The sequence below is a fragment of the Lissotriton vulgaris genome, chromosome 2_1 (assembly GCF_964263255.1).
Source record: "Lissotriton vulgaris chromosome 2_1, aLisVul1.2, whole genome shotgun sequence".
Taxonomy (NCBI): Eukaryota; Metazoa; Chordata; class Amphibia; order Caudata; family Salamandridae; genus Lissotriton; species Lissotriton vulgaris.
In genome coordinates, this window is record NC_141687.1 from 1380990358 (window position 1) to 1381062446 (window position 72089).

Genomic DNA, 72089 nt, shown 5'->3' on the forward strand with positions numbered 1-72089 from the left:
TATCTCAATATTTTTGTAGGTTGACGTTTCTCTAGTCGATATTTTGTCGGTGAACTGTGTGAATCGGATCCGCAGACATGGGTCCTGTGCTCACTGTGCCACTGGTATCAAGGTATATCTGGCTGATGACCCCTTATCAGGGTGAAACCAATACTAGATTGCTTGTATTCTGGTTCAGGGAGGATCTAACTTTGTCGTTTGGGCTACACTGTTGCCATGAGGAGCAGGGTCAATTTGCATATGGCTGGGTCCAAACTGAAGTGTCGTGTTGTGCAAAACCAATGGATCGGAGTGCACCCCAAGCGATTACAGAGGTTGAGATTAATTCAAACATTCCGTACATTACCTTGTTGTTGTTGCATGTGTTTAAACTAAGCAGTGAGTGGGCCTGGCCTAATGTGTTTATAGATATCCATAAATCTGACAAGCCTTGCTGGAATATCAGTTCTTCCCCCGCCAGACTGATCTTGCCTAATAGATTTAGGAGCTCTAGATAAGGAGGTGGCGTTCTATTTCATCTGTTGATTAGGAAACAGATCTCTTTTCCTTTGGTTTTATGTCCCACCTTGAATCAACTCATTTTGAGGAAACTTTTGAAGATGTGGTTTTTACCAGGGAGTAAGGGCGGTAGACCTGCTTTTCTAGTAGCAGTACCCGTTGGGGAAATCAAACACTTAATAAATTCTGAAATAAAGAAATAAACTGTAAATAGGTAACAGCTACCTAAAAATACCAAAAAATAGGTTAAGAAATGCTGACTTTCAATATAGCATTCTTTCATAAAGCATGCATATCCAATTGATCGTTGAATCTGATTTTTACACTACAGAAATATCCTCGTCACTAAGAAACCTGTCTTTGTTTTTCAAATAAAAAACAAAACAAAAAGTATATGCTTGCTAATCAGTGTGCAGGTCTCATGGCTTTTCTAAATTGGAGAGGATTTTGAATACGCACAGACAAAATTGTTACTTCAATTGCTCCTGCCAAAAATTACTATATTTACGCTACATTGATAAAGCTCTTTACAAGACTTTACTCATAACGTCTGTGCAAAGAGTGCACTCGCATGTTTCATGCTTTATAAAATCCAAATAGCCCTGACTGGCCAGTCTGACACTAGGGCTTTTCCTTTTATTTTATTTTTTTAATTTTATTTTATGGGCTTTTCCAATGGGCTGCAAGTATAGGGGTTGCTTTCAGAGCTGGGTGGGCTGCTAGGACTCAAATATTGTATTGTATTGTAATTGCATTTATATAGCGCTTACTACCCCTGACGAGGCGTCGAAGCGCTTTTTCGGCGGGTAGCACGCTACTCCGGGACCCACAGAGGATTAGTTTTGAATTAGTATAGTGAAACATGCAAGTACATTTTAAGTGGTGGATAGGTTAGTCAGTTATTTGGATTTGGAATGATAGCAAAAGGATAGAGTAGGACAAAGGTTAGTATTTATTTATCGCTCGCTTGTTGACGCATGCTATTCAGGGAGCATATAAAGGATTAGTGGTGAATTAATATGGTGAAATATGAGGTAATTTCAGTGGTGGATATTAGTGTGTTACTTGGCGTGAGAAGGATAGCGGATGGATAAAAGGGGAAGAAAGATTTGTATTCATATAGCACTTGTTACCCCTGAAGGGTGTTGAAGCGCTTTTTTGGCGAGTAGCACGCCACTCCGGAACCCATAAAGGATTAGTGTTGAAAATTAGTATAGTATAAATATGAAGTAATTTGAGTAGTAGATATGTTATTCAGTTATTTGGGCAGTATATTAGTATAGTTGAATACGGAACATGGAATTTGAGAAGTGAACATGTTAGTCTGTTAATTTTGATAGAAAAAGGATAGTGGAGGGATAAAAGAGTAAAGGATTTTTTTTTTAATAGAAAAAGGGCAGCATTTCAGGCCCTAGTCCCGACCAGTCTCGAACAGGCCCAAACAGGCAACTACCCTTGTCCTCTCCACCCTTAGCCATGATGCCCGGGCTGAGACGCCCTAAGCCTGGCCCTTTTTGTAGCCCTAGTAATCAGGTGACCCCTTCAGCCAATGGGAACCCTAGCCCTAACACTATCCAATCACAACACTAGCCCTAACATCTTGAACCAATAGGAGACCAGGACCTTGCAGCCAATCTTAACCCTAGTCCAAGCACCCAATCAGTTCAAAAACCCTGATCTCCACATCCAATAAAGGCCTTAGTCCTACCACTAGTCCCTACTTCCAATAGAAAGCCTAACCCTACTCTTAGTCCCACAACTGGTCCAACAACCAATCACACCAGAAGCACTAAATCGCTACTTCCAATTAAAGGTCTAACCATAGCCCTAGTCCCACCCTACTCCCAACAACCAATAACATAGGAAGCCCTAGTCCCTACTTCCTATAGGAATCCAAACCTTAGCCCTAGTCCCAACCCTGCAATGAATGAATCACAGACCGAGAAACCAATCAGAACCCTCAAATACCCAGCCAATAGGACATTAACCCTAACCCAATAGAAACACCAGATACAACCACCAGTCAGTGTACACATGTGCCAACCATCAGCACACCATATAATGTCCCAGCAACATCAGACAAAGTTTGCTGGCCAGGGAGTTGGAAGCTGCTTGCTCCTGTTCAGAATCTCCTAGGAGACAGACAGGCTCAATCCACAACTTTGGACTTCAGCAGGTAAAGGCTTCACTAACTCGAAATCTAACAATACTGTTTGAATAAAGCTTTACTCCCCCTGCTGGCCAAAAAACGAAGTGCACAGGCCCCAGTAAATACAGTTTCAACAGCTCACAGAAGCACCCTCTGATGTAGAAAATCCCTGTTGCTGGGGGTGGGGGCAGGGGGGCTGGCCTCACTGGCTTGTGAACACAAAATGGTGGCTGGGGGTGCACTGTTTCAGCACACAGGCCTAAGCACAGAGCAAAGGAGAAATTTGGAGGGAAAACAGATTTGTCACCAAGGAATGAGAGGGGCAAACTACAGAGGTTGGACTGCAAATCCCACAATTCAACACACTAAATGAAGGCAATCATGGGCAGGGAAAACCACACATTTAAAACACAACACAGGTGATAAAATATGCAATTACAGGCAGGCTAAAACTACAATTTTTAACTGTAACAACCACAGGCATAAACTGCAAACACAGAAAGTGAAAATCGTTTTTTAAATAACTTTTTGTCTTGGGAAGAGACAGCACTAGTCTGTCTCCTTACCACTTCCTGGACTCTGCTCAAAGCAATCTGGGGCACATGTGGGCTGCAACTCACAAGATGGAGGAGACTGATTTGGGGTGCACCCAGCAAGGCCTTCAGGGACCTGGGCAGGTGTGAGAGGAGGGCTCAGGATTGCCTTGTAGCTGAATAGCCAATGGTCTGCTGGCCTGGGGGTAGGGTCTGGGCAGCTGCTTACTCCTGTTCAGAATCTCCTAGGAGACAGACAGGCTCAATCCACAACTTTGGACTTCAGCAGGTAAAGGCTTCACTAACTCGAAATCTAACAATACTGTTTGAATAAAGCTTTACTCCCCCTGCTGGCCAAAAAACGAAGTGCACAGGCCCCAGTAACTACAGTTTCAACAGCTCACAGAAGCACCCTCTGATGTAGAAAATCCCTGTTGCTGGAGTGGGGGGGAGGGACAGGGGGGCTGGCCTCACTAGCTTGTGAACACAAAATGGTGGCTGGGGGTGCACTGTTTCAGCACACAGGCCTAAGCACAGAGCAAAGGAGAAATTTGGAGGGAAAACAGATTTGTCACCAAGGAATGAGAGGGACAAACTACAGAAGTTGGACTGCAAATCCCATAATTCAACACACTAAATGAAGGCAATCATGGGCAGGAAAAACCACACATTTAAAACACAACACAGGTGATAAAATATGCAATTACAGGCAGGCTAAAACTACAATTTTTAACTGTAACAACCACAGGCATAGACAGCAAACACAGAAAGTGAAAATCGTTTTTTAAATAACTTTTTGTCTTGGGAAGAGACAGCACTAGTCTGTCTCCTTACCACTTCCTGGACTCTGCTCAAAGCAATCTGGGGCACATGTGGGCTGCAACTCATAAGATGGAGGAGACTGATTTGGGGTGCACCCAGCAAGGCCTTCAGGGGCCTGGGCAGGTGTGAGAGGAGGGCTCAGGCTTGCCTGGTAGCTGAATAGCCAATGGTCTGCTGGCCTGGGGGTGGGGTCTGGGCAGCTGCTTACTCCTGTTCAGAATCTCCTAGGAGACAGACAGGCTCAATCCACAACTTTGGACTTCAGCAGGTAAAGGCTTCACTAACTCGAAATCTAACAATACTGTTTGAATAAAGCTTTACTCCCCCTGCTGGCCAAAAAACGAAGTGCACAGGCCCCTGTAAATACAGTTTCAACAGCTCACAGAAGCACCCTCTGATGTAGAAAATCCATGTTGCTGGAGTGGGGGGGGGCAGGGGGGCTGGCCTCACTGGCTTGTGAACACAAAATGGTGGCTGGGGGTGCACTGTTTCAGCACACAGGCCTAAGCACAGAGCAAAGGTGAAATTTGGAGGGAAAACAGATTTGTCACCAAGGAATGAGAGGGACAAACTACAGAAGTTGGACTGCAAATCCCACAATTCAACACACTAAATGAAGGCAATCATGGGCAGGGAAAACCACACATTTAAAACACAACACAGGTGATAAAATATGCAATTACAGGCAGGCTAAAACTACAATTTTTAACTGTAACAACCACAGGCATAGACAGCAAACACAGAAAGTGAAAATCGTTTTTTAAATAACTTTTTTTCTTGGGAAGAGACAGCACTAGTCTGTCTCCTTACCACTTCCTGGACTCTGCTCAAAGCAATCTGGGGCACATGTGGGCTGCAACTCACAAGATGGAGGAGACTGATTTGGGGTGCACCCAGCAAGGTCTTCAGGGGCCTGGGCAGGTGTGAGAGGAGGGCTCAGGCTTGCCTGGTAGCTGAATAGCCAATGGTCTGCTGGCCTGGGGGTGGGGTCTGGGCAGCTGCTTACTCCTGTTCAGAATCTCCTAGGAGACAGACAGGCTCAATCCACAACTTTGTACTTCCGCAGGTAAAGGCTTCACTAACTCGAAATCTAACAATACTGTTTGAATAAAGCTTTACTCCCCCTGCTGGCCAAAAAACGAAGTACACAGGCCCCAGTAAATACAGTTTCAACAGCTCACAGAAGCACCCGCTGATGTAGAAAATCCCTGTTGCTGGGGGGGGGGGCAGGGGGACTGGCCTCACTGGCTTGTGAACACAAAATGGTGGCTGGGGGTGCACTCTTTCAGCACACAGGCCTAAGCACAGAGCAAAGGAGAAATTTGGAGGGAAAACAGATTTGTCACCAAGGAATGAGAGGGACAAACTACAGAAGTTGGACTGCAAATCCCACAATTCAACGCACTAAACGAAGGCAATCATGGGCAGGGAAATCCACACATTTAAAACACAAAACAGGTGATAAAATATGCAATTACAGGCAGGCTAAAACTACAATTTTTAACTGTAACAACCACAGGCATAGACAGCAAACACAGAAAGTGAAAATCGTTTTTTAAATAACTTTTTGTCTTGGGAAGAGACAGCACTAGTCTGTCTCCTTACCACTTCCTGGACTCTGCTCAAAGCAATCTGGGGCACATGTGGGCTGCAACTCACAAGATTGAGGAGACTGATTTGGGGTGCACCCAGCAAGGCCTTCAGGGGCCTGGGCGGTGTGAGAGGAGGGCTCAGTCTTGCCTGGTAGCTGAATAGCTAATGGTCTGCTGGCCTGGGGGTCTGGGCAGCTGCTTACTCCTGTTCAGAATCTCCTAGGAGACAGACAGGCTCAATCCACAACTTTGGACTTCAGCAGGTAAAGGCTTCACTAACTCGAAATCTAACAATACTGTTTGAATAAAGCTTTACTCCCCCTGCTGGCCAAAAAACGAAGTGCACAGGCCCCAGTAAATACAGTTTCAAAAGCTCACAGAAGCACCCTCTGATGTAGAAAATCCCTGTTGCTGGGGGGGGGGGGGGCAGGGGGGCTGGCCTCACTGGCTTGTGAACACAAAATGGTGGCTGGGGGTGCACTGTTTCAGCACACAGGCCTAAGCACAGAGCAAAGGAGAAATTTGGAGGGAAAACAGATTTGTCACCAAGGAATGAGAGGGACAAACTACAGAAGTTGGACTGCAAATCCCACAATTCAACACACTAAATGAAGGCAATCATGGGCAGGGAAAACCACACATTTAAAACACAACACAGGTGATAAAATATGCAATTACAGGCAGGCTAAAACTACAATTTTTAACCGTAACAACCACAGGCATAGACAGCAAATACAGAAAGTGAAAATCGTTTTTTAAATAACTTTTTGTCTTGGGAAGAGACAGCACTAGTCTGTCTCCTTACCACTTCCTGGACTCTGCTCAAAGCAATCTGGGGCACATGTGGGCTGCAACTCACAAGATGGAGGAGACTGATTTGGGGTACACCCAGCAAGGCCTTCAGGGGCCTGGGCAGGTGTGAGAGGAGGGCTCAGGCTTGCCTGGTAGCTGAATAGCCAATGGTCTGCTGGCCTGGGGGTGGGGTCTGGGCAGCTGCTTGCTCCTGTTCAGAATCTCCTAGGAGACAGACAGGCTCAATCCACAACTTTGGACTTCAGCAGGTAAAGGCTTCACTAACTCGAAATCTAACAATACTATTTGAATAAAGCTTTACTCCCCCTGTTGGCCAAAAAACGAAGTGCACAGGCCCCAGTAAATACAGTTTCAACAGCTCACAGAAGCACCCTCTGATGTAGAAAATCCATGTTGCTGGAGAGGGGGGGGCAGGGGGGCTGGCCTCACTGGCTTGTGAACACAAAATGGTGGCTGGGGGTGCACTGTTTCAGCACACAGGCCTAAGCACAGAGCAAAGGAGAAATTTGGAGGGAAAACAGATTTGTCACCAAGGAATGAGAGGGACAAACTACAGAAGTTGGACTGCAAATCCCACAATTCAACACACTAAATGAAGGCAATCATGGGCAGGGAAAACCACACATTTAAAACACAACACAGGTGATAAAATATGCAATTACAGGCAGGCTAAAACTACAATTTTTAACTGTAACAACCACAGGCATAGACAGCAAACACAGAAAGTGAAAATCGTTTTTTAAATAACTTTTTTTCTTGGGAAGAGACAGCACTAGTCTGTCTCCTTACCACTTCCTGGACTCTGCTCAAAGCAATCTGGGGCACATGTGGGCTGCAACTCACAAGATGGAGGAGACTGATTTGGGGTGCACCCAGCAAGGTCTTCAGGGGCCTGGGCAGGTGTGAGAGGAGGGCTCAGGCTTGCCTGGTAGCTGAATAGCCAATGGTCTGCTGGCCTGGGGGTGGGGTCTGGGCAGCTGCTTACTCCTGTTCAGAATCTCCTAGGAGACAGACAGGCTCAATCCACAACTTTGTACTTCAGCAGGTAAAGGCTTCACTAACTCGAAATCTAACAATACTGTTTGAATAAAGCTTTACTCCCCCTGCTGGACAAAAAACGAAGTACACAGGCCCCAGTAAATACAGTTTCAACAGCTCACAGAAGCACCCGCTGATGTAGAAAATCCCTGTTGCTGGGGGGGGGGGGGGGCAGGGGGACTGGCCTCACTGGCTTGTGAACACAAAATGGTGGCTGGGGGTGCACTCTTTCAGCACACAGGCCTAAGCACAGAGCAAAGGAGAAATTTGGAGGGAAAACAGATTTGTCACCAAGGAATGAGAGGGACATACTACAGAAGTTGGACTGCAAATCCCACAATTCAACGCACTAAACGAAGGCAATCATGGGCAGGGAAATCCACACATTTAAAACACAAAACAGGTGATAAAATATGCAATTACAGGCAGGCTAAAACTACAATTTTTAACTGTAACAACCACAGGCATAGACAGCAAACACAGAAAGTGAAAATCGTTTTTTAAATAACTTTTTGTCTTGGGAAGAGACAGCACTAGTCTGTCTCCTTACCACTTCCTGGACTCTGCTCAAAGCAATCTGGGGCACATGTGGGCTGCAACTCACAAGATTGAGGAGACTGATTTGGGGTGCACCCAGCAAGGCCTTCAGGGGCCTGGGCGGTGTGAGAGGAGGGCTCAGTCTTGCCTGGTAGCTGAATCGCTAATGGTCTGCTGGCCTGGGGGTCTGGGCAGCTGCTTACTCCTGTTCAGAATCTCCTAGGAGACAGACAGGCTCAATCCACAACTTTGGACTTCAGCAGGTAAAGGCTTCACTAACTCGAAATCTAACAATACTGTTTGAATAAAGCTTTACTCCCCCTGCTGGCCAAAAAACGAAGTGCACAGGCCCCAGTAAATACAGTTTCAAAAGCTCACAGAAGCACCCTCTGATGTAGAAAATCCCTGTTGCTGGGGGGGGGCAGGGGGGCTGGCCTCACTGGCTTGTGAACACAAAATGGTGGCTGGGGGTGCACTGTTTCAGCACACAGGCCTAAGCACAGAGCAAAGGAGAAATTTGGAGGGAAAACAGATTTTTCACCAAGGAATGAGAGGGACAAACTACAGAAGTTGGACTGCAAATCCCACAATTCAACACACTAAATGAAGGCAATCATGGGCAGGGAAAACCACACATTTAAAACACAACACAGGTGATAAAATATGCAATTACAGGCAGGCTAAAACTACAATTTTTAACCGTAACAACCACAGGCATAGACAGCAAATACAGAAAGTGAAAATCGTTTTTTAAATAACTTTTTGTCTTGGGAAGAGACAGCACTAGTCTGTCTCCTTACCACTTCCTGGACTCTTCTCAAAGCAATCTGGGGCACATGTGGGCTGCAACTCACAAGATGGAGGAGACTGATTTGGGGTACACCCAGCAAGGCCTTCAGGGGCCTGGGCAGGTGTGAGAGGAGGGCTCAGGCTTGCCTGGTAGCTGAATAGCCAATGGTCTGCTGGCCTGGGGGTGGGGTCTGGGCAGCTGCTTGCTCCTGTTCAGAATCTCCTAGGAGACAGACAGGCTCAATCCACAACTTTGGACTTCAGCAGGTAAAGGCTTCACTAACTCGAAATCTAACAATACTATTTGAATAAAGCTTTACTCCCCCTGTTGGCCAAAAAACGAAGTGCACAGGCCCCAGTAAATACAGTTTCAACAGCTCACAGAAGCACCCTCTGATGTAGAAAATCCCTGTTGCTGGGGGGGGGGCAGGGGGGCTGGCCTCACTGGCTTGTGAACACAAAATGGTGGCTGGGGGTGCACTGTTTCAGCGAGCACAGGCCTAAGCACAGAGCAAAGGAGAAATTTGGAGGGAAAACAGATTTGTCACCAAGGAATGAGAGGGACAAACTACAGAAGTTGGACTGCAAATCCCACAATTCAACACACTAAATGAAGGCAATCATGGGCAGGGAAAACCACACATTTAAAACACAACACAGGTGATAAAATATGCAATTACAGGCAGGCTAAAACTACAATTTTTAACTGTAACAACCACAGGCATAAACTGCAAACACAGAAAGTGAAAATCGTTTTTTAAATAACTTTTTGTCTTGGGAAGAGACAGCACTAGTCTGTCTCCTTACCACTTCCTGGACTCTGCTCAAAGCAATCTGGGGCACATGTGGGCTGCAACTCACAAGATGGAGGAGACTGATTTGGGGTGCACCCAGCAAGGCCTTCAGGGGCCTGGGCAGGTGTGAGAGGAGGGCTCAGGCTTGCCTGGTAGCTGAATAGCCAATGGTCTGCTGGCCTAGGGGTGGGGTCTGGGCAGCTGCTTACTCCTGTTCAGAATCTCCTAGGAGACAGACAGGCTCAATCCACAACTTTGGACTTCAGCAGGTAAAGGCTTCACTAACTCGAAATCTAACAATACTGTTTGAATAAAGCTTTACTCCCCCTGCTGGCCAAAAAACGAAGCGCACAGGCCCCAGTAAATACAGTTTCAACAGCTCACAGAAGCACCCTCTGATGTAGAAAATCCCTGTTGCTGGAGTGGGGGGGAGGGACAGGGGGGCTGGCCTCACTGGCTTGTGAACACAAAATGGTGGCTGGGGGTGCACTGTTTCAGCACACAGGCCTAAGCACAGAGCAAAGGAGAAATTTGGAGGGAAAACAGATTTGTCACCAAGGAATGAGAGGGACAAACTACAGAAGTTGGACTGCAAATCCCACAATTCAACACACTAAATGAAGGCAATCATGGGCAGGAAAAACCACACATTTAAAACACAACACAGGTGATAAAATATGCAATTACAGGCAGGCTAAAACTACAATTTTTAACTGTAACAACCACAGGCATAGACAGCAAACACAGAAAGTGAAAATCGTTTTTTAAATAACTATTTGTCTTGGGAAGAGACAGCACTAGTCTGTCTCCTTACCACTTCCTGGACTCTGCTCAAAGCAATCTGGGGCACATGTGGGCTGCAACTCATAAGATGGAGGAGACTGATTTGGGGTGCACCCAGCAAGGCCTTCAGGGGCCTGGGCAGGTGTGAGAGGAGGGCTCAGGCTTGCCTGGTAGCTGAATAGCCAATGGTCTGCTGGCCTGGGGGTGGGGTCTGGGCAGCTGCTTACTCCTGTTCAGAATCTCCTAGGAGACAGACAGGCTCAATCCACAACTTTGGACTTCAGCAGGTAAAGGCTTCACTAACTCGAAATCTAACAATACTGTTTGAATAAAGCTTTACTCCCCCTGCTGGCCAAAAAACGAAGTGCACAGGCCCCTGTAAATACAGTTTTAACAGCTCACAGAAGCACCCTCTGATGTAGAAAATCCCTGTTGCTGGAGTGGGGGGGGCAGGGGGGCTGGCCTCACTGGCTTGTGAACACAAAATGGTGGCTGGGGGTGCACTGTTTCAGCACACAGGCCTAAGCACAGAGCAAAGGAGAAATTTGGAGGGAAAACAGATTTGTCACCAAGGAATGAGAGGGACAAACTACAGAAGTTGGACTGCAAATCCCACAATTCAACACACTAAATGAAGGCAATCATGGGCAGGGAAAACCACACATTTAAAACACAACACAGGTGATAAAATATGCAATTACAGGCAGGCTAAAACTACAATTTTTAACTGTAACAACCACAGGCATAGACAGCAAACACAGAAAGTGAAAATCGTTTTTTAAATAACTTTTTGTCTTGGGAAGAGACAGCACTAGTCTGTCTCCTTACCACTTCCTGGACTCTGCTCAAAGCAATCTGGGGCACATGTGGGCTGCAACTCACAAGATGGAGGAGACTGATTTGGGGTGCACCCAGCAAGGCCTTCAGGGGCCTGGGCAGGTGTGAGAGGAGGGCTCAGGCTTGCCTGGTAGCTGAATAGCCAATGGTCTGCTGGCCTGGGGGTGGGGTCTGGGCAGCTGCTTGCTCCTGTTCAGAATCTCCTAGGAGACAGACAGGCTCAATCCACAACTTTGGACTTCAGCAGGTAAAGGCTTCACTAACTCGAAATCTAACAATACTATTTGAATAAAGCTGTACTCCCCCTGTTGGCCAAAAAACGAAGTGCACAGGCCCCAGTAAATACAGTTTCAACAGCTCACAGAAGCACCCTCTGATGTAGAAAATCCCTGTTGCTGGGGGGGGGGGCAGGGGGGCTGGCCTCACTGGCTTGTGAACACAAAATGGTGGCTGGGGGTGCACTGTTTCAGCGACCACAGGCCTAAGCACAGAGCAAAGGAGAAATTTGGAGGGAAAACAGATTTGTCACCAAGGAATGAGAGGGACAAACTACAGAAGTTGGACTGCAAATCCCACAATTCAACACACTAAATGAAGGCAATCATGGGCAGGGAAAACCACACATTTAAAACACAACACAGGTGATAAAATATGCAATTACAGGCAGGCTAAAACTACAGTTTTTAACTGTAACAACCACAGGCATAAACTGCAAACACAGAAAGTGAAAATCGTTTTTTAAATAACTTTTTGTCTTGGGAAGAGACAGCACTAGTCTGTCTCCTTACCACTTCCTGGACTCTGCTCAAAGCAATCTGGGGCACATGTGGGCTGCAACTCACAAGATGGAGGAGACTGATTTGGGGTGCACCCAGCAAGGCATTCAGGGGCCTGGGCAGGTGTGAGAGGAGGGCTCAGGCTTGCCTGGTAGCTGAATAGCCAATGGTCTGCTGGCCTGGGGGTGGGGTCTGGGCAGCTGCTTACTCCTGTTCAGAATCTCCTAGGAGACAGACAGGCTCAATCCACAACTTTGGACTTCAGCAGGTAAAGGCTTCACTAACTCGAAATCTAACAATACTGTTTGAATAAAGCTTTACTCCCCCTGCTGGCCAAACAACGAAGTGCACAGGCCCCTGTAAATACAGTTTCAACAGCTCACAGATGCACCCTCTGATGTAGAAAATCCCTGTTGCTGGAGTTTGGGGGGGGCAGGGGGGCTGGCCTCACTGGCTTGTGAACACAAAATGGTGGCTGGGGGTGCACTGTTTCAGCACACAGGCCTAAGCACAGAGCAAAGGAGAAATTTGGAGGGAAAACAGATTTGTCACCAAGGAATGAGAGGGACAAACTACAGAAGTTGGACTGCAAATCCCACAATTCAACACACTAAATGAAGGCAATCATGGGCAGGGAAAACCACACATTTAAAACACAACACAGGTGATAAAATATGCAATTACAGGCAGGCTAAAACTACAATTTTTAACTGTAACAACCACAGGCATAGACAGCAAATACAGAAAGTGAAAATCGTTTTTTAAATAACTTTTTGTCTTGGGAAGAGACAGCACTAATCTGTCTCCTTACCACTTCCTGGACTCTGCTCAAAGCAATCTGGGGCACATGTGGGCTGCAACTCACGAGATGGAGGAGACTGATTTGGGGTGCACCCAGCAAGGCCTTCAGGGGCCTGGGCAGGTGTGAGAAGAGGGCTCAGGCTTGCCTGGTAGCTGAATAGCCAATGGTCTGCTGGCCTGGGGGTGGGGTCTGGGCAGCTGCTTACTCCTGTTCAGAATCTCCTAGGAGACAGACAGGCTCAATCCACAACTTTGGACTTCAGCAGGTAAAGGCTTCACTAACTCGAAATCTAACAATACTGTTTGAATAAAGCTTTACTCCCCCTGTTGGCCAAAAAACGAAGTGCACAGGCCCCAGTAAATACAGTTTCAACAGCTCACAGAAGCACCCTCTGATGTAGAAAATCCCTGTTGCTGGGGGGGGGGCAGGGAGGCTGGCCTCACTGGCTTGTGAACACAAAATGGTGGCTGGGGGTGCACTGTTTCAGCACACAGGCCTAAGCACAGAGCAAAGGAGAAATTTGGAGGGAAAACAGATTTGTCACCAAGGAATGAGAGGGACAAACTACAGAAGTTGGACTGCAAATCCCACAATTCAACACACTAAATGAAGGCAATCATGGGCAGGGAAAACCACACATTTAAAACACAACACAGGTGATAAAATATGCAATTACAGGCAGGCTAAAACTACAATTTTTAACTGTAACAACCACAGGCATAGACTGCAAACACAGAAAGTGAAAATCGTTTTTTAAATAACTTTTTGTCTTGGGAAGAGACAGCACTAGTCTGTCTCCTTACCACTTCCTGGACTCTGCTCAAAGCAATCTGGGGCACATGTGGGCTGCAACTCACAAGATGGAGGAGACTGATTTGGGGTGCACCCAGCAAGGCCTTCAGGGGCCTGGGCAGGTGTGAGAGGAGGGCTCAGGCTTGCCTGGTAGCTGAATAGCCAATGGTCTGCTGACCTGGGGGTGGTTTGGGCTTGTTTAAAAAAAATTGTCATGCCTAATTTTGATTACTGATCTGTCCTGAAGCAAGTAACACAATAAGATAGCATGTCGAATTCGGCAGTAGATTATGTACATTTGTAAGACAAATGAAGGGCATCTCCAGCATGTAGTAAGGGCCCCATGTGACTCCCAAAGCTCACAGAAATTCTTAGGATAGGGCTGAATGTGAGCCACTGATGAGAGGGGGCCTCTCCTCTGCAGGGACTGCAGAGGCAAATGTTATGCCCCGGTTTAGTGCTAACATAGATAACTGCAGTACTGGGTTCGCTGAGGATTAAGTGACAGCTTTGCTAAAAATGTTCGCAATGCACAGCAAGGCAAGTTGCTGCACTGCATTGTATGAATAGGAGAGAGATGAAGAGACTATATGGCACTCTTCCGCTCCCTCCAGCTCTTATAGCCTTGTGACTGCTTAGTGCCTCTGCAAGAACCCTTGTGCCATGCTGCAAGGGTGCATGTGTAATAGGAGGATTGCTTCTTTGTTCAGGAATTGATACCTTATTGCACACAAAAAACCTAGGAAGGCGTTTTTCTCTTTCCATGTGTGATACAGACTACACCATGAAAAGAAAGAGGAAATAACAAGGAGAACAAATAGTCTGTGCTAGACGTACCAATTTCACTTAATTCCAGCTTTACAAACTGTATCTGGTATAGTAGGCATATAACGTGCAATTCGTCCCACCATATTTTGCCCCCCACAAAAGGCACCATACAAAGTGGCTGGTCTTCACTGCGTAGCCTTTATTAATTCTCTTAGATAACGCCTTCTTTATTTGTTGATGCATTGTCAACATTAGACCAACTTTATTAAACAATCCAACACACATTGATAAACATAGATTCGTGCAGTATTCATTTGACCACTGTTTACAATTGTATTTACAATTCAGTATCTCCAGATCCACCTTGGATGTGGGTTGTACCAGCAGGACACAACCCATCTCCATTGCTTCCATTCCATTCCAGGTGACCACCAGTCGTCTACCCCCTAGACGCGGCCACCTGGTACTGCTTTGCGCCTTTCCTTGCGCCCCAGCTTTCCCCAAATTGCTTCTTCCAAGTACTGGCATCTCGGGTAGGGCCGGAGAGTCCAGGACCACCAGCAGGACGGCCCCCTCTCCCACCAGCCCGGAGCCCCATTGACTGCCCTCCTTGTTCCAGGATGAGCCAGTGCCCGCCAAAAAGGAGTCCCCGACATTTTTCTTGACCGGGACCCCGCCACAGGGCGAGGAGCCAACTGGCGCTCACGCCCTCCCCCCAGCAGCTGCTCCTTTCCCATTTCCGGCTCTACGGGCCCCAATTTAGTGTGGTTGAATTAACCAACCCAGCATTCCTCATCACCGGAGAGTACTGCAAAAACCATTTTTGTACTCGCCCCAATCTGTTATTGTTGGTTAATTTATGGGGCATGCCATATTGCTGCAACGCAATGCATATGTTTTATATCCCTTGATGGGGCACCCGCTCCCAAAAACTGCCCCCTGCTGCTTATAGGAGACGCTTTATTTATTTATTTATTTTTCGCCCATTAAACCCAGCAGTGACATCACCCTACTAGAAAATTATGCAACCAGGTAACATGTGTGAAATTGATCCAGATCATATCAGCCCCCTGTACAGGCTTTCCACCTTCAGCACTGCCTAAAGTCAGTAGAAACTGCAATTGAGTGCAAGATTTACTTACTGGCATCTGCTCCATCCATGGTAATTCCCAATCCCCAATACCAGAATAACTGAGCCTGGTTCCCTCTCTGTGCCCCAAAGTGAATGCCCCCTCCAGTATTGCCCGCACAGAACCGTCACTGTGTCAATGCCCAGGGGGAAGCTCCCGCATGTGCCCCATATCCATCAAATTTACCTACATGTGGCTATGCCCCAAGTGGTTACTTGTAGCATTCCTTACGCCCCTGATGATAAGCGCTACCCTTTGTTCTTTTGCTCCCTTAGGATGGTGACTGAACTATGGCCCATGACAAAACACATAACTGTTACAGCACACCGCACCAAACCCGAAGACATCCACCATTGTGTGCCGGGACTGAATGCTGGCTATCCTGAAGTTTCTGCCAGTTGCCATCCGGAGATCATGTTACCGCCCTGTCAGAGCCATGCGCCTCCCACCAGCATGTGGAAAAAAGGAAAAGAAAACAGTCAGCGTTTGAAGATCCACCTTCTTGAAGGAGCATTTATAAATATATAGCCAACAGTACATTAATATAAACCCATGAGTCATTCCCTGGCAAGCCAGATGATAATGGCTTCCTGCATAGCAGCGAAAAAGTTACTCGTTCCAAAATGCTTTTTGGCCCCATGTCTAACCTGCCGGGCTGTCCGCCATTTAATGTCACTGCCCCCACTAATATTATAGTAATGTGCAGACCTGCCAGCTAATTAATGGAAGTGCACAACTTGTCTTTTGAGAGTAGCCTGTTGACTAGCCCACCATTTAAAGTAATTGCCCCCTTTGGCATTGAGAAAGAAACAGATTGAAAAACCCTTATGCTCGTATGAATACATAACCAAACAGTTATTGCTAAGCCAAATAGAATCCAACTGAACCTTTCAGCTCCCACCTGGCAAGCCCATGACATGTTACCAATTAACTCCAGAGTAACACGGATTACTAAGTTACTCCACTAGCAAAGACTGACACGTCTATTGTCTGTGCCCAGCCCCGTCCTTCGCCTCGAATAATAGAATCTAACCTCTCCAGTCTGGGTGTCAATTTTGTCGCAAGATACACCAGCCATCATTAAACCTGGTCTGTCGGGTCCACTTCATCCACTTAAATTGCCAACCTGAGAACCCTTAAGTTGGGTAATGACAACCGCTGCTACTCAGCACCAAAACACCCACGAGTGAACCCAACATATGACTGCTTATAATGCGGAACATAATCTTGTTGATTATTAACGGAACCCCCCAACTCCGTTTCCAAAGGCAGTGATAAAACTGTCATGCTATCCCAAAAAGACGACAACACCAATTAATTGCAAACAACTTAGGAGTGCAACAGGTTCTAAATGGCCCCCGTAATCTGATGCCGCTTACAATTATTGCCCTACCAACTATGCAGATGTGTACGTACTTTGCATCCCCGCCCCTTAGTCTGCTACTCCCCCCGTACGGAATTTTCCTTTGTTCATACAATTGTAACCAGCAACCCCATTTGCCGTAACATTGAAAAATGTGAACCCAAAATGACAGGATCTGAACTCATAACTTGATGTAAGAATCCGGGCTCTTGACCATGAGCCCCCCATGACTCCTTTGAACACTGTTGATTAATTGTGCCATCGTCTGCCACCCCAATGCGCCTGTCACCAAACAGTGAACCTGTCAACTTGTTTCATTGAGACAACTGAGAAGTGCCGCAGATCTCATCGGGCATCTGCAATCCGAAGCCAAAACATGCCGCATATCTATGACCCGCGGCACCCGAGGCAAGAAGACAAAGAGGGCTTCTGCCTCGTGGTCCGTGCTCTTATCCTTTTCCTTGGGGGAGGGGATCGCCTGCGCCCCCTAGGTGACGCACTGATGGCTCGCCCTACCTTCTCGCTTTTCCTTTTAACCCCTCCCACTACCCTTGACCACTTGCCTAATGGCCCAGCCTCTTTCTTGACGCCTCTTGCCCGTAATGCCACTAAAGGCCCCCCTCCCCTAGGCGTGGGGGGGGCCTCTCATTACTTGAAATACATGGGTGGATACACAGGAAAGTGCATGCTCTACCCATGGAATGCCTACCACTAAGGAATGTAACTCAGCACAATGAAAGCCTCTCTGTTGCATTACATTGCTTTACAGAGCCACACAAGCCACTTTAATAAGGCCTTGCATAGCTTTGTAAATCCCTAATAAGCCTATGCATTGCCCTCCACAGCCTTGAGCAATGCAAGAATTATACAAAGGATAAGTAAATCGGCCCCTAAATGTTTTTCAATGAGTTCTAATGGTGAATTAATTATTAACAGGTCCAAACATAAATTTGATAGTTGTAAAGAAGGATTGTGTTGGCTTTCTCTTCCATGTGAAATTGCTTGTTCTGCTCCTGCCATACTTGCCTTAGTCTGATAAGGTCCACATACCAGTCAAGCAACTGCCCCCACTCCAATGTATTGATGTAGGTACACTGTTATGGGAGATTGTTCATTCTGTTCTACAAGTCAAGAAAAAAGAATTGGCTTCACATAAAATGAAATCTACCACCTTGCCTTGGAGTTTCCTTAGAATAGTTTGTGCCACCTGAGGCTGAGTGAACCCATCCAATGCTCATGATTGTGTATCCCTGCTGTCTGCCTAAGCCTGCCTCTGCCTAGCGATATAAACCAAGAGGCACATTTATTTTTTTTCACACAATATTGCATTAAAGGGAGAGAGCAAAGACATAGCACTGCTGCTCTCTTCTGAGGCGCTTGCTCACCTTCTAGCTGCCTAATGTTGTCTGAGTGAGTCTGGCATAGGTTTTTACTAGAAGGGACCCCTTCCAGTTAAAATATGCTTAAACTCCAGTATCTTGGAGCAAAATCTCATACCCTTTATTCAGGATCTGCTTCATTAAAACAATTATACCATCCTCTTGGAAGGGGAGAATCTTGGTGCCCATGTTTAAAAAGGGCGATAGAAATCTTCCCAATATTTATCGACAAATAGCCCTCCTAGATGCTATTGGGAAGGTTTTTTCTAAATGCTTATTGTCCTTAATTAATGAGTGGGTGGCTCTAAATCAAATGTTGCCACTAGAACAAACAGGTTTTCGCAAGGGGCATGGAACCCTGGATAATCTCTCCGCCCTTCAGATTATTACTGATAAATACATAAGGGTACGTGGCGGAAGAGTGTATGTGGCCTTCATAGACTTCTCCACAGCATTTGATAAGGTTGATCGCCCTCTGCTGTGGAGAAAGCTATCTGTTCTGGGTATGCCCCCTCAACTGTTAGATATGATCCAGGCGCTACATACAGACACATGGTGTCAAGTTCTCCAAGGAGGAGATAGAGGATTGTCTAAGATCATTCCCTCAATTAATGGCCTTAAGCAGGGTTGCCTCCTTGCTCCACTGCTTTTCTCTCTGTATATTGCAGATCTACCCGCCTCACTCTCCTCTTGCGATGGTATAGCTCCAGTCTTGGGTGGAAAACACATCTCATGTCTGCTATATGCGGATGATATTTTAATAATGGATCTCATGCCTAAAGGTCTTGCCAAGCGCCTCCATGCTTTACATTTGTATGCAGAAACCCACTATCTAAAAATCAATGCAGCAAAGAGTAAAATAATGTGTATTTCAGGTCGGAAAAAACATACGTTTGAGAACTTTGTCTGGTCTGTGGGAGGCGACAAACTTGAGGTAGTAAAGAGTTATGTGTTCTTAGTAAAAGTAATTTCAGACTCTTTAAGTGATAAACCCCATATCGACAACAATGCCCGGAAGGCCCTATCCCAAGGGAAAAGCTTAAGTGCACTGTATTCGGCAATGGGAAGAAGGCATTTTTCTTATTTATTGGAGGTCTTCAGGGCAAAAATTCCTTCTACCCTCCTATATGGATTGGAATTGGTCGACCTAAGGCCTTGGGATTTTTTAAATGTGGTTGAAGGGAAATTACTAAGAAGCGTAACCTCCATTAATTCCGCTTGCTCAGTGGCCGCTTGCAGACTTGAGTTCGGCTTGCGCAGCAGTTGGGTGCAGGGCCTGGCAGCGGTAATACGTTGGGTTGCAAGCTTAGCCAGAGGAGAAGCGGGGACTATGAGAATTCTCTTAAAGGCGGAACTATTGGGAAGTTTAAGAGAATATTCCTTAATCGTTAAAAACTTTAGAAAGGCTGTATCGCTTCTGCAGTTCAAGGAGGATATCCTCTTTTCCTTATCCGCACCCCAGCTAAAGTCTGTCTTAAAAGAGGCCTCCTGGGACCTTAGCTACAGATTGGACTATGCCTTGATCCTTGCTAAGAAAGGTGTTAATCCCCTTACTGACTCGTTTGCAAGAAAATTTGTGCAACCCTATGTCACTTGGAATTTACCCCACAGCGTTCGGAGATTCTGGTTGCTCTTGAGGCAGGACCTGCTACCTCTAAATAACCTCTTGTTTAAATGGTATGGAGTCCCTGCAATTTGTGATCTTTGTCATTTGTCTACCCAAGATTGAATGCATGTACTTTTTATATGTCCAGTACTGCGTCCTTTTCGCCGTAAATGGTTAAGGCAAATATGTTTGCAAATGAGTATTTTAAATGCTAATTCCTTTATGTTTGCCCTATATAACCCTCCAAATGAGAGATTGTGTTTTAACATTTTTTACTTTTTTAAATACTTTTTAGCTATTTATTGAAGGCTTGCTTATCAAGTATGTATCTATGAATTGTCTTGCATTGCGGTAACTGTTGTAAATTGTCTTTTTTTTTGGTAATGAATGGAGTTTTGTATTGTGTGTTTCTCTTATGTGGACCTCCACGGAGTTCCAAAACATAATAAAGATTGAATTGAATTGACTTTTAAACTTGTTCCCACTTTATATGTGTGCTGAGTTCGAAAAGTTTGGGGAAAAGAGAACTTTTCTCCTTTTCACCTGCGTGAGGTGGTATACATTGTTTGGCAAAAAGCACTATTTCCCAGCGTTAGTAGATAGGGGTTTCCGTAAAAGCCATGGGTGGTTGCATGGGAATGCCCATGTACGACCCATGGGATGGCTCCTTGACAAATTGTCTTGCATAGTAGTACAATCGCTACTTTGCGTTACTTTAAGGCTTTTTCTAGCAACAACAAAAAAGGTTTGCACCGGAAAGTAATTCTGAAACCAACACTTTGCGCTAGTTTGCTTTGCTCTCGTGCAAAGGTTTGATTAATTCAGCGCCTAATGTATGAATGTGGGCATGATTTATATGGTGGCAGAGAAAGAACTCCGTCTCAAAGTGGATGAAGGTTCCTCCCCGCCAACACAGTGGTACGTCCACACAATTGATATGCAGATGGACCATTGGTTTGGCTAGAGCAGTGACTACTCTGTCACTGCTTTAGTCAAACTTTGAAGAATTGGCTATATGTCGAATTAAAGGTGGGCGGACATATAGCCGTATTTTACTGTCCATCACCACCATTCAAACCCTGGTGGAGATGGACAGTAACAAACTAAAAACGTCTCTCTCGCCATGTGAGATGTCTCTCATGGTGAGGGAGCATCATCCTTTTTTATTTTCAAAAAGAAAATTCTGTATTTTCTGTTGGAAAATAAAAAAGAAACCAGTTTCTTGCAAGGCTCCATCATGTTGATGGGGCCCTGCACCAAACTTCAAAAAACGTTGACAGGAACCAGCATAATGGTGGTTCTTGCCTGTGCTTTAGAAATGTCCACCAGCTTGGCTGTAATTCCTAAATTTGATGGTTGGCAAATTTACTCTGTCACCCTGGCGGAGGAACAGGCCACGTGCTAATATATAAGCAGGCACTTAGTGACAAATTTGACATGGTTCCGTTCACTTTATTCTTTCCACTTCAATTGCATATAAGATGAGAAAAGCGTTTCCACCTGGGGACAATTGCCAACTTATTTTACTATTATACACATTTGCTATAGTAATAAGGCATTCCCGTCCAAGGTCCATTCAGGAGAAAGGGATCAATGTCACATATATTCTGGGTAACCATTATGTGAATTAGTTCTTTCTATTTTGAGTGTATGCAAATTTATCTTATGTGGATTTCCAACTATCTAGCACGGTTCTGGCTCTCTTAGGCCTACACTAGTGCAATAATCACATCGTTAATGTGGCATTATTTTCTAATTACATTGTTCTATTATCTATTTCTTAAACAGATTTAACCTACCACCTTTATATCTTTGCTTTATATGCTATGTTAATAAAATAAAGAAATACATAATACATATATCCATCTTACTTCAGGCAGAATCCTACCCATGTGGTCAATGTAGCATGGAATGTTAAGGTGTAATCATCAAACTGCAGACTACACGAAAAATAAAACATATAGGTGATAAAATTCTGCAGGCTGAATCCGGTTAGAAAAATCCCCCAACCACCACCAATTGCCTTGTTTTTAGATAATATAATTGAGACCTTTTAAACTGAAATTGCTTTGCAATTTGTACTGACAACGGAGATAGGTAGTGGTGGTTCGAGCGCAGCCTTTTGTAAACCTCTGAAGGTGTTTTGGCATTTTCTTTCCTGAGATGAAAATTAATGGATCTAACAGGTAAATGGCTTTCTAAAATGGACAATTGATCATTGTAAAGCTTGTGGCTTTTCCCTGCGAAATTGACATTGTGAAAACAAATGCATTTCATTTTTGGAAAAAAATACATACACGCTTCAGCAGCAGTGCTTTGTTAAACGAATGAGTTTGCTTCTCGCCTCTTTTCCTCCTTAATCTTAAACAATTGTTGTCGTTTGTCATTGCTGCACGAGCCGAATGCATACTCCTCAAAGCTGTGTTTCAGCACCGACTTCCCAAGAAACCAATAAACTGTGTGTTGTATATCTCTCACTTTATATAGGACCCGATTGTACTATTTTGAGCAATGTCTCCTCACAAACCAGTCCCCCTCCGTATTATGCATGATTAGGTTTCCTACATTTACTAATTGAATGATACGACCTACTTCTGCACATGTGCCTCCACGTATCACTGACGTCTAATGTTTTTGCTTTTTGGATTAATACACGGCTCTGGCTTTCGCTGTATACATTATCATAAGAGCTATCTTATTCACAACCGGAAAAGGCCTTCAAGCTTTCTTGCATTTTCGTGGGCAGCAATCTAGGGCTCATTAGAAAGACCTCTGTAATCTGAGGGGGCCGGTAACGCAAATTACCAGCCTCCTCAGAATTACTGGATCTGTGCGAGATTTCAGCCGCAGAAAGCAGGTGAAATCTCCTAATGAGATTCTGGTAAAAATGAGGTAAAAATGAGGTAATTGCTAGGAAATAAAGAATTACTGACTTTCCTGCAAATCTCAATTTCTAAGGGGCGCCTCGGTGTTCAAAGAGCAATTCCCGGTATCTCCGCCCCACCTAAGGTTACGATGCCTAATAATGGAGTGCCATATCACTAACTCCAGGGGGCTGTGTTACCCGGAGGCATACTAGGGGCCTTGGAGTCAGCCCCACACTTCTGGACTTTGATGAGATGCTATGAACTAGGCAGAAAGCTCTTAGTCTACATATTTGAAACGCTGTGCCATAATTTGAGCCCGTTGGATTGCATTGTTCTAAACGATTTTTACAGACACTCCTCCCGAAACTTGTTCTAGAGAGTTTATATTCACTCAAACAGTACAATATGGAGCTGACAGTAAACTCTTCTTCAGGGCTAGTTTTTGTCCATACTTTGGCCCTGACAATGTTACAATGCACTTTTTTAATTTGCGAAATCCATTCACAGGTGTAGTCATATATTGTTGCAATGAGACCATGGATACACACCTCATTAGCAAACTTCATCATAAAGCGTTTCGACAGACGTTCTGGCTGTGCAGAATAACACTGAGGCCCAACAGCGTGACCACACAGGTAAGGTGGTGAGGGACAAGTCTCGTTTGAAAGACAAAATTAGATGTTACCAATGTCAGTGATTAAAGATGGAATAACAACTTGAGACACATTTGCCTCTAATACCTGAATGTCCAAAATATATATCCAAACACCCCAACTGATAACCACATTAACTAATAGGGTGCATCCATATCTAGAGCATCTAATCACCAAAAATGAGTCTAGTGCAGGAATAGTGAAAGCAAACCACTGAGAATTCATCCTTGCATAACATATATAACGCACAAGTGGGGGCAGTGTGTGATAAATGTCTATAGAGGATAAGCGCATTGCCAACTTTGAACTCTATTTGGATTTCACATAACCTAAGGCACAAAAAAGTATACCTAAACTTTCAACCCGGAGCCTTACCCGTGTTGGCATACATAAAAAACATTTGTTTACACAAGGAGCTTTCGAAGATTGGCAAAGGCACATTTGGCGTCCCAGAGACCTCAACCAAATTCCTGCTCTTTTATGTTATGAGAAATCCACAAACATAAGAAATCAGATCATTTGTAAACTTTTTAATTCAGACTAATATTAGATAATGTAAAAAAAAACAATATCCTTCTGCTGCCAGTCAGACTCTAAAAAAATCTATCTCCAAATGGTGGCCTCTATTGTTGCTGTATGGCAACTTACAAGATGAAATTTGGATCACAGATTATTCTGCTGCTCTGGCACTACTCTTGGCCACACTAGAGGATCTTGGCTTTAGGCCCTTAGTTTAGGCCCTCAGGAGGAGGAATTCTCCTCTCTACTTGTAGAAAATTCCTCCTTTTACTCTGATCACTTCCATTTTTTGACTGATGCTAGTGGTTACTGACTATTTAAGTGCCATGGGCTTTGATAACCCGGCCAGTGCTCTGTCCTATAAAGGTGATTTGTATAATTCTAATTGGCCAAGACAACCTACCTGTAAGTCCCTAGTATATGGTAAGGCATGTAGGTTTAGAGACCCTGAGGGCATTGAAACATAAAATTGTCATCTTACTCGTGTTTTACACAATATTATATTAGCGTTATGTAGCTAATACCTTACATTTGTATATTGTGTAGACACAATTGGTAGATACAATTGTTGCGTTAGTTTTGTTGACATCTGTGCCACCATTTGTTTTCCGCCTCCATGGCAGTCGGGGTGATTTTCTGTCCGCTATCCTAATGGGCCCCTTAGTCTTTAGTTTGCTTACTTAACCCTGGCCACCAATAGCGCTGTTACAGTAAAGAAATAGTTGCTGTAATGCCTGTGTGTGCAACGCCCAAACCCTTGTGTGCAGCTAGTATTAAACATTGCCTACGATCCATATTTTGATTTACTCTATCCTCCACTCCAGGAATATGAGCATATGGAATGTTTTGTGCATCTGACTTGTAGGAGCATTTGAGTGGAAATGATTTTGGTACTGCTAAGCTGCCTTTGTGTGATGCGATGAAAGCTACCAATATATCGCTGTCTATTCTCATTTTTGAATGAGTCAGCGTAGCTACGAAAGCCGTGCGAACAGCACCCTTTGCGGCTTCATCAGCAAATAAATTCCCTTCAAAGAGAATGCCATCACGTTGATGACTCGGTGTATGGATCACGTGAGTCCTCAGTCGCTTGGATTTAAATTCTGCTACCTGTTCCCATAACATTTTGTGTTTAATTGTGCCACCTTGTGCGTCTTTAAACCTGTTTTGTTCCCAAGGTTGTAAGTATTCATAGTGCGACTGTACACAGTAAAAAGAATTGCACGCGATTAGTGTGGGGAATTCTCGATCTGTATTTACAAGTGCCAGTATAAGTGCTTTTAATTCTACCAACCGAGCGGTGCAGTCTCCTATAGATTGTGTTTTTGTGCAACTAGGGTGGAACTTGCCATCACGCATGCAACCTTTTAATGATAGCACACGCAGAAAAATATTGCTGCTTACTTTCTATAGCCGGTTGTGTAGATCCATCAGTATAAACAATATATTCATACTGATCTAAAGGCAAGATTTCATCTGGTAGATTATATTCTTGTTCATATTGCAGGAATGCTTGTGTTTTTAAACTTGGATCAAAGCTGTATTCAACATATGTTCTTTTACAAGGGGGGTTTTGTCAGATGGTGTGGCCGGGTAGGACAACATTCAATTAGAAGGAAAAGGAGGACCCGGTCACTCATTTTTTGTTCTGCTGTCTTTTTTATTTAGAGCAGAATCATACACTAAGTTATTTAATCCTTAGGTGTATATATTTTTTGTTTTAGGAAAATGGGAGAGAAAATTGTAACAATTTTTACAACATTATGACAGTCCGAAGAATTACTCACTGTCCTACACAAAGACACATGTATTTACAATAACTACAAACATACATTACTTTGGAAAACGAAAAGAATTACACATTTATACAATTCTACACAAAAGACATTTAAAGATGAATTACTTATTTGGTAAGAGTACCCTGTCCACGTTTTCTATGTCAGGCCACTAGGATGAATATCTTTCTCTATGTTTTGGCCTGATCGCGCATGGGGCAATTAATACAATCTACATTCAATTTTAATTCTGGAAAACAAAGCCTTATGCGCAATAAGAAGACATTCGGATTTGAGACGAATGAGGGATAATAAGCCTGTAAGCCGACGCGTTTCTGAGCCTGTCTCTCTACTTGTTCAGGCTCTTCTTCAGGGCTTCGGGGCTGGGTACCTATATGAATATAAGTAAAGGGCATGATAAGTTTGGGACCCTCATTTATGTTGTCACTGAAATAGTTCAGCTTGCGTTATTGTTACCTTTTTACTTTTCAGTATAGCTTTTTTCTGTTCGTGTAACCGATTTCTTTTGGGGACTCCTTGTATTCTGCAATGGAAACAGTGATATAGTGTGTGTTTCCTGGTGATATTTTATTACGATATTTATTGACAATCATCGTGCACTTCACTTATTGACAAATAAGTAATTCATCTTTAAATGTCTTTTGTGTAGAATTGTATAAATGTGTAATTCTTTTCGTTTTCCAAAGTAATGTATGTTTGTAGTTATTGTAAATACATGTGTCTTTGTGTAGGACAGTGAGTAATTCTTCGGACTGTCATAATGTTGTAAAAATTGTTGCAATTTTCTCTCCCATTTTCCTAAAACAAAAAATATATACACCTAAGGATTAAAAACCTTAGTGTATGATTCTGCTCTAAATAAAAAAGACAGCAGAACAAAAAACGAGTGACCGGGTCCTCCTTTTCCTTCTAATAGTATTCAACATATGTGGCAGTAAGAGAATAAGCCCATTGTATCCATCTTGGATGTCACTCTTTCGCATTTGGGATGCTAGCCTTTGTAACAGCTTCTAAAGCCGGTACCGGAGTAAGAACAATAATGCGTTTCCCCTGAGCCAGTGCTCTTTCTCTTGCTACAGCAGTCTGAACTGCTGTCAGGAATTTTTCTGTTGAAGGGAAACGCATTTCTGCATTTGTGTACAGGTTTGATTTGATTTGATTTGATTTGATTTGGACTTGTAGAGCGCATGGCTGCCCTGGAGCGTCCCAGCGCTAATCCTAATCTGAACCTGATGAACTCAAGCGAGATGCAGAGTTAGGGGATGGTAGGGAACAGGAAGGTTTTGAGTGCTCTTCTAAATTTCAGATGGCCCGGTTCCATTCGGAGTTCTCTAGAAAGGGCATTCCATTTATTTGACACATTCAGTGAGAACCGGCGGCCTCCTGTTCGTGCCTTCCTCACTCTTGGAACAATGGCCAGATTTTCTCCATCTGAGCGAAGGGCCCTGGTCGACTTGTAAGGTCGGATCAGTCCTCTTAAGGCCGGAGGGCCTTTACCCTGCAAAGTCTTATGTGCGATGCAGAGAGACTTAAAAGTGATCCGCTCTTGGATGGGGAGCCAGTTCAGGGCTTTCAGTAGTGGTTTGGCTGAGGCCCGTCTCGGCGCCCCCATCAGCAGCCTGGCTGCGGCGTTCTGAGCTCGCTGAAGAGTATTAATAGTGGCATGAGGGGCTGCAAGGAAGAGGGAGTTGCCATAATCCAGTTTGGACAGAATCAAACCCTGGATTAGCAGCTTTCTGAATTGAAACGGAAGGAGAGGGAGGACCTTCCGGGCTGCCCGAAGCAGGCCGAAGCAGCCTCCAACCACCTTCTGCGCATGGGTCTTGAAGGTCAGTTGGGGTTCGAACCAGATCCCTAGGCTTTTGATTTGCTGCTTGGGGGGTGGAAGATCTCCCATACAAGCAGGCCACCTCTCAGGGGGCAGAGAGGTGAATTGATTGCCTAAGAGCATGATCTCCGTCTTAGATCCATTTAGCTTAAGTTTCGAGCTGGACATCCAGGAGGAAATGGCTGTAAGACAGTCCGGGAGGTCGACCGGGCGGCCCCCGTGTTGTGACAACGAGACGACAAGCTGGGTGTCGTCTGCGTAGCTTATATATTTAATCCCGAATGGGGCTACTACCTTCTCTAACGGGGCCATGTAGACATTAAACAGTGTGGGGCTGAGGGAGGAGCCCTGCGGCACCCCACACTGAAGAGGGAAGGCCTTCAACATGGACCCATTTTCCCAGATCCTGAAGGATCTCTCCTCCAGGTAAGACTGCAACCATTTAAGGGCTGATCCTGTAATGCCCAGCAGGGCCAAGCGTTGGGCCAGGACTACATGATCCACAGTATCGAATGCAGCACTCAGATCCAGGAGGATCAGAGCTACTGATCCCCCTGAATCCAAGATGCATCTTACCTCTTCAGTCACCGCCAAAAGGGCGGTGTCTGTGCCCTGACCCGGGCGAAAACCAGTCTGAGAGTCACTGAGGAGGTGGTTAGCCTCTAGGTACTCTGAGATCTGCCTATTCACCACTTTTTCGGCCACTTTGCTCAGTCCAGGTAGGAGCGAGATTGGGCGAAAGTTGGCCAGATCGGAGGTGTCTAATCCTGGTTTCTTTAAAAGCGTTTTAACTCTGGCCTGTTTCCAGCTCGGGGGCACTATGCCCGAAGATAGTGACGAGTTAAGTAGCTCAGTGGCTACGGGGGCAATGGTGTTTAAGGTTTGCTTTAGAATGTGCATCGGAACTGGGTCTGAGGGAGAGCCGCTTTTAATAGTGGAAAAGATGTTACAAAAGTCTTCCTTGGATATAAGACTGAAAGCCTCAAATTGAGGACAGGCAGGGTCAGGAGAAGGGGTCTCGATGGGTTCAGTGGCAGAGGGTTGAGGAAGGCTGTCTAAAATTTTCCGAATTTTGGTATCGAAAAATTCTGCTAACTGATTGCATCTCAGTACCGGGTCATTATGGACCAGGGAGGGGGCTGGGACTTTAAGAAGCTGGTTCACAATTTTAAATGTTTCTCTGGAAGAATTAGAAGAGAGACAAATTTTTCCTTCAAAAAAGGCAGCTTTGGATTTTTGCCGTCCTAGTTTGTAAAGTTTTAGGGCCGCTTTGTATGCAGCTTTGTTGATAGGTGCCCAGTCTTTGCGCCATGCGCGCTCTGCTCTTTTGCAATCTTTTCTGAGTTCTCTTAGTTCAGGCGAGAACCAGGGGGATTTGAAAGTATTGCTCTTTTTAGTGCAGAGCTTAAGAGGCAGAACCGAATCCAGGGATTTAGTGAGCCAGTCTAGAAAATTTGTATCTGCCTGTAGAACGTCAGATTCTGTAGGGGGTGTAGATTGTTCGAGAGCAGTTGACAAATTCTCTACTGACAGCCTTGGCCATGGCCTTTGAAGCGTACGGGAACAGGGGACCTTGGTTTTTTCATGGTAAAATTACCATGAAAAAGGAACTAGGAAGTGGTCTGACCATAATAGGGGCAGCGGGGGTTTGGCTGCGAGCTGGGGGATGTTGGAGAAGATCGGATCCAACAAATGACCTTTATTGTGGGTGGCTTCCTTATTTGCCAGTTCCAGGTCAAAGGAGTTGAGGTTGGTGATCAGTTCAGCAGCAGAGTTATCCTTGGGGTCGTCGAAGTGTACATTCAAGTCGCCCAGGATCAGAAAATTCGGGGCCTGAGAGGCAGCTGATAAGGAGATTTCTAAAAGGGAGTCAGGGAAGTGTTTTAGGCTCCCCGGGGTCTATAGATGAGAAGACCTGACAGGGAGTGAGTGGGTGAAAGCTGAATGTTAAAGCTAGCGCTTTCTGCATCTGAAATTCCACCCTCCTTCAGTCTGCAGGTCAGAGACTCCCGATGGATTATGGCGAGTCCCCCCCCCATACCTTTATCTCTGTTCAAACATTGAATATTGAAACCACTGGAGAGCGCAGAGACAATATCAAAGTCTGAATGAGGGGATAACCATGTCTCCGTCAGGAAGAGCAGGTCAAAATTGCTATCTTCTAACAGCAGGTTGATCTCGATCGCATGCTTCGGCAGCGATCTGCAGTTAAGGAGGGCCATCTGCAAAGTTCTACCCACCTTCTTACCAACCGACTCCCCACTGCAGGGGGCCGGACAGGCAGGGCATCGGCAGAAAGGAAGGCTTGAACCAACCCAGTGAGGGCATCCAGGGTTGCCCGTGAGTCGTAGTGATAGTAGTTCCTCCCTAGAGAACCTTATGGGTCCAAGGGGGAACACAGGCATAGTGGCTGGCCCTAGGCCCGGTCTGGCCCGGACGGGCCCAGACGGGCTTGCCTCTGGCGCGCCTCCGGCGCGCCATCGGCGCGCCCGCTGCGCCCGCCCGCTGCGCGGACGGAAAACAGACTTCATTAAGTAACGCCCGGGCTGTGATTCGCCCGACCGCTAGAGCGCTGACCGCGTTATTTCTGCTGCAATGGCGGCCAAAGTCGTCGCCCTTTGCAAGCCTGTAGTTCCACCGAAAAGGCCCTAAAATCGGCCCCCGGTGTGTGCAAATGAGGTGGGAGGAAGCGCCCTGCTGTGACAGACAGCGAGAGAGCAGGGAACAATTAAAAACGTAATTTCGTAGCCCACACAATTTTTAGGTTTAAAATGCAATAGTACTTTTCCTTAAAAAGAATAAAACAGAGGGGAATGCCTAACTCCCGGCTTCCGCCTCAGGAGCGCTTAGTGTTCACAAGGTGCAAAATTAGCAAGAAGAGTCACTGACAGGCCTGCTGCTCTTATACGCCCGGGCTGTGATTCGCCCGACCGCTAGAGCGCTGACCGCGTTATTTCTGCTGCAATGGCGGCCAAAGTCGTCGCCCTTTGCAAGCCTGTAGTTCCACCGAAAAGGCCCTAAAATCGGCCCCCGGTGTGTGCAAATGAGGTGGGAGGAAGCGCCCTGCTGTGACAGACAGCGAGAGAGCAGGGAACAATTAAAAACGTAATTTCGTAGCCCACACAATTTTTAGGTTTAAAATGCAATAGTACTTTTCCTTAAAAAGAATAAAACAGAGGGGAATGCCTAACTCCCGGCTTCCGCCTCAGGAGCGCTTAGTGTTCACAAGGTGCAAAATTAGCAAGAAGAGTCACTGACAGGCCTGCTGCTCTTATACGCCCGGGCTGTGATTCACCCGACCGCTAGAGCGCTGACCGCGTTATTTCTGCTGCAATGGCGGCCAAAGTCGTCGCCCTTTGCAAGCCAGTAGTTCCACCGAAAAGGCCCTAAAATCGGCCCCCGGTGTGTGCAAATGAGGTGGGAGGAAGCGCCCTGCTGTGACAGACAGCGAGAGAGCAGGGAACAATTAAAAACGTAATTTCGTAGCCCACACAATTTTTAGGTTTAAAATGCAATAGTACTTTTCCTTAAAAAGAATAAAACAGAGGGTAATGCCTAACTCCCGGCTTCCGCCTCAGGAGCGCTTAGTGTTCACAAGGTGCAAAATTAGCAAGAAGAGTCACTGACAGGCCTGCTGCTCTTATACGCCCGGGCTGTGATTCGCCCGACCGCTAGAGCGCTGACCGCGTTATTTCTGCTGCAATGGCGGCCAAAGTCGTCGCCCTTTGCAAGCCTGTAGTTCCACCGAAAAGGCCCTAAAATCGGCCTCCGGTGTGTGCAAATGAGGTGGGAGGAAGCGCCCTGCTGCGACAGACAGCGAGAGAGCAGGGAACAATTAAAAACGTAATTTCGTAGCCCACACAATTTTTAGGTGTGATTTGTAAGAGATTGGTACAGTTTCTCCTACATTAAAGTTAAATAAGTGCAACCCGCATTGACCCGCATCACAAAGTGGCGCACGTTTATGAGTGTTTGGAGGTGTTTGGAAGCAATCATGTCTTCCTGGAGTAAACGAAGAACATGAGTATGTTCTTGTGTCCAATCACTGGCTGAAAAGTCAGGTTTTATTAAGTCATAGAAAGGTTTTGCCCTTTGTGCGTAATCTAAAATGTATGTCCTGACAAAATTTGAGCATCCAAGTATTGATTGTAAATTTTTTAAAGATTTTGCCGGCTGGAGCAGTGCACATTTTTCTAAAAAACTAGCTGCCAGACTTTTGCCTTCTCTTGACAGCTCATATCCCAAAAATAGAAAATTGAGGTGGGCTATTTTGGATTTTTTAAAGTTGAATTTGTAGCCCTCTGTGGCAAATTCCATAATAATGTTACTTACCCTGGTCATGTGCCTCTCTAAGTCGTCGTCTGTTGGATAAATATCATCCGCATAGGACAACGCTTCTTCATCAAATGTTTGAAGAAACTCTGTTACTTTTGCTGAAAATACACCTGGGCTGTTTTTATACCCTTGGGCTAGATGACAGAATTGTCATTGTTACCCTGATGCACTGAAGGTGGTCAGATACCAGCTTTCAGATGATTTATTTTGACAGAAAAATACATTTGAGATATCAAGTGTGGTTTTGTATTTTTTACACACAATTTTATTAATTAATGCAGCACTATGAGCAGTTTGGACAGCAAATGTCTTTGTGCATGAGTTTAAATGTCTGTAATCTAAAACTAGACAATATATATTGTCAGGTTTAGCAACACGAAACTAATTATGGTTCATTCAATCACCCCCTGGTATTCAAGTTGATCTAAGTTCACCCTGACCTGTTTTTTTTATCTTTTTGCTTTATTTGATATTGCCTCAGAGCATTAGGTGAAACTTTTAGCGGGATTATATGGTAGGTTGAGTTCCAGCCTGCATGATTTTTGTACAATGCCGAAGCTTGGGCTACTGCATATGTATGTTTACAGTGTACAGGAATGTTGTTGGAAAATGCAGGAAAAATTATACTTTCCCCCCTGGGGCACTCCATTACGAATGCAAGCGGCCAATCTTGTTCTGCTAACAGGATGTCATAACCAGGTGACAAGTTTTTCTAAAAAAGAGCTTTTACTTTGCTGGGCTTGTCCCCCTCCAACCGGAATGTTATTTCATATAACTTATGTGTCTGGTGTTTCCACCGTGATATAATCATTCAACTTCGCTGTCACCAGAAATTCTCTCAGGTTCAGGCGAGCTATTGTTACTTCTGCCACACTGTCTAGCATTGTTAGAGCCCATTCCCATTCAAAAGTTGTGTCCTCAGAAATCTGGGCATGTCTGATTTTCAGACCAACAACTGTCTTTTTCTTAAATTGAGGTTTTGGATTTTGCTTATCTCCTTTTTTAGAAGTAAAGTCTTGAGTGTGCTGCTTTTCTCTGGACTCTGTGCGCTCCTCTCTATTTTCTGACCGTCCTTCCTTTCCAGAGCTTTTCTTCGAGCCCTGAAATGAACAAGAGGAACGTTTATCAGTATCCTGGTACCTGTCAGGTTTCCTAATGTTATCCCTATTCCTAAGGTAATACCTCCTTTCAGAGGGCTCCTGTGGAGGAGACCTACCTCGGGATTGAGATCTCTTGTCTTTAGAGTTTTCTTTATTAATATCCCACTTTGTTTTAAAGAAGTAGGTGTCTGCTTAGAAGTGTCTTTTTCAGGACTGGCCTGTAGTTGAGTTTTTAAATCTCTTCCCCCCCAAACTATCTCTGCCTAATTCTGCACACACAGTTTCAATTAATTTTGGTAGTTCACCCTCCTGAGTTAATGGGCTGACCTCCCTTAGGCATTGGCGGATAGCAACTGATGCTGCTTCCGCTTTAATATTAGCTAGTATTATGGCTGATACCTGGTCATAGTTATTTAATAACTTCATCCCTAAGTTTAGTGCAGGTTCTGCTCCATAGTCATTTTGTATTTGTCTTAATACATCTGGTATTACTACTTATAAGGGAATACTATGAGTTCTGGTATGCATGGCAGCAAAGACTGTACCACAAGAGGTACAATCCTCTAACTGTGGTGTAATCCCCATGGGCACACAGATTGTTAAATTCTGTGTTTTTCAAATGGTGTTGAATTTGGGAATACTGTTTCTAACTGGGTTATTTTCTGAGCGACCCAGAAAGGAATGTGTTCATGTTTTGTGGGCACTTTGCCCATTACTGAATGTAATGTTTGTGGAGTAATTTTAGTCTTTGTGCTCTATGTAAGAGCTGCAGTAGGTGTAATTACTGTAGGTTGGACCGCTAGTGTCATTAAGACGAACTGTATCATGTTTCTGTAGAGTTTTATCAACTCTGTCATTTGAACTAGGAGTTCATTACGTGGCAGTGTGTCAATGTCTGGAAGTGGTGCATAGGTCGCTAATATCGGACATGTTGCTCCTGGTCTTCCTAAAGGACCTAGCCTTGCTCTTGTTCTTATGTGGGGTAGGGTGCCGTTAAACCAGAAAATGTATTCCTGGTAGGTAAGCGGAATCTCATTCTCCTCAAACCTTGTGTAAGCCGCTGGAACTTCTTCATGTTTGTATAATGAAAAGTGTTTGTTACAGCATCTGCTTCTGGGAATATAACCCATGAGTAGAATACCTCTGTTTTGAAATCTTCTTGTGCCTCTTTCACAAATATTACTACACCTCCTCTGGGTGAAAACCCATGTTTGACAAGTTTAACTGTCACTTGTGGGACACCCCCGCGCCGCACGGCCACCAGCTGCTGCGTGTGTTCCCCTCTGCCTGCCTTCTGCCTCGCCGCCGGCCTCGCTGACGCCGTGGTCGCTCCCCTCTGGTTTCCCAGTTGTTTTGCCCTAAATTTGTGCTTGTCTGTTTCTGCCGTCTGCTCGCGTATTTTGCTGTTTTTCCTTGTTTTACCCTAAATTTGTGCTTGTCTGTTTCTGCCGTCTGCTCGCGTATTTTGCTGTTTTTATTTGTTTTGCCCGTAATTTGTGCTTGTCTGTTTCTGCCGTCTGCTCGCGTATTTTGCTGTTTTTATTTGTTTTGCCCGTAATTTGTGCTTGTCTGTTTCTGCCGTCTGCTCGCGTATTTTGCTGTTTTTATTTGTTTTGCCCTAAATTTGTGCCTGTTAATTTCTTTGTATCCCCTGTGCCGTGTCCAGTTTCCTTCCTGATTGGCCGCCTACCTCGCCGCCCTCCGCTCTCGCTTCCCGCCACCGACATTGGCCCCGCCCCTTTTTCTCTTCTGTTCCCTCCCCGCTCCCGCCTCCCAGCTGCTCCGCCCACCCGCGCACTTCGCCTTAAATGGCGACCGTGTGGACGCGCAGCGGTCACGCGCAGCGGGCGCGCCGATTGTGTGCCGAAGGCGCGCCAAAGGTAAGCCCGTCTACGCCCGTCCGCGACCGGATCGCGACCAGCGCCAGGACCCCTGGCCCACGAAGACCCCGACCGACCCGCCTGACGTACTCTGCCGCCACCCTCACCGCTCTCAACACCGGCCGACTCCCAGAATGCCATCAAGCCTCTCCACGACGTACCCACGGACCCTTCAGCTGCCACGCCTGCAAGTTCACCTGCATCCGGACCTGCCTCGCACCAGCACCCACCAAGCCGAACACCAGCAGTACCCACCTCAAGTGCATCCTGCTCAACACCCGCTCCGTCCACAGACATGCCATCGAACTCTGGAACCTCCTCGACACCACAGCTCCAGACGTTGCCTTCCTCACGGAGACCTGGATGAACGCCTCTTCAGCTCCCGACATCGCCATCGCCATCCCAGAGGGCTACAAGATCGTCCGGAGGGACCGAAACGCCAACCAGATGGGAGGAGGCATCGCCATCATCCACAGGAGCACCATCCGTCTCACGACCAGCACCGACGACTCCCTGACCACCGCCGAACACCTGCATTTCCAGATCCACACCAACCCGAACACCACCCTCAGAGGCACCCTGATCTACCGACCCCCTGGACCACGCACACAATTCAGCGAGGACATCGCCGACTTCGTCAGCCCACATGCCCTCCCCTCCGCTGACTACATCCTCCTGGGAGACCTCAACTTCCATCTGGAGAACATCAACGACCGCAACACCAGCACCCTGCTCGACAACCTCACCAACCTGGGACTCAAGCAACTGGTGTCCACCCCCACCCACCTCGCCGGACACACACTCGACGCTGTCTTCTCATCCAGCAAGGACATCAACTTCAGCCACACCACAGAGCTTCAATGGACGGACCACAGCTGCGTCCACTTCACCTTCAAGAAAACAACGACCCACCACCACCAGCAACAGACCGCCCGCAGAAGCTGGAACAAGATCACAGCAGACCAGCTCGCCACCTCCCTGAGCCAGCACCCTCCTGCCAGCTCAGCGAACCCCAGCCAGGCCGCCGACAACCTCACGAAGTGTATCAGCAACTGCGCGGACGAACTCGCCCCACTGAGGACCCCGCCCAGCAGACCCGGCAGCAAGAAAGCCCCATGGTTCACCGACGAACTCAAGAGCTCCAAGAAGAACTGCCGAGCCCTCGAGAAAGTCTGGAGAAGGGAACCGACACCGGACAACAGGACCTCCTTCAAACTTGCCACCCGGAAACACCACCAGCTGATCCGCGCCGCCAAGAAAACAGCATTCAAGGACCGGTTGGACAACAACGCACACAACTGCAAGGAACTCTTCAACATCGTCAAAGAGCTTTCCAACCCCAGCGCAGGAAACAACGACATCACCCCATCGCAAGACCTCTGCAACTCCCTGGCTTCATACTTCCACAACAAGATCGCGGACATACACAACAGCTTCAACAACCAACCAACGCACACCATGACCGAACAACCACCCCCCACCACCACCCTCCACGCCTGGACCCCGATCAGCACCGAAGACACCATCCGCACGATGAACTCCATCCACTCCGGATCACCGACCGACCCCTGCCCTCACCACGTCTTCAACAAAGCCGACGCTGTCATCGCACCCCACCTGCGAGACATCATCAACACATCCCTCGACACCACCATCTTCCCCGAGAGCTGGAAACACGCCGAACTCAGCGCCCTACTCAAGAAACCAACAGCGGACCCCACCGACCTCAAGAATTACCGCCCCATCTCGCTCCTCCCGTTTCCAGCCAAAGTCATCGAGAAGACCGTCAACAAGCAGATGGCCGCTTTCCTCGAGACGAACGGATCCCTCGACCCCTCACAGTCCGGCTTCCGAGCCAACCACAGCACCGAGACCGCCCTCATCGCCGCCACCGACGACATCCGAGCCCTGATGGACAATGGAGAAACAGCGGCCCTCATCCTCCTAGACCTCTCCGCGGCATTCGACACGGTCTGCCACCGCACCCTAGTACGGCGTCTCAGCAACGTCGGAATCCAGGACAAGGCGCTGGAGTGGATCACCTCCTTCCTCGACGGGAGAACACAGAGAGTCCGCCTACCACCGTACAAGTCAGAGGCCACCGAAGTCATCTGCGGCGTCCCCCAAGGATCATCTCTGAGCCCCACCCTCTTCAACGTCTACATGAGCCCCCTCGCGGCCATCGTACGCAAACACAACCTCAGCATAATCTCCTACGCCGACGACACCCAGCTGATCCTCTCCCTGACCAACGACCCCGCCGCCGCCAGAGCCAACCTGCACGAAGGGATGAAAGAGGTAGCCGAGTGGATGACGACCAGCCGCCTGAAACTGAACTCGGACAAGACGGAGGTCCTCATCCTGGGCTCCTCTCCCTCCGCCTGGGACGACTCCTGGTGGCCTCCCGCCCTGGGCACCGCACCCAAACCGACAGACCATGCACGCAACCTGGGCTTCATCCTGGACTCCTCCCTCTCCATGACCAGGCAAGTCAACAACGTCTCCTCGGCATGCTTCAACATCCTACGCATGCTACGGAAGATCTTCTGGTGGATCCCCACCGAGACCAGGAAGACCGTCACCCAGGCCCTCGTCACCAGCCGACTGGACTACGGCAACGCCCTCTACGCCGGGACCACCGCCAAGCTCCAGAAGAGACTCCAGCGGATCCAGAACGCCTCAGCCAGACTCATCCTCGACATCCCACGAACCAGCCACATCTCCGGACATCTGCGAGACCTTCACTGGCTCCCCGTCAACAAAAGAATCACCTTCCGCCTCCTCACCCACGCACACAAAGCCCTACACGACCAAGGCCCGAGCTACCTCAACAGCCGAGTCAACTTCTACGCTCCCAAACGCCACCTCCGATCAGCCAACCACGCCCTCGCCGCCGTCCCCCGCATCCGAAGAGCGACTACAGGAGGAAGGTCCTTCTCCCACCTGGCCGCCAAGACCTGGAACTCCCTCCCGACCGACCTGCGCCTGACCCAAGACCACCTCTCCTTCAGGAAGAAGCTGAAGACCTGGCTGTTCGAGCAGTAGCGGCTCCCCCCCCCCAGCGCCTTGAGACCCCACGGGTATGTAGCGCGCTTTATAAGTGTCACTGATTGATTGATTGAAAGTTTATCTTACTTTGGGTGCAATATGAATTGCATTTGTATCTTCCTCACCAGATTGATTAAGTACCTGGTCTATTGGGTTTAAATCTCCATTCTCGATAGAAATCGTGTTTAAGACATGGAATAACTATCCAAGGAAATTTAGAAAAGGTTTTATGCACAATTTGGGGACATTTTCCTCTCAATCTTGATTAACCAACAGCCAATACATAGGATATTTTGCCTACTCAGCTGTGGCAGAGTTTATTTCCACCTACTCCAGACGTCTCTGGGTTTTGTAAGTAGGGTCTCTGAGAATAAGCACGACTGAGCTACTCATATTTACTGTTGAGTAAGTGTGCCATGTATATACCACGTTGGGTAAGCCATGTTTGATACATTGGATGCCATGTAGTGTAGTTCCGATAGTATCCTTTCATGCAGGACCTACGCCGTTTACGGATAACATGTGCTGTGGGTTTGGTGGCAAACTGACTCTGTACACCTCCACCATATATATGTCAGCCTATGTTTTCACATTAGCTAGCTTGCAGTGCCACTAGAATCTCCTGTTATCAGAGAGATTAGTTTCTGGCAACCTCAGAACATAATAACCTCAGACTCGTGGAAACAACATACTACTTGTCACTCAGTCACTAATGCTTGCTTGTTTTGTTCTCAGGAAGATACACAGAAGAAACAGTCAAGCGCGTTTACAATAAGAATTTATTGTACCATTGTTCTTCTTATGTAAAATAAGTGCCGTGCTACAACTATAACACAGTAGCAGATATATTGAACCAGCAGTAAAGTGAATAAAAAGAAATAGTATTGTTCTGCCATTTTGCAAAAGTCATGAACACATACATGAATACAAAATGAATTTGTAAAATATAGTGGGTACTCCTAAGATGCCTGTCCATATGTAACTAAGTGTACCTAGCATGTGAGTAGATGCGATAGAGCCTAGGCCTAAGAGCCTAAGTCTAAGAGCCTAAGTGTAAGAGCCAAGAATCCCACTAGGATTTAGTCGAACTTCCATACCTGAATAGTGACAGTGTGGGACTTCACCCTTAACTTGAGCTGGACAGCCCGCAAGATCTTCAGACCACTATCAGCTGGAGCGATGGCATGCCGGAGCCGCAGCGTCTCAGTGTGTCGGCTTTGAAGTCTCAGTTCCCTCCTGCTTTCTGATAGCAAGAGGTGCTGTATTTATACAGTCTGTGTGAGTATGTTCCTCATTGTTCAGTATGAGGATGATGTTGGGGATTAAACCTTGTGTGTTGATGGGAGAGGTGAAGTGTACCTCCTGGAGATTGTACTCATAAATTATTTATATGTGCTAAGGATGACCTCTTAGCAATATCAATTGGGGAAAGCCCACCCTCTGCATGGAACTAGCTGAAAGGTTTAGTCCATAAAAGGCTACAGTCCTTATAAGGCATTGTCCATACAAGGCCTTATTTGGAGTTATGTCCTTATAATGCTTATTCATATGAAATGACGGGGAGATGATGTAGGGAAAGTGTGCGATGTTCCCTGGACCTATATCGGGGTACCATTATAAAATATAACACAAATGTATTGCGCTCTCTTGCTCTGATTGTTGGTCCTTTTTACAGTGGATTTTCTGTTTTAGTTAATGTGTAATTGTGGTGAACATGGAATGGGTTTGGCATCCTACTATTACTTCTCTCAGGCAGGTGAATGTCTGATGATGGGCCTTAATGCAAGTAGTAAATAGTGTTTGTCCCCCCACCAAGTTTTGCGGGTGTGCCATCTACATTGTGGGAAACAGGCTATGTAGAGCTGGGATTCCTACAGATTTCATGAGCCTTGTTGTGCATGATTCAGTATTTGGTTGAGAAAGGTGTTGGTGAAGAGACGACTGGTAAATAGTAATAGTCCCATTATTTTGAATGTGTTTACTATTTTGTGACTGATTGGTATGAAGTTAATGAAAAGGTAGGTTCCTACATCCTGTTGTTCTTGCAATTGCTATGCTTCTGCTAATGGTTCTTTCTGCTGCCTAATATTTTTCTATCACTGATGTAAAATACATTCTTTGGCGTTACTATTTATTTAAACAATAGGTCTTTGTCCGGATTCACATTGACTGGTGGTAGTCATAGGCTCTGCCGCGCTCCTTAGGACTATTAAGTAATACAGAGCATCTATAAAAAAAGGCATACAACTGTTACAACGAATTTTTTACCACGCACTACCATTACAACGCAGGCATTACCACGCATACCATTACAACGCATTGCGCTGGGGGCGCTCTAGGATAGGGAATAAGTAGAATTTTACATCCAACACCTTCCCTAGTGTCCACGGGGACTGGAGTTGGAATATAAAATTATACTTACCACTAACCAGCACCTCTAAGCGCTATGCGTTGTAACGGTATTTGTTGTAAAAACCGCATTGTAATGGTATGCGTGGTAAAAGTATGCGTTGTAACATCATACATCCATAAAAAAAAATTCAGAAGGAAGTTATTTCCTCATTGTTTCAGACACTCAATGTTGTAGGGACAGTACAGTTAAATAGTGTTGGACATGGCATCCTTGGTGTGGTTTTCCCTAACTTGTTGCCTTTACCTCCTATGTTTTTGATGCTGTACTGGATTTCGTTTTTGCTGGTTTAGATGTTTTGGGCACTTTGCCACTACTGATCAGTGTCACAGTGCAAGTGTTTTCTGTGTAAATTGATATTGTGCTAGGTTCTCCCTGATTGGCATATTGGCTTTGTCAGTAGATCCCTAGTGAAGTGTACTGGGTGTACAAGGGCTGGTGGATTGAGTGCTTCTGGTGGGCTTGCAGTGCTCATTGTGCCACCCACATGAGTGGCCTGGAAAACGCATCTCTGGCCTGCCACCATAGTGCCTGCGTGCTGTTTGTACACAGGGCACCCCTATGGTGGGCCTAGTGTACCCCCTTGGGCAGGGTGCAGGGTGCAGTGTGCTTGAGGCATGGGGTGTATGCCAGTGTGTGTGGCATATCCTGGTGGTGAAATGCTGCCAGCTTTTTTTTTCACTTTTGAAAGGCTATCTTGCCCATAGGACTGAATGGGGAACCCTTTGTATCAGTTTTCAAGCATATCTTCCCATAGGAATGAGATGGAAAATTGAGGTCTGGTATCCCTGAACTCAGAAATTGATAATTCATCTTTTAATAAGAATGTTTTTTAAAGTCTGTGTTTGAAAATAGCACTTTTAGGTAGTGGCTATTTTCTTGTTCAGCTTTTCTGGTGTTTCTGTCTGTTTGTGGCTTGACTGACTGGTTTCAGTGGGACAGAGAAAGAGGATGTGCATTTGATGTGGTGTCCTTTTGTGATGCTTACAGTGTGTTACTGTGAGTGTTGGTACAGATATTTTACACATTACCTTTGGGATAGGACTGTCTGCTAGTGCCAAGCTACCAAGGGGGTGAGCAGGGGATTATCCAAAGTGTATATTCCCCTTACCCGGATTTGAAGGAAGGGTCCCTGCATGGACGAAGGTACTATAGCATTTAGCTTTGAATGGCCAAGGAGTATGCTTTTAAAAAACGGGTATGTATTGTCGACCGGAGGTTACCTGCTTAGGTGACCTTCTATCGAAGGGGGATAGGAGATTAGCTCCTTGACAAATTAACACATTAACATGAGGTGCATGGGTGCATGAGCCTTTACCCTGAATGCCTAAAAAGTCTTTTGAGCAACGAACTAACTGCGTTTTCTTTTGGCTTCAGTGCTTGGTACATATACTGTTGTTTGCTGTTTTGTGTTGTAAGTACACAAGACGGTTTGTCATCTATTCTTTTTGTCTTTGATGCTACCACAAGAGCCCTTCCAAGTGGAGCCAGTCATGATGGTGTTCATCTCCATAAGACAATTGGTTGGACTCAGTTTATCCTCTAATTTCACAGATATGGTACTCCATGCTGGGAACATGCCCAGAGACACAGCACCTCGCCAGTGCACGTCTAACCGGCTATTAAAAAGTACTGTCCGGACAATTGTCATGATTAAAAGTGTGTCACCTTGAAGTCAGTCATGTTACTGCCCCTCCTTTCTGTAAATTGATGGAATTTAATTGAAAAGAAGATGAAAGAGCGTGTAGACTAGACTGATGTTCCCTTATCTAAACCTTAAGGGAAACTATAGGTTGATGGCTCTTGTTTAAATTCCCAGGTGGCACCACCACTATTGCTCATGTTACCGCAACATCTCATAGAGTCCGCAGAGACATCACAAGTCCCTTATTAGTTAGCCTGAGTAACTGGTTTGTGAATTGTAAGTAAGTGTAGAGCATACCGGAAAGTAACTGATGTTGTGAGAAGGGTCCATGTTTGCAGATCAGACAACTAAGGAAAATATTTAGACTGAAAATGAAAAGAATGTTTGTAATAGACTGCTGAATGGGTACTGGAAGTCATGATGTTTATGTTTAAAGAATAGTTACATTTGAAGGGATGAAGGATGATGAATTAATAGAACAGGGAAGAAAGAAGGATGTTACCAGATGCATATGTATTTCTCGTGGTTATGAAGAGACATTGCCCAACACGTGTACTGTATGATGTGCAATGACGCACAATATTATGAGGGGTACCTGTATGCCAACAGTAATTTCGCATCACACATTTTTCTTTTCTGATGTCCTTCAGATGAATAATATAGGAATAGACATACATAGCAATTCAAAGGATGTCCTGATTGTTCTTTAAGAAGTTTAGCAAATGGATTGAGGCTTATCCCACTATTTTTTGTTGAGAGACAACAAAAGGAAAATTATATAAAGTTTTTTCTTTGCCAGTTAACTGAAAGTTTGCATTCTAGCTACTAATAGGTCCGGGATACCCTGCAGTCACCAGAGAGGGGCCCAGACGTGATGCACAGCCTGGCTGCTCATTATGTACAATCAACTTGCAAAAAATTGAGGTGGAGCTGCAGAGCACAGAGGTGCTAGACGAGACAGTACCACCGAAAAACTAAACAGAGAGAGGGGCTATCCAAGAGTCCCAGCCTGTTGGTCTACCTGTGCTTGAGCCCCAGCCCTTGAGCCCAGCCTGTGGGCTCACCTGTGTTTGAGGCTCTGTCCCCTTGTTCCTCTTGAGTCTGAACCCCTTTTCCCCGACTCTTGTGTGCCTAGAGTGACAAGGTACAATATACGCCTGATGGAGGACCAGTGCTCCAAAGGAAAGTTGGATTAGTAGGGATGGGCTTCATTTGATGAAGAATAGGGTATAGGTACCCTATCTAAGGTACCAGATGACGTCACATATTACATCACTCATAACATGGTCAGTGACATTACTGATGACATGATGACATCTCAAATGACATCACTGATGACATCATCCTGTGAATGTGTGTTTCTGTAGAGTTTAAATATTTTTCATATATATCTATGCCAAGGTGCATTGAAGAATGGGTGGATTTACAAGTGCCTGAATGGATTATTTAGTAGATGCGTGACTGACTGTATAAGTGAGTGATTAAATGTGTCTTACTGGATGTATGACGTTAGAACTCATACATTGACAACGCGTACCTTTACAACGCGTTCGTAACAACAAAAGTTGTTACCACGCATTGCGCTGGGGGGCGCAAAATTGATTATTTTAATTTACTATTCCAACACCAGTCCCCGTGGATAGTAGGGAAGGTGATGGGATAGTAACTTAAATCATTTACTATCCTTAAGCGCCCCCCAGTGCAATGCGTGGTAACAACTTTCGTTGTTACGCCCGCGTAGTAAAGGTATTCCGTGGTAATGCTTGCGTTCTAAACGCTGCATACCGTCTTACTGAATGCATGGGTTAGTGACTAAACTGTGTGAAAGTCTGTATTAGTCTCTCAGTTGGTGTGTAAGCGGCTGCATCAGTTGGTGAGTAGCTACATGAGTGCCTATATAGGTTATTGATTTGTTGTATAAGTATCTGTATGGGTGCCTGCGTTTCTGTGTGGGTGGGTGGGGGGGTGTGTGACTCTGTGCATAGATGTCTGAGCGTAGGCCAGAGTGAGTGGTCACCAAGGGCCCACAGCCACGTGGCATTGCCTTGAGCTCTACAGTTTCCAATACGTGACACAACAAAAGTGTTCAGAACCTGCAATGATGCGCATGAGTGGTGCAGACACAGCACACTGCAGCAATGTCTTTTCCTACAGGACTGCATTATCAACAATACCGACTCAATGTTAAATGTGAAAACTGATGTCTGCAGTATAGGCCAGAGAGACTGTTCAGCAAGGGCCCACAGCCACGTGGCATAGACTTGAGCTCTACAGTTTGCAATGCGCGAAGCAAATTAACGTGTGCAGAACCTGCAATGATGCATATGAGTGGTACAGACAGTACGCACTGGAGAAATGTATTTTCATACAGGACTATCTCATCTACAATAACAATTGGATCTCAATTGTGAACACTGCTGTCCGCAGTGTAGGCCAGAGAAAGCAGTCAGCTAGGGCCTACAGCCACATGGCATTGACTTGAGCTCTACAGTTTGCAATACACGAAGCAAAAAAAAGTGTGCAAAGCCTGCAATGAAGCATATGAGTGGTGCAGACAGAGCTCACTGGAGCAATGTTTTTTCCTACAGAACTGCATCATCTACAATTCCGACTCAATGTCAAATGTGAATACTGAAGTCTCCAGTACAGGCCAGAGAGAGCGTTCAGCAAGTGCCCACAGCCACGTGGCATTGACTTGAGCTCTACAGTTTGCAATACCCAAAGCAAAGAAAATGTGTACGGAGCCTGCGATAATGCGTATAAGTGGTGCAGACAGAGCACACTACAGCAATCTCTTCTCTCACAGGACTGCATCATCTACAATAGTGACTCAAACTGACTTGAGCTCTACAATTTCCAATACGTGAAGCAAAAAAAGTGTGCAGAGCCTGCAATGATGCGCATGAGTGGTGCAGACACAGCACACTGCAGCAATGTCTTTTCCTACAGGACTGCATTATCTACATTACTGACTCAATGTTAAATGTGAACACTGATGTCTGCAGTATAGGCCAGAGATACCGTTCAGCATGGGCCCACAGCCACGTGGCATAGACTTGAGCTCTACAGTTTGCAATACGTGAAGCAAAATAAAAGTGTGCAGAGCCTGCAATGATGCATATGAGTGGTGCAGGCAGTACACACTGGAGCAATGTCTTTTCCTATAGGACTACCTCATCTACAATAACCACTCGATCTCAATTGTGAACACTGCTATCTGCAGTGTAGGCCAGAGAGAGCAGTCAGCAAGGGCCCACAGCCACATGGTATTGACTTGAGCTCTACAGTTTCCAATATGTGAAGCAAAAAAATGTGTGCAAGGCCTGCAATGATGTGTATGAGTGGTGTAGACACAGCACACTGCAGCAATGTCTTTTCCTACAGGACTGCATTATCTAAAATACTGACTCAATGTCAAATGTGAACACTGACATCTGCAGTATAGGCCACAGAAAGCATTCAGCAAGGGCCCACAGCCATGTGGTATTGACTTGAGCTCTACAGTTTGCAATACGCGAATCAAACAAAAATGTGTGCTGAGTCTGTAATGATGCATATTAGTGGTGCAGACAGTACACACTGGAGCGTTGTCATTTCCTACAAGACTACCTCATCTACAATATCAACTCAATCTCAATTGTGAACACTGCTATCTGCAGTGTAGTCCAGAGAGAGCAGTCAGCAAGGGCCCACAGCCACATAGCATTGACTTGAGCTCTACAGTTTGCAATACGCGAAGCAAAACAAAACGTGTGCAGAGCCTGCAACGATGCATATAATTGGTGCAGACAGTACACACTGGAGCAATGTCTTTTCCTACAGGACTACCTCATCTACAATAACCACTCAATCTCAATTGTGAAAACTGCTGTCTTCAGTGTAGGCCAGAGAGAGCAGTCAGCAAGGGCCAACAGCCACATGGCATTGACTTGAGCTCTACAGTTAGCAATATGCGAAGCAAAAAAATGTGTGCAGGGCCTGCAATGATGTGTATGAGTGGTGTAGACACAGCACACTGCAGCAATGTCTTTTCCTACAGGACTGCATTATCTAAAATACTGACTCAATGGCAAATGTGAACACTGACGTCTGCAGCATAGGCCACACAAAGCATTCAGCAAGGGCCCACAGCCACGTGGTATTGACTTGAGCTCTACAGTTTGCAATACGCGAATCAAACAAAAATGTGTGCTGAGTCTGCAATGATGCATATTAGTGGTGCAGACAGTACACACTGGAGCAATGTCTTTTCCTACAGGACTACCTCATCTACATTAACCACTCAATCTCAATTGTGAAAACTGCTGTCTTCAGTGTAGGCCAGAGAGAGCAGTCAGCAAGTGCCAACAGCCACGTGGCATTGACTTGAGCTCTACAGTTAGCAATACGCGAAGCAAAACAGAGTGTTCAAAGCCTGCAATGATGCGTATGAGTGGTGCAGACAGAGCACACTGGAGCAATGTCTTTTCCTAGAGGACTGCATCATCTACAATACCGACTCAATGTCAAATATGAACACTGAAGTCTGCAGTGTAGGCCAGAGAGAGCATTCAGCAAGGGCCCACAGCCAATTGCCATTGACTTGAGCTCTAAAGTTTGCAATACGCGAAGCAAAATGCATATGAGTGGTGCAGACAGTAAGCACTGGAGTAATGCCTTTTCTTACAAGACTACCTCATCTCCAATATCAACTTTATCTCAATTGTTAACACTGCTATCTGCAGTGTAGGCTAGAGAGAGCAGTCAGCAAGGGCCCACAGCCACATGGCATTGACTTGAGCTCTACAGTTTGCAATACGCAAAGCAAAATAAAAGTGTGCAGAGCCTGCAATGATGCATATGAATGGTGCTCACTGGAGAAATGCCTTTTTCTATAGGACTATCTTATCTACAATAACGACTCGATCTCAATTGTGAAAACTGATGCCTGCAGTGTATGACAGAGAAAGCAGTCAGCAAGGGCCCACAGCCACATGGCATTGACTTGAGCTCTACAGTTTGCAATATGCGAAGCAAAAAAAAATGTGCAAAGCCTGCATTGTTGCATATGAGTGGTGCAGACAGAGCGCACTGGAGCAATGTTTTTTCCTACAGAACTGCAGCATCTACAATCCTGACTCAGAGAGAGCGTTCGGCGAAAGCCCACAGCCATGTGACATTGACTTGAGCTCTACAGTTTGCAATACCCAAAGCAAAGAAAATATGTGCGGAGCCAGCAATAATGCGTATAAGTGGTGCAGACAGAGCGCTCTACAGCAATCTCTTCTCTTACAGGACTGCATCATCTACAATAGCGACTCAATCTGAATTTTGAACACTACTGTCTACATTGTTAATTGAAGGCAGTACTCACACACACAACCATCAATACTTTTTCTTACTCCCTCTTTACAAAATACAACAACATAAATTACATAAAACTCTACAATAAATAAATCAAAACAATTCGAATTGGGATTTCATCTGTCCACAGTCTACCCTATCCACTGTTCCTTTAAACTTGCAAGAAGAATTTGGTCATTTTACTAAACCTATAACTCATCTAACAAAACTTCTTCAAGCAAGTATACTATAGCCTTATAGCCTGCCGTAGCAGGCTATACCAGCTATTAAAGGCCCCCTCCAGCATTAAAGGCCCAAGCCAAAGGCGATGGCCTTTAACAAGGGAGAGGGACTTTAATAGCCACTATAGCCCAGCTACAAAGGGCTATAAGGCTATTTGAATATTCTGCCACTAGAGGGTAGAATGTTCTAACAAATAAAGCAAAGCCTTAAGTGAGCGCAAGGGGATTGGAATCCCTTCAGGCTCCCTGAAGAATTTCTTCACAGCCAGAGCTGTGAACAAAAAAACTTTGCAATGTTGGAGCTCCAGGCTTATACAAGCCATTATAAGAACAGAGCTACTCCATTGTTTTCAATGGAGATCCCAACATTCTAATATTCTAATAAAACAATATTGTGTATGTTTCAATATACTTTCTAATTACTTAACTACTGGATTCTGTAATTAAACAATCACCATCCAATCTAAATAGGGAACCCTGCGAACCACAGTCTAGACCAGATGCAGTGGTCATTAACACCTCACAGCCACATACCGTTCTATTTGAAAGCACAAAGTTGGTTGCACCTGATCAGAAAGGGTACACAGAAATCATCACATACTTTAACTTATGAAATCCTCAATCATACAATCAAGACCCCATTACACTGTTCGCACTTGCTGTACCACATTATACTCCACCGACTACTGTCAACCAAGCCCAATAATCATGTGCAGCAGTTAGCTATGGAAGCACAGAGTGTGATGCACCTCAACAGACAAACTTCTGAGAAAAGCAAGCAGCAGGTAATATTGGTCATCTCCCATTCTGGGATCAAGACACCGTTCCACTGTTGGGACCTAGAGTTGGTTGCAGCTGGTCGAAGGGAGTACATTCATCTCCACTCTCAGATGCTGTTCTAACATCATCCATTGTGACATCAAGACACCGTTCCACTGTTGGGACCTAGAGTTGATTGCAGTTGGTCAAAGGGAGTACCTCCATCTCCACTCTCAGATACAGTTCTAGCATCGTCCATTGTGGGATCAAGACACCGTTCCACTGTTGGGACCTAGAGTTGGTTGCAGCTGGTCGAAGGGAGCACCTCCATCTCCACTCTCAGATACAGTTCTAACATCGTCCATTGTGGGATCAAGACACCATTACACTGTTGGGAACTAGAGTTGGTTGAAGCAGGCTGAATGGAGTACCTCCATCTCCACTCTCAGATACAGTTCTAACATCGTCTATTGTGGGATCAAGACACCGTTACACTGTTGGGACCTAGAGTTGGTTAAAGCAGGTTGAAGGGAGTACCTCCTTATCCACTCTCATTACAGTTCTAACATCGTCCATTGTGGGATCAAGACACCGTTCCACTGTTGGGACCTAGAGTTGGTTGCAGCTGATAGAAGGGAGTACCTCCATCTCCACTCTCAGATACAGTTCTAACATCGTCCATTGTGGGATCGAGACACCGTTCTACTGTTGGGGCCTAGAGTTGCATGCCCCTCATCGAAGAGGGTACACAGAAATCATCACAAACTTCAACTTTCGACATCCTCAATCATAGAATTAAGACCCCATTTAACTGTTTGAACCTGCTGTACCGCTGTGTATTCCAGCGATAGCAGTCAACTAAGCCCAATAACCATGTGCAGCAGGTAACTACAGAAGCACAGAGCCTGATGTACCTCAACGGAGGGAGTTCTGAGAAAAACCAGCAACAGGTAATATCAGACATCTTCCATTGTGTGATCAACACATGTTGGGACCTAGACTCTCTTACACCTAGTCAAAGGGAGTACCTTCATCTCCACTCTCAGTACAGTTCTAGCATCGCCCACTGTGGTATCAAAAAGCACAGTTCCACTGTTTGTACCTGCGTGAGGAGAAGTTGGGTTTGGAAGGGAGTCAGGAAGAAGTGGCGCTCAGCGGGTACCTGGTATGAGGGTAGACTTTGAAGAAAAATAGCTACGGTGCAAGCAGGTCAGGGGAACAAACCCAGCGGAAAACAGCCCCTGCCAAAACAGAGGAAGAATCCCCTACTAAACAAATGCAAAGAGTGTCCTGCGCACACGTATACGTGTAATGTTGTACTCAAGTGAGAACTCAAAGATAATTGTTGAAAGGTAAATATATGAGGTCGGAGTCCAGTAGCGTAGAGTGCACAAATATTTAATGTTTCAGAGTTGATCAGTACATGTGAGAACAATTAGCCAATTGTTCTCACATATACTGATCAACTCTTAAACATTAAATATTTATGCACTCCACGCTACTGGACTCCACTGTTGGTACCTGTTGGACTACTGTGTTAATAGTATACAGGGCACTCCACAGTGCTGGGCCTCAGGCTGGGCGCTGTGTGCCTATGTCGCGTTACCCAGCTTTAATCTCAGAAGCCTTCCGAGCTCGGAGACCTCGGACCAGGAGCTTCCGCTGGCAGGTGGTGGGCCCTATTTCACATACGGCAGTGTTGAAAGGTGAACTGTGGAGCATATATGCGTTGCAGTGGCCATGACGGTTTCTAGATACCAGCACGCTGAAAGCATCATTCAGGCAGCCACCTTCTCTCACGGCGTCAGCCTCATGGCGGTGTAAGCTGTGCAGACCTGGCAGACACGTTCTCAAATCTGGAAGAGAACCACTCCCAGAGAAAAGCGCCTCTTCTTCAAACCTCTACGCTAGCCTTGCGTACGCCGAGCCAGCCCTTTACCCTAAACATTTAGGGGGGAGAGGAAACACATATGCGCTACCATTCTGTAATCTTCCCTACTGACTGTAATGTCAGGGTTCCGTCCACTGTCCACTTCACACAATAGACCATCATTGCCTGTTGACACGTACATGTCTGTGCTCTGCATACTCAACTCTACCCAGCACATCCCCTCAATACTTTGCATTATATACATCCATAATCGATATTTACTTACCACCTTCGCACATACTTTGCTCCCATCTCTCGCCGCATTCTGCATTGTGAGGCAGAGGTGCCATGCCATGTTTAGTTTGTGTACATGGCTAGCCAAGTTTCCCACAGTATGTAGTGTTGTTGTGTCTGCTAGGTGCACATGTTGTTTGTCATGTTGTATGTGATTATTTAAGGTAGCGTATTTATTCACGAGCAGTGGTTTCTCCCATTTACATATCGCTGTCTTAAAGAGCATACAGAAATTTTTCTCACAGGTGAAAAGTGCGACCACAATGACAGTCATTCATTACTATACAAGAATGTCCCACTACATGGCGCATCTAAGCTTACAGCCCCCAACCTTGCGTCCTTTATAAAAAGAACGCCAACTCCCACAATCAAACTAACATTCGCACAACTTTCTAATGGCAGTTATCTGCTTCTCAATGACATGCACTCCTACGGAATGTGAGCTGGCAAACTGCATGTCCTTACTGTTTCAAATACAGTAACTTCCTGTGGCAATGTCTATTCCCACCCACATAAACTAACACCCAAACTTCAACTTGACCTTCAATTCTTCGTTTGAAAACAGATTTCAAGAAACAAACCAAACTAAAAGCGCTTTTGTTGAGAACAGAAGTCTCCCTCACTTCTGCAAAAGAACTTTATAGACTGCAGATACCACGAACTTCAAGTAAAATACACTCCCTCTTAAATAGGAACCGCAAATTACACTTTGTGAATTGTTACACAATTTTCAACACATGCCACACTCAAGGTCTGGCACACTTTTTTAACACGTTCTCCTACGGCTTTCTAACACGCTTTCAAACTGTTCTTCTTTTAATACCAGACTACATTCATTCAATCATCTCTGGAATAATAGGAACAGTGCCCATAATTCTTGCCCTTTTTACAGCCATCCTACTACTAATTCTACTTCTAAAAATGGCTACTCTCTCTGTGGACACAACTATGTCCAACCGAATAAGCCTCTACCCCAAGGTACATTAATACGTAAAAAAACTGAAAAACTTTTTGGCGACCTGCCTCTATCTTTTATCGGAGCTAGCTATAACATAACATTTATCTACACATATGCAATATGCGTACAACCATTGCTTGATTGCAAAACTTACCCATTTGACTGGCAAATGGATGTATGCCTTGCCAACATCCCAACAATCGCTCCTGATATCCAGCAGCTAAAGCATTATCTTGAAAACCATAAACGTGATTGTTCTGGCAGTGGAGAAATGGTGAATGCAACGCAAAAAGGATTCGAGGAACATTACTGTTCCTTCCAGGATATGAATTGGATTGCTTCGTTTTTCTCAGACAACGGCAACAATAGCCTCTTGGAACATTACGTATCTCAAGCCGCTGAAAATTTTCGGGACAGGAAACTCCAAGACTTGTAGGAAACTCACGTTGTTTTTGAATGGATTTTTTTCCATCTTTTTTTACTTTGTCCTTTAAATATTCTATAATAGTCAATCCTACTACTTTCATATAACAACTTTCTAAGTAGACTCAGACACTTAAACTCTATTTTCATTACTGCCCCTTACGTCTCCACTTTAACCAGGGATCAGTGATGTATGGCCTATGCAAATACACTATTTACTTCCTAAATTAGCCTAAACCCAACACCAATTTAGAAACCACGTCTATTCTTTGTGCACACGCCTCTCTTCCTTCCTGTTATTCACAAAGCCCTATCACACAAATTTACTCAAAGACAACCACTACACAGAACCTCACAATATTTTTGAAAAAGACTAAGTTTGTTTAGGAACTGGTTGGCACAGTGTGGTAATCATAAACTACCTTTATTTTCATTATACAATTTATTCATTCCTATCTAATAGCTATTGTATAGGTCACATTGAACTGTAACATATAATGTGCAATTCACTGATGCAGGAGCTTTGATTTGACTACCCCAGAAGCAGTTGTAGTTTGTCTCCGCTCGATGCCTTAGCTCTCTACACAAGAATGTCTTTTTTTAAACAGCTGAAGACAATAATGTATGTTTTGATTAGAAAGGTAACGAATGTGCTTCTCAGAAGCGCAATGTTTGTATTCATCTTCAAAGTTTTAATGTGATTAGAACTAGTACCAATTCTGACACGCACCACATTGAATCTACTGTACAACAGATTGCTAACTATTCTACTGTTGATAATTTTCTGTTACAAAAAAGCACTGCCAAGGTACCTAAAAAGGTTTGATGATTACATTTTTGCAATTTCTTTCTTTTTTTTTTCTTTCATGATCTGAAGAACAGAGTTCCGTGGCTGGCGTGCCTAAAGCTTTCCAGGCTGTGGTCTCGAGAGTTTTTGTAGCTGAAACCCAGATCAGGGAGTCTGGCTGTGTCACTGGGATCACTTTCTTTGTGCGGGTGCTGAGACTCCCTCTCGCCCTGGCAGGACAAGTACCCAGACCTCACCACCCTGTGGTACTGTCACTGGGGCCCCTCCAGGACATTGTGGTCTTGCGATCTGCAGAGGTCTCCATGATTGGCATCCAGGCCTCAGCTCCACATTTTAGGGCTGGCAGGAGGCAGAGGGACTCGCTTGGAGATGGATGTGGTGACAGTCTGCCTGGTTATTCCAGAATCCCTGCTCGAGCTACTAGCTGTATTAAGCCTACAATATTGGAGCCCTCTGAGGACCTGGACTTTCTACTGAGCAGCATGTGAGCCTGGGGGGAGGCCGTTGGGCCTAGACCCTCACACAAGAAAGCCAGGTGACTGCTGCTCTGCCCTAGTGAACTGGGGCTCAGAGTTGCAGAGTACAGGGGCAGGGCACGAAGGGGCTACACAGCCCCTGAGGGTTGAGGGAAGGGCTGAAATACAATGACAATCTGCCAGATTGACTCCCTGCCGAGACACAGAGAGGTAACAATGATTGGTTGTTCTTATGAACTTCAGGCCCAGAGTCAAGGAGGTGAGTGGTGCGACTAAGTTCAGGGACTGCACGCAGTGCTGTCCAACCCTGGGCGCCTGCGCACACAGGACTTCAGGTGGAGCTGGTCAATTGAGGGGGGCTCTTGGTGTGATCCTGCTTTTGAAACAAATGTGTATGGCTCCTTGGTGCTCTTGTGGGGCCTAGGCCCAGTTCCCCTATGCATCGCTAACCTGTTACCCCTGGCATATTGGGCTGGTTGATGTTTACGGGCTTGCTGGGTCCTTTTGCAGGTCCATTTGGGGGTGATGGTGATGCCTCTGGGGACTCCTCTCTGGTGGTGCTTGCTGCAATAGCCTCTTGACTAGCTTTTGGGGATTTTGTGGTGGGCCTCAACAGAATTACCTTGACTAAGACCAAGAAAGACCGCACCCTAAGAAAAATTCTTCTCAAAGACACCTGAAGAGACCCTCAGTGACAGACCGGGGCTGGTAGAGCCAGGGGGTGGTGGCCAAATGCCTCTGGCAGCTCCGTTACATGTGAGTTCTCGGAATCCCTATTCTCTTCTCTGTGTGAGGACCTCCAAGCAGTGGAGAAAGACCTCTCCATGGACATGAGGGAGGTGCACAGAGACCTGGAAGAGGTGGCAGAGTGGGTGGCCAACTTGGAGAATGGTGCCACAGCGAGAGATTAATACATCAGAATCCTTCAACAGGAAGTAATTCACTTCTAAGAGCAGCAGATCAACCTGCAGGCGCACAATGAAGACCTTGAAAATAGGTCCAGGAGGAACAATTAAAGCATATGGGGGTTACAGATTGCCACGGAGGGGACTGATCTGGAGGAATATGTCCAAACACGGTTTCATTTGGTACTTGGCTCCCTGGCAGAAGAAGAGGTTATACTAGATATGTGCCACTGTGTGGGGCCACCAAGCATGGCGAAGCAGCCCCCAGACCATATTTTGGTCTGTGTCCATAACTTTAAAGTTAAGGAAGCCATCCTTCTTAGGAACTCAATGTCAAACCTTTGCAGTTCCGGGACCATTCCCCTCAGCTATACCAAGACATGGAAAAATGAAGAAACTTCCTGCCAGTAATTGCTCACCTAAGAAACACTGTTTTACTTACTCCTGGAGTCATCGCTTCCGCTTAATGTTTCAATTGGAGGTCAAGACGCATCAACTTTGCTCACTTTCAGAGGCTCGTAAGATCCTTGGCATTGATCACTCACAACAAGGGTCTCAGCTGGCCTTCACTCAAGACCAGTCCTGGACACACCATAGGCTGACCCCAGAGAGACTGTGCCCTGATTTGGACACCATTGCATGGGAACATGCAGCTGTTCTGCACTCCCTGTCTGGAGACGGAGCTGCTAATGCTGGTTCTTGACTCTATGAGGACAGAAGGGAGGCCCAGTAGCAGCAGGTTTGTTCTGGAGGGCGGTGGTGGGCGACAAGGCTCTTTCAGGTCTAGCTGATTGATGCTTCCATTGGTGCCACCCCATACTTAAATCTCCATATTTGATGGACAGCTACCTTTGTCCAAAAGCAATGCCGGCTCCCGCAGGTGGCAGAAAGCCGGCAGGGATCGCGGGTACATTGGGCGTCCCTCGCGGTCTGCAAAGTGAGTAATGAATGTGAGGCATTTTTGTCTTTCGATTTTGGAGTTGCTATCCCATTGTGGCTCTCAGCGCAGCCCCGTGTAACTTTGCAGTGGATTCGTGGATTCACCCTAAATAAATAATGTAATAGTATTTAATAGGGTACTGTTGCATTTGTGAACTTTTTTATAGAGTTAGTGAGATTGAAGTTCATAATCACGTTAAATTTCATTGAGTTTGTAGTAATATGTATTAAAAAAATAACTTGAATAGTGTATTATGTTGTAGTACATTGAATTTGTGCTTCTGTTTTTTGGATTCACAACGGCCTCGCAAATCGATCAAAAAAAAAAGTATGTATGTTTTAAAAAAAATACGATTTACTGTTGGGTTATCGGGTGGCTCTAAAAGGAGGATTTGTTTTCATTCTGACTTTGCTGAAGCTACATGTAAGTTCGGATGCACAGCTTAAGCTTGTTGATAAACACTCTGTTTCCTTAATCTGTGAACTGAACTCCATCACTTCTGTAGATGTCATATATATCAAAATGTAAATTGTTGTTATAGATGGAGCCTATCCCATAGTCTCTGAGGTAAGCAAAAACAGCTTTATTGACATTCTTCCTAGCTTTCTCAAACTGTGGACAGAATTGATTTGACTACTTCCATTAATGTCTTTGGCATGTATTCAGAGTATTCAAAGACAGTTCAAGGCAAAAGCAATTGTGTAAATATATCCTTCATTAGCAATTCCAGACCTACCCCAGATAATGTGCCTAAGTCATTGCCACCACAGTACACAATCATGAGGTCAGGGAGTAGGAGATGCAAAAAGGTTTTTACCAAAGGCATCAATTGGTGCCATTCCAATCCTCTCTGTGCAATCCATTCAATAGCCACATTTTGCAAACCAAGGCCTTTGTCAATAACTCTGTGTTCAGCATACCTTTGGCACCCAAACACAGAGCTGTGCCCTACAGTCCATACTGTAAGCATTTTGAAGGGGTGTCTGGAAGGAATCAAGAGATGTTTGTAGCTCTGGTAGTCAGTTGGTAGAATGAAAGCTCTCTAAAATGGTGGATAAGATGCTATTTTTGACAAAATAGAGAACTGATTGGCTGTTCATGAACATTGTACACTCAAAAATAGGATGCATGTTACTTTCCTAAATAAATATGTTTCTGATTGGTTATTATAAAATGTATGAAAGGTACATTAGATAGGATTAGCTAATTATTTCCAAAAGTCAACCTTACCTGCTATTTGCATTTGTAAGCTACTGTGCTGAACTTGAAAATATGCTGAACTTGTAACCTGCCAGTACAGTTGAATGCTGTAGAAATTGTTACTATGGAAACTGGTATTCAGCAAAATGGGGGAAGGGTTGAAACTTTAAAGTGGATTTAAAATGTGAAATAGAAACTTTAATTATAAGTGATATTTTAATAAAGAACGATTTCTCAAATCAGTACTATGTTTAGAAGTGGTGTGTTCTCAAAAAATAATGCAAGTATTCTTAGTGATAGGTTTTTGAACTCCCGAATGGATTTGCAGCTCCATTACAACTTTACACTGCGCACCGCATTGGAGTTGAGATTCCAGGAAATTACAGAACCAGTTTGGGCACTTTTAGAAGCCAGTTAGAAAGGGCTAATATGTCTTACCAATAGAAATGTGTTTCACAATTTGAAATGACGTAGACATCAATTTGATTTGTTATTTACTTTTATTTGTGTGCAGATATAGAGGGAACGTTTGCCATTACTGCTTTTACCTTATTGAGAGGGGTGCATTACATTTGTTTTGTGAAAAACAAAATCTTTTATGAGTTTCTGATATTTCAGATTTTGCAATACTATTTCAAAAGCGAGTTAAAAAAATTGAGATGTATTATATATTATTTAGTAGTGCTTTACTCTTAGTAGTGGTGTTTTTAAATTTTAAAACTTTTAAAATTATTCAAGCAATGTGAAGTTACAAATAAGCTATGAAATGTAGAGATGTGTATTGTAGTTTTTTTTATTGTACTAAAACGATTATTAAAATAGATTGTGCATAGTAGTATGTTTAGATTGGTAGATGGGTTAGAGAATATGATAGTTTGAATTGGTGTGCGAAAATGTACAATTGAAGTATACCGCATAATTCTAGGTGTCGCTTTCCAGTGTAGTGTATCAAGTTTTAAGGTGTGCATGGACTTGTTATTGATGTATGTTTGTACTTGTATATGTATTCTGGTATGCCTTATACATGATATATATGATGGCACTAGTGAAAGGTACGGAGACATGTATGTATGTATGTATGTATGTATGTATTGCGATTTATATAGCGCACGTATCACACGAAGGCATCAAGGCGCTTGCTTAGGGAACCCATCCTGGTATTCCCTTGTGAGATTCCCCAGCAGGGTATCCGCAAGGTGAAAGCCAGGCATCCCGCCATGAGGGGCTGTTGTGGAGATTAAGCAAGCTATTGCCCAGAGTCGCAGAGTGTGACCCAATGAATCGAGTAGGCACCGGAGCAAGAATTGTCGAGTCCATGGACATTTTAGGACTCAAGACCCCGCCGAGCCGGGAATTGAACCCTGGTCCCGGGCTGACCTCTGCTTCCAGGTCTGCCTCCTCTAACGAGTGAGCCACACTTCTCCACACTTCTCTACACGCTTTTAGAAATATAGTGAGACTTACTAGAGAGAAACATGAATAGTTGCTGCATTGTATTTGGCTTGGCCCAATACCCTGAGTAGTATTGGAATGGTGAAGCTGCAGCAGAAAAGTGAGGTTTAAGATATCTTGGTAGATGAATTACTGATTAGAGTACTTTGTATGAGTCATTGGAAAGGTACACTTCAAATATACCACATAATTTTGACTGTCTGCTTGAAATGGAAAGTTTTAAGGCCTGCATGGTCTTCTGACTGAGGTATGTCTGTACCTCTACATGCATTCTCATACATTTTTTGCATGTGAAGATCCAACACTTGTAAAACACAGGCATATATGGTATCAGTAGCAAAAGGTACAGAGATATGCATGTATGCTTTCAGGAATGTGGTAAAACTTACACCAGAGACATGATAAGGGTTGCTGCTTTGTATTTGCCTAAGTCCAACTCACTGAGTAATAATAGAATGGTGAAGCAGCAGTTGAAAAGTAAGCTTTAATAAATGTTGTTAGAGGAATTACTGATTGGGCTACTTTGTATAAGTCCTTGGAAAGGTACACTTCAAATATACCACATCATTTTCGGGTGTCTGTTTGCTATAGTGAGATTTACAACAAAGACATGTGTAGGGTTGCTGATTTGTATTTAAATGTTTAATTCTTATGATAGGTTTTATAATATGTAAAGTATAATTTTTGTGTTCTGGAGACATTAGCAATGCAATTGAAAGTATTTGTTTATTTACAGATGAGAATATTTATAATGATTTTAATTATAAAATTGCTTTTAAAAACAATTTAAAATTTTCTTTTTTTTAGATATTATCAATTATTACTAAGAAAGATTGAGTATGGCAAGAAAAGATCAAAATAGAAAATAAAAAACTGTACTATATAAAGAAGGGAGAAAAACTGAAATTAGATGCAGTTCCAAATGTTACATTAAAGAAAAATGCTTTTGGTAAGAGAACTAAAGAGTTTGTTAAAGACTTTTAAAGAATGTAAAAAAAATGAAAATGTGGAAAACATAAAGGAAAGTTGTACAACCAATTGGAAGGAAACAAAAAAAGGACATTTTATTAGAAAATCATGTTAGGGGAAAACAATCCATGCTGAAAGAAGGCTAAAAGAATATAAAGACATAAAGAAGAGAATGTATAGAAGTAGAGTACTACAAAATGTATTGAAAGATTGGAAATAAAATAAAAAATAGATCAGTAGCTTATAAGAAAAAGCAAAAGATTGAAAGTGTAGTAGAAAAAGCTTTTGAATGGAAGCAAATATTTATATTGGTATTGAAGAGAATGAAAACATTGAATGAAATGTGCACTTTATGAAGGAGAAAAGCGAAAGGAAAAGACTGGTTAATAGAAGTAACTTTTGCAAACCTTTTTCTGGTGAATGGAAACACACATCCAATAATGAACCTTTCTTTAATGTAAAAGCTATTTTCAACAAAATAATTTAGTCCATGAAGTTGATACCAGTGATTGATCTTATGAAATGAAAGATGGTTGTCCAATCAAAAAAGAAAAACTGGTTCTTGGAAATGTGTAATAAGTAATTCCTGAAGTATCTCATGGGAGACATACCAAAGCTCCAGTGTACAAGTGGGATTGTAGTAGCATTTGTAGTATTCAACAGGAATTTATTGATATAATATGAGTTTTCTTATGACAATATGCCCAAAAAAGTGTTAAACAGAAGATGAAGCTGTTGCAAGGACTAGATCCATGTAAAGTAAAGAAAATATACAAAGTTGCAAGGTCATTCTCTGGCTTGTCTTTCTAGAAAAGTACATTTAATCATTTAAGAGTGTTAGCAGTACACCACTCAGAAATACAGAAGTTAGTAAGGAGATTGTACTACATAAAAAGTCCTGCCTTATCTTTAAGTGAAATGAATGCAGCTTGTTTGCATGGTTCAGTATCAGATGTAAAAAAAAGTTTGTGATGATATAGAGTTTTGTTTCTTAGGTTCCCAGGAGGAGTGTAGAGAAACTGACAACTTGATGAGTGTAGTTATTGAAGAACAGGTGGAAAATACAGCAAATGAGGACATGAGATGTTCATAATGTAAATCAGAGATGTTGACTACATTTCATATAGAAAGATTTGGAAAATATCTCATTTTAATGCTATAACGTTGTAGAACAAATGGAAGAAAATTGGAAACAAAACTAAAAAATATTGTAGCAGTTCGAATATCTATTTCAGGAAGAACTTTCATAGCAGTGGCTATTTTTTCCATGCCGGACCTAATACCGCATGTGGAAACTATACTGTAAATTTAAAGTGTAATAAAGGATGGACGCATTCCAATGATGCCCGCTTGGAATTCAAACCTAGATTGCCTTATGAATTACCAAATTCATGTTTAATATTTTTGAAGCCAAAGGTTTGAATCCATTATTCAGCCTGTTGGGAAGATGTGAACAGAAAATGGACAACATTGAAACAATTACTATTTATAATTAGACTTTGGATTAATATTGGTGCTAAGTGATATTGCATTTGGAAAATTGTGTTCAAAAGTACACAGGTTATGTATTTATTGTTTATATTGTACCAGATATAAATTTGAGTCTACATTTCAACAAATATACTTGAGTGAAATAATGGAGTTAATGTACAAGAAGGACATAATTAACAAAGTATAGGTAAATAAACACAAAGCTACACAGATTTCTAATAATTCTCTGCACTGATTTTGTTTTTTACAATCTCGTTTATTGGTTTTCCCCCCGCTGTTTATTGATGATACTACATTGAAATGACTAAGTATGGTAATATTCAGTAGAATCTGAGTACAGCAAAAAAAGGAAACTGAAAATGTTATGTAATTCTAAATTTATAATCTGTTCTTAACAATATAATATTATAGTATGTATAATTCATTACATTGCATAACAGTTTTTCTCCTTCTTGTTTACAGTAGGTAATGGTGAAGTTTGAAAAGATTTTTAATACTGTTCACTACAGTACTACTATAAAATACTTCCAGAGACTGATGCATCTAAATTATAAAAAAGTAAGAACACATAACATAATATGCATCATAACGTAATATAATGTTTAAAGTTCATTCAAATGTTATTTATTTCTAATAACAATACTTTCAGATAACATCAGCCACATAGTTATCCCTTCACACAAATAACATCCATGGTGTAATGTAATCGCAATAGCTTATGTTTTGCAGTAGTGGAACAACTCAAGCATTATCTTTGCATGTTTTGTTTCACCTAGTCAAAACCCATGCACTAATACAATAACCCAGACACTATATCTGCAGTCATCCAATCACCAAGCATTACCCATGTGGTCATACAATCACTCAGGCAGTAATGATAAAATCATCCGTTTACTCACCCACTACCCATGAACTCCTCCAATTACCCAGGCAGTACTCCTGCAGTCATACTATCAGACAACCATGATCCATGCACTCATACAATCTCTCACACACTTCAATTGCACTCATTCATTCCCTCAAATAGTACCTATTCAGTTATCTGTGCATTCTTATAGTACCCATGCACTCCTACAATCAACAAGGAAGTAACCCTGCACTCCTACAATCAGCCAGGCACTACTATTCCACTCATCCATTCTCTCAAACTGTACCGATTCACTCATGCAATCACTGGAAGCACTATACATGCACTCCTCCAATCACCCAGACACTACTATTGTACTCATCCATTCCCTCAAACACTAGCCATGCACTCATCCATGCACTCAGACACTACTATTGCACTCATCCATTACCTCAAACAGTACCCATGCGTTTAAAGTTTCAGTCAGGTACTTCATATGCTCTCATACAATCACCAAGGCACTACCAATGCACTCATGCAATCAGCAAAGCACTACCCATGTATTCATGCAACCACTCAGGCGCTATTATTACACTCATGCATAACCTCAAACAGTACCCATGCACTCCTCCAATCGCCCAGCATGACCCCTGCACTCATGCAATCAGCAAACCACTACCCATGCACTCATCCAATCACTCAGACACTGCTATTGCACTCATCCATTCCCTCAAACACTAGCCATCCACTCATGCAATCACTGATCCACTACCCATGCACTCCTCTAATCATGCAGGTACTACCCATGCACTCATCCATGCACCAGGCTCTATCCATGCACTCATCCAATCACTCAGGCACTACTATTGCATTCATCCATTCTCTCCAACAATAGCTATAGCACTCATGCAATCACTCAGACACTACCTATGCATTCCTCTAGTCGTGTAGGTTCGACTCATGCACTCATCCATGCTCTCAGACTCTACCCATGCACTCATCCAATCACCCAGGCACTACTATTTCACTCATCTATTCCTTAAGCACTAGCAATGCACTCATCCATGCACTCATGCACTACCCATGTACTCCTTCATTCACCCTGGCAGCATCCATGCACTCAACCTTGGACTCAGAATTTACCCATGCACTCATGTAATCACTCAGACACTACGGTTGTACTCATCAGTTCCCTCAAACACTACCCATGCATTCATCCATGTACTCGGAACTACCCAGGCACTCATCCAATGACCCAGGCACTACCCATGCACTCATCCATGCACTCAGGCTCTACCTATTCATTGGTTCATGTACTAAGGTACTACCCATGCCCTGCTCCAATGACTCAGATACTACCCATGCACTCATTCATGCATTCAAGTTCTACCGAAGCACTGATCACACAGGTACTACTACTGCAATTGTCCATTCCCTCATACACTACCAATGCACTCATTTGTGCACTCAGGTATGACCCATGTACTCATCCAATCACCCAAACACGACTCATGCACTTAGGCTTTACCGATGCACTGATCCAATCACTCAAGCACTACTTTTATACAAATATATTCTCTCAAACACTACCCATGCACTCATGCAATCACTCAGACACTACCTATGCATTCCTCTAGTCATGTAGGTTCGACTCATGCACTCATCCATGCTCTCAGACTCTACCCATGCACTCATCCAATCACTCAGGCACTACCCATGCAGTCCTCCAATCACTCAGGCACTACTATTTCACTCATCTATTCCCTTAAGCACTAGCAATGCACTCATCCATGCACTCATGCACTACCCATGCACTCCTTCATTCACTCTGGCAGCATCCATGCACTCAACCTTGGACTCAGAATTTACCCATGCACTCATGTAATCACTCAGACACTACGGTTGTACTCATCAGTTCCCTCAAACACTACCCATGCATTCATCCATGTACACGGCACTACCCAGGCACTCATCCAATGACCCAGGCACTACCCATGCACTCATCCAATCACTCAAGCACTACTTTTATACAAATATATTCGTTCAAACACTACCCATGCACTCATGCAATCACTCAAGTACTACCCATGCAGTCCTCCAACTACTCAGGCACTACTATTGCACTCATCCATTCCCTCAAACACTAGCCATGTACTCATCCCTTCTCTCAAACGTTACACTCATTCAATCACTCAGGGACCACCCATACATTCCTTCAATGACACAGGCACTTCCCATGCACTCATGCATGCACTCAGGCTCTACCCATGCCCTCCTTCAATCACCCGAACACTACCCCAGCAGTCATGCAATCAGCCGGTCACAATCCATGCACTCCTCAAATTACCCAGGCACTACCCCTGCAGTCATCCAATCACTGAGGCAGTCTTTTTGCACTCATCCATTCCCTCAAGCTAAACCTGTGCACTCTTGTATGAACTCAGGCACTACCCATGCAGTCCTACAATCACTCAGACACTACTCTTGCACTCATGAAATCAGCCAGGCACTACCCATGCACTTATCCATTCACTCTGGCACTATCCATGCACTCATCCAATGACCCACACATTAATGCTGTCCTCATTCATTCACTCAGGCAGTACTCATGCACTCATAAAATGATTCACATATTACACTTGCAGCAATTCATAAAACACATACAAGTGTGTCTATTTTCAAACAAATAGGCAGTTCTAAAAAGAACCATTTTTTTTTCTTTTTACATTTTTTGTGTTTCTTTAACTCTTTTATTCATTTTTTTGTTTTTTTAAGAAACAAAATCAAAAAATCAACAGGAAGAACTGAAAAAATGTTTCCAAACATTTAGCAATTATAAAGTAATTGCAAAAAAAATTAACAGCAGTGGTTCTTTACAGGAACCGCAACAGCTTCAACAGATTGCTCTCCTGCACAAAGTCATTTATTTGCACTTTATGTAGTGCTGCTCAAGTCCAGTGAACTCTAGCATAATTTGTCCAGTTTGGGTGGATGCAGAAGAACCTGGCGACCTGATTATCTTGCTCACTTTGTTGGATACGACGACGATGTTGTTTCCGCAAGGAGATTCCGGTGTATGGTCTGTAGGTGCATCATCATTGATGAAGTTCCGCAAGAATATTTATTCTCGGATCCCCGAGATAGGATATTTCCACAAATAGTGCAGATCACCTTCCTTGCAGTCACCTTCTTCTCTCCAGGTGGTATAGAAAAGAAAGCCCAAACAAAACTCTCCTTGTGTCGCTTGATAGGATCTTCTTCTGCAGGAATTTCCTGCGGTGGATTAGCAGAAGTCATTTTCTTAGTGAATTAAAAAAACAGCAGGGAAACTTCAATAAAGAGGAGCCGAAAACACAAGAGCTGTGTCGTCTGAAGATGCTCCTGGAAGAATGAAAAAATTGGGTGCGGGCCTGCAAGTACTGGAATAGAAAGCTTCTTTAACCAATAAAATGCTTTCTATTGAAGTCACATGGGATTCACATACCAAGCGTGGAACCAGCACACACCAGACGTGATTCCCTAAAAATACATTTAACAATAATATATCTTTATTCTAGTTACAAATATATTAAATTTACAAATTTGTACATTAATCTCTTGGTACAATATATATAGATATATCCCAGTCCTCCAGACAAGAAAGATGAATGCTTAATTCACACGGTTCCAATCAACTCTAATAGACCATCAGATCTCTGTAACAGAGGACTAAACAGCAACAACTTAGCACAAGTACACTTATCCTCCCTAACTCAATAGACATGCACAAACCCTCCCCTCTCCGGCCTCCTAATTAACTGCCAATCAGCAGCAAAGCATGCCCCTGACATCGCCGCTCTCATCCAGAGAAAAAAATATGACATAGCAATCCTTACCGAATCATGGCTCAATGAATCATCATCACCGTACCTACATTTATTGGTCCCTTCAAATTCTAGCATCGTAAGGCTTGACAGACAATTAAAAACAGGGGGAAGCATTGCTTTCATTTACCGCTCAGACCTCCTCATCACTGAACTTCACGCTGACCCCACCGACTCATGCAAATATCTTGCACTCTACATTTGTAACGCTACCCAGTTGCGCAAACTGCACATCTTCTATCACCCTCCAGGCACCTTCATCGATCACCTCATGAAAATCATTACGGCTAAGGTTTCCCTCCACTCCAATGACATTTTCTTCAGAGACTTTAATCTGCACTGGAATGACCTCAATGACCCTCAGGTTAACACCCTCAAAGACTTCATTGGTGACAAATCACTTACTCAAGCATGCAGATTACCAACTCACATGAAAGGTACCACATTGGAATGGTTCATTGATAAGGCAACAGCGGTCAAGCTTAACTCAATAGATCCATGCGAAGTGTCTGACCACCATGCTATTACCTGCCTACTGCCTGGCACCCACAAAATAAGGCCAGCGCAACCTGTGAAACCGAAACTCTGGCTCAGGGACACAAAGAGCCTAGATCTCGGGTAGCTGGCTGAACGTTGCAAGAATGACCTCCTCCCCCCCAAATCTCTGAAAGGTTAATGACCTTACAGAACATTACAACTTGACTATGTCTGACATAAATGATGATCTTTCCCCACTATAGCTAAAAAGATCCAGAGCTAAAGATAAAAACCTGTGCTTCAACGGATCCCTCAACAATGAAAGGAGAACCTTCCGACTAACAGAAAGAACCTGGAGACAGCACCCTCAGCCTACTAACTAAAACTTCTCCAACAGACCAGAAATGCTTACAAAAAGAACATCCTCAAATCAAAAGACGAGTTGTTTAGATTAGAACTGGAAAACGCTAGGAACAGACCTCGTAAGCTCTTTGAAATGGTCAAACACCAATCTAACAAACTGGCTAAAACTTCCAAGGAAACCTCAAAATCCCTACTAACCTGTGAGGAGTTCTCCTCCTTCTTTACAGCAAAATTACCTCCCTAGGAAAATAGCTTAATTCCGCAAACAAAATCCGACCTTTTCCTGCCGGGTCCCATCTATCCGCTCTTCCCCCCCAGAAAACAGCCAAGAACCAGGCACACTGGTCCAACTTCAAGTTATACGACGACCATTTCATCTCGAAAATTATATCTTCCCTAAATCTGAAAAAAAACACTTTGTTGACCCACTCCCCTCCAGCTGCATGGCTGTGACCTCCCAATTTATCATCTCCATTTGGACTACAATATTCAATGCTTCCCTACTTCAAGGGTCCGTACCTGGCTCTCTAATAGCCGGTCAAGTTTTCCCCATCTTAAAAAAAACTTTCACTGAGCCAACATATCACCAACTTTAATCTGCTAAACAAATTCTAATCCAGGTTCAGGCCTGGGCACAACATGGAAACTACTATTCTCCATATTGTGGATGATGCTCTACAAGCCCTTGTCCAAGGCAAAACATGTCTCCTAATTCTACTGGATTTATCCTCGGCATTCAACACAGTCAACCACAAGAAACTACTTGAACGCCTCGAATTCAGGATGGGAATAACGAGAACTGTTCTTGAATGGTTTAGATCCTTTCTCGCGAACCGCAATCGGAGATTATTAGTCCACAGTAATCTATCTGTTCCTTCCCTGATAACGATCTGAGACCGCAAGGATCAACTCTTTCCTCAACCCTCTTCAATCTCTACATTGAACCTGTCAGCTGAATTAGTACTTACCGCCAACATCTCCTTCCACATCTATGCCGATGATACCCAGATCTACATTAACATCTCATCTCTAGAGGAGCTCAACTCTTTGAATGAGACCCTAAAGCTGACTGCTCAATGGCTCGGTTGCTAACACCTGAAACTAAATGCACAAAAAATGGAGTTCCATCTCCCGCCCTAAAAGTAACAATGACATCCGGGAATGGAGCAAGTAGATCACAGCCCTAAACTGCACATTGACCATAGTGGAATATGCCAAATCTCTCGGAATAATCCTAGACAGCAACCTGAATATGCGTGGCCACATCAACTCGATGGCTAAAACTGCCAAGTTTAACCTGAGCTACCTGAGGAAACTAAAACCTTTCCTTGCAGGCATTAGTTATCTCCATAATCGAATATGGATGCTCAACCTTTTCAGGCCTGCCCAAGATCTCCATGGCCCCTCTAAAGGCTTGCCTCAAAGCCACCGCCTGACTCTTAACAGGCTCCAAAAATTTGATCACATATCACAGCATCTGAAGGTCCCTGATTGGCTTCCTCTTGAAACCAGAATCCAATGCAAACTGGCATGTATCACCCACAAAGCACTACACACAAAATCCCCAGCATATCTCGCCCAGAAAATCACAGTTCCTGGAAGAGCCAGAAACTCCAGGTCCGCCAGAGACTTTGTGCCCCAGCCACCCCGCTTCTGAAAGGAAAAAAGTTACAATTGTGCTTTCTTTGGGGCTGCACCAGGAATCCGGAACTTACTGCCGTCTTTCACCAGAAAATTTCCCTCTCTGTCAACATTTAAAAAGGAAGTCAAAACCTTCCTAATGGGCAAGTTTCTCCCATAGGTTATGCATTACACACACCGCTCAGTGGCTTTGTTTATTTTTGTTGCCGCTAGAGTTTGGACCGACTGGCTGCTATTCATCTTGTACTGACGTTGTACTCCCACAAATGAATTTGCTGGATTTATCTGCATTATGATCTGAACATTGTATACGCCCTGTTATTCTCCAAATGTTTCACCTCCTTCTACCCCTACTTAAGGTATTTTTCTTCTCTTTAACTATTTCATACTTGTATACAACGTGCTATCCCTGAAAAGCACTCTGATACCCTAACGGGTCACGTTCAAGCTCTATGAAACACTAAATAAATATATAATAAAGTTATAAATATATATACTTTTTAAACTTAATAACTTGCCCTGGATTTGCATACCTGACGCGAACCCGGAAATAGGTGCATGAGGTTACGTGGAGCCATCACGGCTTTCGTAACTTCATTATAGGAAGTTTAATCTTCACAATATTTATGTTAAATTTATTATATATGATAGATGTAATCAATATATAGTATATATCAAGTATTGAAATTTCGTAAACATAAAAATTGAGAACTGCGCACCCATTGCACACCGTACGCACATCGTGCATGACTTAACAAATATGGCGGCACGCTGCTTGGATGCTTGTGTATGTAAATACATATTCATTAAAACTTAGAACAAGCATTTTTAATCTGTAATATACATTTTTCACACTGCAATTTTACAGAAATTGTTGAAGAGATACTGCCATTGCTGTTCCTCTCTAAAAATTTCAAAACAAGTTAGCAAACCTTAGAAATTAACTAAAAAACCATAGGTTTCCGGGACGTTATAGTTAGGAAGTAGCATTAAAAACCTTTGAAATTCACTGAAAAAACCATAGGTTTCAGGGATATTATAGTTATAATTAGCATTTAAAAAAACCTTAGAATTTCACTCAAAAAACCATAGGTTTCAGGGACGTTTTAATAAGGAATTAACATTTAAAAAACCTTTGAAATTCACTGAAAAAACCCACAGGTTTCAGAGACGTCATAGGTAGGTTCATATTTCACTCGTACAAATCTAGAGAAATTCAGCCATTACAGTTAGCAGAGCTAACTATAACTCCCGCCCCCGCAATGCACTGCTGATGACATCACATATTACATTAATCACCACATTTGTTTTAAAAGAAATGCCTTTATGCCATGGTGGGATGCAAGGGGGGTCAAAGACCATTACTGCCCCCTTTTCTTTATTTTCACTTTTCTTTGGGACTCGGTGAAGCCGAATGTAGTGAATGTTTTTTAAATGTTTTTTAAAAAGCAAGCACCAGCTCCAGTGCTTGCTTTTAAATAACCATAGGGTGGGCCAGTTCCTGGGGAATTATAATAAATATAGGAGGAAGGCACACAGGATTCCTCCTCGGGCTATTCAAAGCCCTGCGGACCATCACCTCCATGTGTCAGTTTTTTGTATGAATGCAGGAAGGCCTACTGGGCCTGCCCACAGTCCTGGGGACCACCACCTCCCCAGGACTACTTCCAATTATGTGGGGGGCTTGTGGACCCCCTTCCCTTGGCACTGCCACATCCCCAGGGCTAATTTAAAAATTAATTGGGGGCATTACGGACCCCCCTGTCTCCGCATTATAAATGCTCTTGCTTCCACGAAGAGGAGCAGAAATGCTTTTGGACAAAGGGAGCTACATGTTAGCTGCTCCCATCCCAAAAGCATTAGTGGCTCCTGTAGGATGTGGGGAGCCAGCAGGGACCACAGGAATCTGGAGTCTAACCCCGCAGTCCACAATGAAATGGCCATGCCCCGGTGGATGGGATCTGCAGGTCCCCACATGGGCACCCCTCTCCTTTTACAAAAATTATATAAAGGCCTTGCCCGAAAGTCATTTGAAATGTCATCAGTGATGTCATGAGTGATGTCACTGACCATGTCATGAGTTATGTAATATGTGAGTTCATAAGCATTGCATTGCAGGGACGCAAGTTACAGTTAGCTCAGCTAACTATAACTGATGAATTTTGCTGGTTTTGTTTGAGTGAAAATTCAGCCTAACTATAAAGTCTCTGTAACCTTTGGTCTGTTCAGTGAATGTATATACACATACATATATATTACATACTGGTGGTCACCAGTGGGTAGTTACAGTTAGGACCTTATTTCTATTCATAAAGCATTTTTTCTTTTGACAATATCTATGGGGCGTTTGAGTAATCTTTCCAAACTTTTTAAAACTAATGGGGCACTCCGGTCAGCTCCTGTCTTGAACGTTTTCGGGTGATTCGCCAAACGGGGGCTGAGAAAAAAAAGGGGGGTCCCAAAACATGTTTTCTCTATGTTAAAATATATAGGAAACTTTAGACACGGGTACAGGCCGAACTGCTCAATGGAATTACAGCAAACTTTGCAAAAAGTTAGCTTTTGGTACAGAAAGCACTTTTTTTTAAATGGTATAAATCCTTTCAGTAGTTTTTGAGAATTTGTAACATTTACAGATATCAATATTTTAGTATTATGAAATCTGATTTGCTGCCAACACTTCAAACTAGGAAGTGATGGCTGCCATCTTGAACCAAGTCGCAAGAAAAAAAGGAAAAACAAGAAGAGAAGAGGCAGGGTAGGAACACTCTGACCCTCTAGTGCTGCTCAGAGGGTGCCACAGGGATACCGAAGGTCCCCAAAATTCTTATGTTTACATTGTTGGCGGGTGGATACGTGAACTCGCCCGATCATGAGCGTGACTCTGATTGGCTGTTAACAATTCAAATCAGAAATTGTTTACAGGCATGTTGTGCCTCGGTTGAACTGAGATGCAAGATATAAGGTGAAAAAAGAAGAAAATGGGTAGGGTAGGAGGACTCTGACTCCCTAGGGCTGCTCAGGGGGGTGCCACAGGGACCCATAAGGTCAAAAAAAGCTTAAAAAAATATTTTCAGTGGTAGTTGTATATGGTCTTCAAATCACGGTGAAGAAAAAAAAACACAAAGCCCTGTGTCATGCGCTTCATTTAATTGAGCCCCCGGGTGGGCCAAGTCCTGGGAGCAATGTTTAATTATGATGTGGGGCTTACTTCTATCACGGGGACCGCCGCCTCCCTGGGGCAAATATAATGATTTGCAGTGGGAACATGGCCCCCTCCACTCCGGAGAGGACCATCATCCCAGGGATATGAGTATAATTTAAGTGTGGGGTTGCTCAAGCCTCCCCTACGCTGTCCCGGGGACCACTACGTTCCCGGGGCATTTCTCAATTAAAATGCAGGAGTCCATTGTGGACTGGCAGCCCTGGGGAGCATGATTTTCCTGGGACTTTATATTTGATAGAGCCGGAATGCACGGTGTCCCTTGAGATATCCTTGGCCCTAGGGATCCCGACCCCGAAGGCCGGTTCCAACGATGTGCCTTGGCATCTACCCCCGGGACATTGCAGTTTGCTATGGTAGGGCGGGAGAACTATTCCTAACCTGCCATACCAAAATTCTGCTTCACTTTATGGAGGTGAGAGGAGGAAATGTGCTCTACATTCCATGAAGCGAAGCAGATTTGCTTTTGGGCAAAGGGAGCTGCATGTCAGCAGCTCCCTTTGCCCATGAGCAATGCCGGCTCCCGCAGGAGGCAGGGGAGCTGGCAGGGACCGCGGGGGCATTTGGGCTCCCCATGGTCCCCAAAAATTGTGGTCTGGCCACAGGGGATGGAGTTCCTAGGGCCTACAATAGCCCAGGAGGGGGCCACACACCCTCCCTTCCTTGTTTAAAAAAAAATTGGAAAAGGGCAGGCCTCGGGGGATTGGGTCCCCGGGTCCGATATCATCCAACGTAACTAGGGGGTAATAATTAATACTTTTTTAGGAGTGGCGACCCCATTGCAGTTCACAGCGCGGTCTACTGTAATGACGCAATGGGTTGGAGAATCACAAAAAATATTTAAACAGAGTATGTATGTTAAACAAGAATAAGATTGAGTTCTGGGTTATAGGGTGGCTCTAAAAAGAGCCCTTGTTTTCATTATGACTTTGTTGGAGCTACATGTAAATGCAGATGCACAGCTTGAGGTTATTGAGAAAAGCTCTGTCTCCTTCATAGATTGTTGTTATAGATGGACCCTATTCTATGATCTCTGAGGTAAGCAGAAACAGCGTTATTGGCAATTTTCTAGCTTTCTTAATATGAGGACAGAATTGATTTAAACACTTCCATTTCTGCCTTTTTGGCATTAGACTATACAAAGACAGTTTGAGGCAAACACAACATCAAAGGTATCCTTCATTAGAATTTCCAGCTCAACTCCGGTCAATGTGCCTAGTTCATTGCCATCACTGTGCACAATAATGAGGTCGGGGATTGGAGATGCAAAACGTTTTCCACCAAAGGCATCAATTAGTGCCACTTTAACTGTCTCTGTGCAAACCATTTAATATCCATATTTTGCAAACCTAGGTCTTTGTTGATACATCTATGTTCAGCATACCTTTTGCATCAGAAAACAAAGCTGTGCCCTACAATCCATACTGTAAGCATTTTGAAGGGATGTCTGGAAGGAATCAAAAGATGTCTGTAGCTGATGTAGTCTGTTGGTAGAATGAGAGATATGTAAAAAAAAGGATAACAAGCCTTTTTTGAGAAAATCGATAACTGGCTGACGATCAACATTGTGCACTGCAAAATAGGATGCATGTTACTTTTGTGAAAAAGCATGTTTCTGATTGGTTAATAAAAAATGTTTGAAAGTTACAATAGATAGGATAAGATAACATTTTGCAGAAGTCAA